The sequence below is a fragment of the Mizuhopecten yessoensis genome, unplaced genomic scaffold (assembly GCF_002113885.1).
Source record: "Mizuhopecten yessoensis strain PY_sf001 unplaced genomic scaffold, ASM211388v2 scaffold9331, whole genome shotgun sequence".
NCBI lineage: Eukaryota > Metazoa > Mollusca > Bivalvia > Pectinida > Pectinidae > Mizuhopecten > Mizuhopecten yessoensis.
The window spans coordinates 501,063-573,151 of NW_018407994.1; the positions used below are offsets into that span (position 1 = coordinate 501,063).

The 72,089-nt window shown below is 36.3% G+C and overlaps 4 protein-coding genes across 4 annotated transcripts in view; 3 read left to right on the top strand and 1 right to left on the bottom strand.

The window, feature by feature from the left end:
* The first annotated feature begins 3,642 nt into the window (after positions 1-3,642).
* Positions 3,643-10,450, top strand: LOC110457841 (centromere protein M-like). Its single transcript, XM_021509283.1, has 6 exons — positions 3,643-3,820; positions 5,882-5,961; positions 6,442-6,540; positions 8,546-8,625; positions 9,173-9,264; positions 9,897-10,450. The coding sequence occupies exons 1-6, from the start codon at positions 3,743-3,745 to the stop codon at positions 10,020-10,022; spliced, it is 555 nt and encodes a 184-aa protein (XP_021364958.1). The 5' UTR covers positions 3,643-3,742; the 3' UTR covers positions 10,023-10,450.
* A 1,699-nt stretch (positions 10,451-12,149) lies between these two features.
* Positions 12,150-16,071, bottom strand: LOC110457840 (transmembrane protein 17B-like). Its single transcript, XM_021509281.1, has 4 exons — positions 15,934-16,071; positions 14,133-14,236; positions 13,307-13,420; positions 12,150-12,627 (listed from the first exon to the last, which is right to left on the bottom strand). Exons 1-4 carry the CDS (start codon positions 16,034-16,036, stop codon positions 12,331-12,333), a joined length of 618 nt encoding a protein of 205 aa, XP_021364956.1. The 5' UTR covers positions 16,037-16,071; the 3' UTR covers positions 12,150-12,330.
* A 216-nt stretch (positions 16,072-16,287) lies between these two features.
* Positions 16,288-43,562, top strand: LOC110457835 (cingulin-like). The gene is made up of 25 exons (XM_021509275.1): positions 16,288-16,340; positions 18,335-18,439; positions 19,317-19,465; positions 20,566-20,680; positions 21,627-22,802; positions 23,331-23,474; positions 23,637-23,729; positions 24,748-24,882; positions 27,726-27,819; positions 28,688-28,772; positions 29,737-29,932; positions 30,238-30,579; positions 31,421-31,513; positions 32,435-32,536; positions 32,888-32,981; positions 33,502-33,649; positions 34,064-34,126; positions 34,531-34,726; positions 35,350-35,390; positions 36,000-36,177; positions 37,082-37,686; positions 39,529-39,697; positions 41,249-41,428; positions 41,744-41,818; positions 42,595-43,562. Exons 2-25 carry the CDS (start codon positions 18,392-18,394, stop codon positions 42,817-42,819), a joined length of 4,746 nt encoding a protein of 1,581 aa, XP_021364950.1. The 5' UTR covers positions 16,288-16,340; positions 18,335-18,391; the 3' UTR covers positions 42,820-43,562.
* Positions 43,563-51,188: 7,626 nt separating this feature from the next.
* The window catches only part of LOC110457838 (vacuole membrane protein 1-like), a 21,771-nt gene continuing 870 nt past the window's right edge, over positions 51,189-72,089 (top strand). The window contains exons 1-12 of the mRNA XM_021509279.1: positions 51,189-51,272; positions 55,230-55,492; positions 56,338-56,428; positions 57,285-57,395; positions 58,232-58,311; positions 58,903-58,993; positions 59,668-59,805; positions 62,762-62,842; positions 63,423-63,539; positions 63,869-63,930; positions 64,764-64,866; positions 65,451-72,089. The exon at positions 65,451-72,089 is cut by the window's right edge and continues 870 nt beyond it. Of these exons, the coding sequence (XP_021364954.1) occupies positions 55,263-55,492; positions 56,338-56,428; positions 57,285-57,395; positions 58,232-58,311; positions 58,903-58,993; positions 59,668-59,805; positions 62,762-62,842; positions 63,423-63,539; positions 63,869-63,930; positions 64,764-64,866; positions 65,451-65,591 (1,245 nt within the window). The 5' untranslated portion in view covers positions 51,189-51,272; positions 55,230-55,262 and the 3' untranslated portion in view covers positions 65,592-72,089. The remainder of the gene's footprint in view (positions 51,273-55,229; positions 55,493-56,337; positions 56,429-57,284; positions 57,396-58,231; positions 58,312-58,902; positions 58,994-59,667; positions 59,806-62,761; positions 62,843-63,422; positions 63,540-63,868; positions 63,931-64,763; positions 64,867-65,450) is intronic.

A 72,089-nucleotide genomic window follows, 5' to 3' on the forward strand; every position in this document is an offset into this window, starting at 1 on the left:
AAAAGCAGGGGGCTAATCTAGTCTTGATGTTTAGCAATTGCAACTTCCTCCTGCTAAACCAGTATTGGGTAGTGATATGACATCAGTCTTGGGAAGCGATAGGACATCAGTCTAGGGTAGTGACATGACATCGGTCTTGGGTAATGATTTGACATCAGTCTGTGGTAATTGTATGACATCAGTCTCGGGTAGTGATATGACATCAGTCTTGGGTAGTGATATGACATCAGCCTTGGGTAGTGATATGACATCAGTCTTGGGTAGTGATATGACATGTGTCTTGGGTAGTGATATGACATCAGTCTCGGGTAGTGACATGACACCAGTCTCGGGTAGTGATATGACATCAGTCTTGGGTAGTGACATGACATAAGCCTTGGGTAGTGATATGACATCAGTCTTGGGTAGTGATATGACACCAGTCTTGGGTAGCGAAATGACATCAGTCTTGGGAAGCGATATGACATCAGTCTTGTAGTGATATGACATCAGTCTCGGGTAGTGATATGACCTCAGTCTTGGGTAGTGACATGACATCAGTCTTGGGTAGTGACATGACATCAGTCTTAGGTAGTGACATGACATCAGCCTTGGGTAGTGACATGACATCAGTCTTGGGTAGTGACATGACATCAGTCTTGTGTAGTGATATGACATCAGTCCTGGGTAATTATATGACATCAGTCTTGGGTAGTGATATGACACCAGTCTCGGGTAGTGACATGCCACCAGTATTGGGTAGTGATATGACATCAGTCTTGGGTAGTGATATGGCATCAGTCTTGGGTAGTGATATGACATCAGTCTTGTGTAGTGATATGACATCAGTCTTGGGTAGTGATATGATATTAGTCTTGGGTAGTGACATGACATCAGTCTTGGGTAGTGATATGATATTAGTCTTGGGTTGTGACATGACATCAGTCTTAGGTAGTGATATGACATCAGTCTTGGGTAGTGATATGAAATTAGTCTTGGGTAGTGATATGACATCAGTCTTGTGTAGTGATATGACATCAGTCTTGGGTAATTATATGACATCAGTCTTGGGTAGTGATATTACATCAGTCTTGGGTAGTGATATGAAATTAGTCTTGGGTAGTGATATGACATCAGCCTTGGGTAGTGACATGACATCAGTCTTGGGTAGTGACATGACATCAGTCTTAGGTAGTGATATAACATCAGCCTTGGGTAGTGACATGACATTAGTCTTGTGTAGTGATATGACAACAGTCTTGGGTAGTGATATGACATCAGTCTTGGGTAGTGATATGACATCAGCCTTGGGTAGTGACATGACATCAGTCTTGTGTAGTGATATGACATCAGTCTTGGGTAGTGATGTGACATCAGCCTTGGGTAGTGACATGACATCAGTCTTGGGTAGTGATATGCCGTGTTGTGTAACCGTGTGTCTAGCACTGTTGCTGGTGACCATCCCACGTACACCTCTACCCCCTTTCTCATTATATCCTGTTGGATGCACACTCGGCCTACCTTCTCACTTCTTCCATCGGCAGATTTCGTTGTACTCCTACCACACCCAGCAATGTCAATGTCCTGCACACTGATTGAAATGGATTTACTGAAAATTCACTGTGAATATTAAACTTCTACTTGCAGACATATAATACTCTCCACGCCCTCAAGCTGATATCTTGACAAAATGACCAGTCGGTCTGGAAACGTTAATACGTACAATGTTAGTGTAGCAAGTGAAACTTTGATATTATACCCTCCATGTGTGTTGTTGTCATCCATCAATGGTGCTTTCTCTCTTCATTTATCTAGAAATCATTCCTCCAGATGCTGGCACTTCCTCATCTCTTCCGTATGCCACCTCTAACCTGTCCCCATGGTACCGTATGGTCTACCACCAGAACCTGCTTGGAGTTTTAGGATCTCAGCACCATGGATGGGCGGTTTGGTGTAGAATTCATCTCTGCTGAGAGTTTCATCATTTACTTTGGTGATTGTCTGCTTTCATTTCTAAGTTTTCTGCTATTGCCAGTATCCCGCCTCTCATCAATCTGCCATTTTCTTTTGTCCTTACCATCATCAATTAAGATGAAAAACTTTGGTCCTTTTTATGTCTACCATTTTCTTCCTCCTTGCATTGCCAATATTCCCTGCTACCTCCTTGAGGCGACAGGTAAACTTGGATTTCCCAGCATGATTTTCCATTTTATCTGACTATCATGCCTCGAAGACCATCATTATCGCTGACAAAAAAGAGACTCACATTGGGGAAATATATAATTTTCGATATTTATGTATACGAGCTTGCCGGTCGATGAAAGGTGAAAAAGGCAAGACTTGTTATGGCGGTACATTAGATTCTTGAGCCAATATCACAACTAAGAGAAAGAACGTCATTTGCAACACAAGCATATGCAGGGAAGTACTTGGACGACGCATGTTGACGGAGAACATCGATCAGACAAGGTAAGCGAAAACACAATGGTAAACAAAATATGACAAAGACATCAGGAATACAAAGGTTGTCGATACCCATGAGAGAAGATAAACATGGTCGAACACCTGGCAGCAGCAAGCAATCCGAGTTTCAGCTCCTCTTTAGACTGTGCTACCTATCAAAAAACATTAACAATTCAAACCTCCACATAAGTGAGGCCAAGCAGAGAGCTGCAATTGCAATCTACGTATCAGGCCTTATCCCAATGCACTTCTGCCCTCATCCAAGGACGTTTTATGGGAGACAAGCTAAGGTCCTAACTAAGTTTTGGTCCAAATATATAGATGTGACGAATTTTTAGGCCCCTGTGCATGTGGGTGAACCTGGGACGAAGACATTTTTTCCATATATTGTCAAACAAATCTCCCAACCTGATATTTTTATCTGGTCTTATCCGGGGAGGAAATGACTAGGAAATCAATGAAGAAACAGTCTCCCTACAGCGACATCTCTGTTAGGCTATTTAGCCGGTAAAAAGCTCTTTAGAGCTAATATTATATTTTACAAATTATCCGACTCTAAATAAATATTATTTGATTTGATTTGACTGGTTGGGGACGATCTATAAAAGGGGGGAAAATGCATGCAAAGAATATCTCAGAGCACAGAGGCATGGATCGCTTTACTTGTAATATAAAAAAAAATAGGGGTCTCCTATACTAATATATCCCTTTGTATATATTAGTATAGAAGACCCCTATTTTTTTTATATTACAAGTAAAGCGATCCATGCCCCTGTGTCTCAGAGTGCTAGAGTGGTAGACTGTGTGTGTTGAGGATTCTTAAACCGTCTCATAGAATTAAAATAAAACATAAAGAGAATGGAGTGAATGAGATTGCTAAAGTTCTTATGTCATAATGGTTTGAATGTGTTTTAAAACAAGGAAATGTGATAACGCATGAGTTTTAAAATTACTATACCGATTACAACACCATAAATATGTACTTTAATATATATTTGAACATGGAAAATATCCCATTACACAATATACTGTAGAAGTATACACTTGTTAATTACTCAGCGTTTCGTTCCAATCGGGAATCGAGGGCACTTTCCGTAAACGAGAAAATACCGTCGGAACTGCCCGCTCGTTTACGGAAAGTGCGACAGTTCGCGATTTCATTTCGTTCCAAATTGCTCCCAAGCGCACAGGGTTGCATTTAGTACTCCGATCCAACTTCCGGTGGTACTTCCTCCCGCCAAGTTCGAAGATGGAAAAGCGTATCGTTTGAGTTGTAACCATAATAACTAGATAATTCAAGATGACGGAAGTTGAAAATGAATCTCTGGTCCTTAAACCTTTCGACAAATTACCGTTACTTCATACAGCAACGATTTTGGTAAGCATATCTGTCGAAACTTGTACATTTTCGGTAAACACACTGACACCTGAATCTGGCTACCTGCAATGCCATGATGAGAGACGTTGCATTCCCACTGTTGGTGAATTACAGTAGCAAAGGATAATGAGAGCACCAATGAAGTTGGGTTTGTTGTATGTACCTTATAGCCGACCTGTGTTTAGAGGCTTGGAAACAGTTCAAGATATTAGACCAAATAAAAATATATACATGTGTTTCCCGTTTCGGCTCAAAAAAATATATGTATAATAGATATATATAGGAAGGTATGTAAAACATCTTTTTTTTAATTTTTTTTTTTCTGGTGAAGATAATCTCCTGAATACCAGCGTGAATGTTAAAAATATGTTATTGTTGCAATAAAGTATGAATGGCACCAAATATATAATTTTTTATTCATGTAAAATAAAAAAAATAAAAATAATAATGTTTATGGAATAACCAACGTAAGTTACAGTAGTACTACCACCAGTGTTACATTTCTAAATTATCCCTACTGCCGTACACTAGCTTTTAGCCATCCAAACTCCACTGATGGTCACCAGAGTTACATTCTCTTTCGTTTTACTGATTTTTTCTGTTCTCGATTTCCACTGCCACCAGTTCAAATTAATTGACCAACAAAATAATTTTAAGTACATTTATATTTGCAACACAAGTTTTTAATCGTCATAAAATATACAAGTCTTCACCATTGTGAACTCAATCTCTCCACTCCAAACTTATTTCCAACTATAAACTAAAAAACTACACCGATCCACAAACTACAGCTAAAACTACTATTATTACTAACTTTCTAATTCTCACTTTAACTCTTGACTTTATAAATCTCCTCTATATCTCTAGACTTCTCAACTCCGTTTCCCTAACTCAACCTCCTTCCTGAAGAGTCCTTAACTCAACTCCCCAACTCAACTCTCTTCTCCCCCTTTGACTCCCAATTGCAAGCTAAACCAGCTTACTATCTTTGCAAAACCCTGCTACATTGAAAATTTTGATACATTAAAATTGTTGATGCTGCTGAAATTCTGCTAAAAATCGACCCCTATACGACTAGGTTAAACTGACCATAAATCCTGCTTAATTTGACTCCAGCGGTCAGCAATTCGCTGGAGGCACAAACACTGACATCACAGACTGGAGACTACAGAGGGTCACACTAATATACATATCCAAACCTACATCATAAGCACAATTATCTACAGCTACTTAGCTACTATCTTCAAATCAAACTGACATTGATCACAAGCCAAGGCTAATAAAATTGCTAGCAAATTATATGTACACTTTGAACAATTAAACGGCTAATAAATGCATAACAGTGATTGTGAAAAAAACAATATTATGTATTAGGGTCAGCATAAAAAAATAGGGTCGGTCGGGAAATGGGAAACACAGCTATATTTTTATTTGGCCTATGATGATTAGATAGTGTCACATATCAAGTTTGGTAATCATTCAAGGTACACAAATTAAATATGTTAGGTTATGACCATTGTTGAAAAAGTTTATTGGAAATATTACTTTTTGTCTGAAAAGTGACATTTAGTAAAAAAAAAATGTGAACATACACAGTCTTTAATATTGTAAATAATAAAATAATAACCACAGTCATGATGTACTTGTAGCAGAGCTGGACTGGCTTTTTTGCCGGCGACCAGGTTGCTCAATTGGCAGAATGTCCGTCTGGAGTTCAGAGGGTCCCAGGTTTATTCCTAGTTTGGCCATGCATTTTTTTCTTTCCTGTTACACGGATGCCTGTGACTAACCCTTAAGTTAATATCAAGTATCGGGTGTACTCTTGTCAAGGGAATCTCAGAACCTCGATTGTCCTCAGGACTCGAGACTTAGTAATAGGAGGGAGGATATAGCAGAACTGGACTGGTCATTTGCCGGTGACCAGGCAGGTAACTCAATTGGTAGAGTGACTGTTAAGAGTTCAGAGGGTCCTGGGTTTGAATCCCAGTCTAGCCACTGGATGGAATGTGATCACTTTTGATGTCTAGACAGTTTTTAAATCTTTCTTTTTAACCATTTTAGCTGATTGGGAGTGAGGGTGTGGGCAAACATGACCTGGCAAAGAGTATTGTTGGAATAGATACTGACGTGTCCTACCAAGTGTAAGTATTTATCTTGTGTCCAGAGATTTTTGTTAATGAAACTGAACAAGACTGGTTGATTGCCAGTAACCATACAGTATACTAGATAGCTCGGTTGCTTAAATTGTCCATCTAAGATTCAGATGTCCTGTTTTCAAACCCACTGCTATGTTTTGTACATATACCTTGAATATACCTATGGAATATTGGGGTAAATGTATATAGAGTTTTAGGCCAAAAATTTGTTTGTTTTAGGTTACTCTACCTACTCTCATTTTCTGTGCCCGCCCTAAACTTTATTGGGGAATTTTCAAGAAAGCACTGTTACTCGAGGTCATTAGTAACTTGATTTATGCATCCAATATGTAAAAGAATAATAAACTCATCTTCAAGTATGGTTAAATAAATCTAGCCTTTTAATGGCTGCAATCATTGCATCTACATGTACATATTTATTGTTGTAGTGGTGTCAAATTATTGTTGCAATGATGTTAATTTCAGACGTACAACTGTGCGCCTACCTCTTCCATCCATTAAGGAGACATCCAGACCACGCATCGACTTTGTCTGTTTCATTGTTGATCTAACTAACAAGGAAAGGTGAGTAACCTGGTAAAACTCTTAACTTTAAGTAAAGAATTTTACAAGTGATAATATCTTGTTGACAGTTTTCGGTAAAATATTATAAATAATATTTCGAGAATCTTATATACCGCTTTATCACATTCTAGTTCGTAGGTCGTCTCAAATCGTTCACAAATTATTATCCGTGGTTATAGGGCCTTTGCAACCAGCCAATATCTTTCTCAACTCCCTGGGAAGCATACAGCCGGTGCTGCCATTTAGGCGCCCACAGCTAGCATTCAACAATTCCAGCACTGCCCAACCACATAATCATTTACAGCTGAGTAGACTGGAACAAGCTGAGTGAAGGATCTTGTTCAAAGATTCAACACAGTGCAGTGACGCGACTCAAACCCACAAATCTTCTGTCACGAGCCCGGCGTCCTTCAACTAGACTAATTTGTCTCCTAACACATGTATAATGAAAAAGATTGCAAGTTATGCCTGAGTTAAGTTTTGGGTGTCTTTGGATATGATATCAAAAGTCCAATGTATGATTATAGATAGGGTCAAAAAACATGTATGTTTTAGGTACCCCAACTGACCCTAGTTTTTACCTTCCACACTAACAATGTTATTTTCACTGGAACACTTACATGTCCCATTCAAAGACATTGGCCTAACACTAGCTAACATATATTATGATATGGACTGGTAATGACTGGACAGATGTGGTCAATGTTCAAAACTGAATTATGGATATTCAGTTTTGCTTCTGGGAAACTGTTTGAGGTCATTAAATGAATTTCGACAGAGATATATGAAGTGTACCTCTATAAATTGTCTTTTTATACCTCTAGTGAAAATGCTGTAATCTGATTGGTTGAAACAAATTGTTCATTTCACACTGTCACACTCTCTTTAACATTGAGTCAATGGAAGGGTGCTTCCCAACGCCCTAGCTAGCAACAGGTGACAGTGGAAAATAGTGACCGCATAAAGTAGATACCCCTACGTTTACCAGGTATTTATATGATACCCTACCCCTGCAAATTCAGGGCATAATTACCAAAAGGATAAGCAGGAACCCTTTTTGTTATGGAGTCAAGATCAAGGTCACAGTGACCCATTTTGTGAAAATCATTTCCAGATTCCTATTCAGAGCAAAATCTTTCTTCACACAACCTTAACATTCAACATGCTGACTGCTAATATAATGCGGTGAAAGGAAACCATTTTAATTTTGGGGTCGAAAGGTCAAGGTCAATGTGACCTGTTGCATGAAAATCATTTATCGAATCTGAATATCCTTTGATCAGCAAACTTAAAATCTAATGTGCTGATTACTCATTGGGTGATAAGGATTCCTATCACTTTTGCGGTCAAAGGTCAAGGTCACACTGATCCATTGTTTAAAAAAAATATGGATAGAACAAGATAGACTGTCTTTTCACCTGTAACTAGTCTATGGACAGCCAGGATCTTGCAAGAAGATCCCTAGTGTTTTTTGGTTCAAAAGTTCACTATAAGAAGTTTTTGAAAATGTATTCTCTTCTCTCTAAATGGTGTACTGTTGTTTAAGACTCGTGTTGTACAAGATGACTACCTATGGGTGAGAGGATTTCTATTGACATTTGATTTGATAAGGAACCCAAGGGATGTATGGAATACAAAGTCACATTAAGTGTTTTTGGTCTTAAAAGATACCTAGTAAAACAAATTGTGTTCATATTGTTATGATATTTATTGTACTTGCATTTCAAAGTGTGATGTGGGAATACTAAAGCCTAGCAGGAGGCTAACATTTCTTGTCACTTACACCTATAAATGAAGTCAGTGGTTTACCCTAGCTGTGGTGCTTAGTAGTCTATAACTGACCTAAATGCAAATACATGCAAGGTCACAAAATATGTTTCGAAACATAATATTGTCATCAAGGCACATAAGCATGTGAATCTGTGAAGTTCTATGTGATAATGATGTTTTAACATTTTGACCTGTGATGTATTTATACACATGTAAAGGTAGTTCTTTTTTTCAGTTTCAACAATATTGAAGAATCATTGAAATACATTGATGGACGCTACTTTCTGGGGAGAGCATGCTTTGTTGCTCTTAAAGGTATGTTTTAGCCATTTTTCACTTCTTTTATCATTGGCATAAGTATTAAGTTTTAATGGTACTTTAACACTTATTTTTGTGTTTATATGTTTAATTCATATTGCAGGCTTCATTTTCGACATAAAAGTGCTTTTTTATTAACAATATTGTCAGTGTTGACTTTGTTGAGGGTTTAACGCGAGACTCAAATCAGTCTGAACATGCATTACATCTATTTCACATTTTCAAACTGATGATTGCTAATACATGTAGTAAAGATAAATTACGAGGACTGTGAGTGTGATCTCTTGTAAATTTAATGATATTCTGAATATATCCTCTTCAAAGTGAAACATTAATTTAAACAGGGAGAATAAGGCACAGTGACCAGTCCTCCACTGTTAAGGTATCGGTGACCAATCTACAACTTATTTTCGAGGGTCCTTTCAACTGTATTGCCTAAAACAATGGGTCCCACAATGTTAAATTGAAGTATTTCCAGAAATTATACGAGTCTCTATAAGTTAAACAATGCAGAATGTTGAAAGTTTAATTGTTTATTTTCCAGTGAAAAACAATGCTTCACGATGCGTTCATCTCGAGGTTCTTACCAGCCTCGCAGATCACTGTGGGGTCCCCATTCTGTACGGAGGATTGGAGGTTTGTAATCTCAGATTTCTCACCACATAATCAGTTGTGATACTCTGAACTAGCATGATGTTTAACTTAATCATATACTCCTTATTCGTGTACTTTTGTTTATGGAGTTATACATTCCCTATTGTGATCTTTTCTGTTAGGAAGTTCCATAATATTTTTTGGAACTTGTTTATGCGAATAGGTAAGAAATCGTACCTGTGGTGAAAAGGTAACAGGTCCATCTCAATTCATTGTTATATTGTAAATAGTTCTCAAATTAGCATAATAGTGATCTTGAACTTTAAGTGAGCAACGTGAACTTTGTGAAGATATTTAAGTACTTGGTTGTGATAATAAATGAGGCTATGCAAGCATGTTGGCCGTAGCTTTAATGTTGTGCCAGTAAACTGAATATGCAGCATACTCTTAGAATATTTCCCCCATGATCATTGTGATACACTTAGCTACATTATGTTTATAGTTATTCTCTGAATTGTTCATAATTACCAGTAAATTTGTATACCAGTAAGTACAGTTGTCTCTTTTCCAGTCTTGGATAGCTTCACACAACAGTATTACATCCATATCAAAATATCCTTCATAATTATTTTTTTCCCTTTTATTTTCCATTTGAAAATTTTCTTTTTTCTCAGACGGATGCAGAGAGCATGACATTAGCCCGTCAAATTCTGACCATGACGGAGATTGCTGCAGGATTTAAGAAAAATGTCTCGCCAGCTCTTATAGACGCTACAAAGATTGCTTTCAATCTTTTATAAAATATTTCAAAAAGAGGATTTTAAAAGGACACTTCAATCTAACCGTACGTGAAATGTACGCTTAATAGTTGATGCAGGTTCATAAGTGTTAAATTGATGTGATTGTGTGTTTCTGGAGTCTGTACTGCAAACAATACGAAGTAGTGTGTTGACATAAGTCAGCTACAATTGTGTGCAAGTGATGAAGAATTGACATCTTAAAATGAGTTACAAATATGTGAAAAGGATTCAAAAGATACATATATACCGTATACAAATGTATATGCAAACATTAAAAAGACAATAGAAAGAACAAGACAATTCATGTTTATCCCTAAAATGATAATATGTTTCCTGTATGTAAATATTGTAAAGTGCAATACCAGAGTAGTTTATTAATGATATTCATTAATTGTACATACAAACTGTATTAAATTTAATGAAATTGATTTATGTTGTTACTTGTTTTGTATTCTTGTGTAACAAAGAACAGAGAATGAATAGCAATATCATGTCAGTAAAAAAAATCTTATTTCAAGAATTCAACAAGACATTTATATTGGTCTCCAAATCTGAAAGGTCCTTCTGCACTTTAGTGGACAAAATAATGCCAATTTGGCAAAATATTTCACAATGAATACCTTCTATATCTGTAGAAGTGATGTTAACAAAATGCAGATTACAAATGGTTGTTGGTCGACATATTTTTAAACTTAATATATGGAATACTTATAATTATATAAAATAAAACATGATAAAAAATCAATAATGCTTTTTTGTATATAAATATTTATTAATGTAAGTTCAAGTGTATCACATTTATTCACTTAATCAAACTCCCATCATTCTCAGGCAGTAAACGACAGTGACAGGCCATTATAAAGTAAATATTGATAAATCATTTTATGTGTAGACACTTTAGCACTACTTCTTTTGAAATTCACATGAAATGATTTTAAACAATTTTAAAAGGACAGAAAATTTTAATTCTTAACTAAGAAAAGAGCAAACACCATTATTCTAGGCCTAGTACTGTGTATTACTGAAACATTTGTGGAGCTTTTATATTTACGAAACTATTTTGTTGAGGACATAAACATCACCATTGATGGGGTTGTTGTACAGCTAAGAAGATTCAAACTTGACACTTGGTTGGTATTTTGGACTAGTATTTAAAACTGTTCATCTATTGGCTATACTCACACCTGCAGTTTAACTTCAGCTATGAACACCATTAGAATATAGATACGCTGAAAGTTTAATATCATACAGCATTGCTCCATCCTGTAGAAGATGAGAGCCCTTAAGCCAACGAGCTACATGCCACATACCATGACTCAAGGCCATATATGGCTCTGTACGTAGAAGATGTTTAAAGATAAAGCTGATGACTGATGTTGCTTTGATTTATGCCATAAAGCCATTTTAGGCTGTACGTACAGATATGTTTTACCATTTTTTGTTAATTTGGTCAATCAAAACATCAAAATGAAAGTAAATCTCCCTCCTTTAAGATAGTATGCCTTTTAAATATTAAATCAAAAACAAGAGGCCCAATGGGCCTGCATCGCTCACCTGGTATAAAACTCACACTTGTAACCTTAAAGTGATCTAAAATAAAGCTACAGGCAAAATATCAGTATTTATGATTAAAATTTGTTCAAAAGACCCTGTTAATGTTTTTTCAAAACATTTCACCCCTGTGATTGAAAGTCGAACAAAGTCATTATGTTGAACACATTGTATAGCCTTTCATCTCAGGATGAAACTTGCAAAGTATAAACATCCTGGGACCCATGGTTATTCATAAGAGGCTGTTTAAAGATTTTAAACAAATTTGACCCCTGTGACCTTGAATATAATTGAAGGTCATTCATTTGAACAAACTTGGTAGCCCTTCATCCCAGTTTGCTTCTGGCCAAATATCATCATCCTAGGCCTTTCGGTTATTAAGAAGAAGTCGTTTAAAGTAAAATATTGACGCCGGACGCCGGACGGACAGACGGACGCCGCACCACGGCATAAGCTCACTTGGCACTTCGTGCCAGGTGAGCTAACAATCTATAAAAGCTATATATAATGCAGATTTATATTCTCTTCTCAAATACAAGTGATGGACGGAATCATATACAAGTTATGACAAGCTCTATTTGAATGGAATGTTTGCATCCACTTCGAATACGGTATGCTAGATCTACATACTCCAATTACTTATGTTCAAAACTTTACATTTGTAAAGTGGAATGCATATGTCATAAAAAACTTTGAAGTAACTAATGGCAAAGATATGTTCAATCATATTCATACACCATGATTATAACAGCTGTGACTATGTGAGGAGGTTCTGATGGTAGGAGTCGTAGCCATCGTGCCAGTGAACCTCCTCTCCTGGAAGCTGCTCCAGGTCTGTAAACTGTCGCAGATGGAACTTTGTCACTTGGTAGTTAACCATTGTCCTGATGGCAAAGTAGCCACACACTACCTCAAACAGAACAAACAGGGCCTCTATGATGTGAACTGCCCGCTCAAGTGGTAACAGAACAGCATCGTCATTAAATGTCAACAGTAAGATCAGTGGAAACTGTATCAGTAATGTAAGTAACCAGGAACCAGCCAACTCAGGAACCTGAAGTATACAAACAAACAAAATGTCAGGAATTTACAAAAGATAAGTATAGATACATAAGCTGAAAGCAAACGGCACATTGCATACACTTCCTGCTATCAATTAGCCACTGCATGCCAAATTAATAAGGGGCAATAACTCAAACACATACAGTAAAATAATAATTGGTTATCATTCTTGAGCCGACATTTGCATCCTAATTAAGCCATGAAGGGATTACACTCTGAAGACTATGGTTGGATAATGTTGGTTATCAAACTTTTTTTTCTTCTGAAAATTGTCTTCAAGTTGGTAAGCATAGCAGAAACCAACCTCGATACTCTTTGGGGTTATGCTCACTTTTGCTCTCTGCACACCTGGAATATGTCGTAGCAAAATTGAAGGCATGTAGATAGCTGGGAGTTGGTCACACCAGTGCTGAGCCTTCAATTTTGCTATGACATATTCCAGGGGTGCAGAGAGCGAAAGTGAGTGCAACCCTTGGAGTATCAAGGATGGGCAGAAATAAATAAATAACCTTTCCATCTGTATATGGAAAGTATGTGGACATGTTATGGAATACAAGAAAACATTAATTGAAATGTGCATCAAACCTGGTGCACATGCTTTTCAAAGAGACACTCATCATTTTTTTTATATACATGGAAATTTAGTTATTACAGACTTCAAGAGTACATACCCTTTCTGTTAGGTTCCCAGTGTAACCTATATACAGGCGGATTATCTCTATGAGTGTATACACGAAGTAGATCGCAATCAGCACAATCACATACAAGATGGAGAGTCGGGTATACTGAAAAACAAGACCATAGTATAATAGACACTCTACACATATGTTACCCTGCATTGACTCTAGACTTTCTCTGTCAATGAAGCAATAATCATGTACAGTTATTGGGATTTTTTTTCATTATAATCTCTTCAGAAATGATTTATTTATAAGCTATTGTCCTGCCAGTAAAAACATTTCAAAATCACAGTGGAGTCTTTGGATCCCGGAGTGGTACCTGGATCCGTATTTAATATCATAACAACCCTTGTTTTTTTCTTTTATTATGCAGTACTTTATATATATATTCAGGGACTTATCTCACATTTTTTTGTGAAAGTACATGTTTATATATTAAGTATATTCCTTTTACTCAATATTGGGACAATTTGTAACTTATTTGTTACATTTTGAGGTATTCTAGAAATTTTCTGAAGGAGGCCAAAAGTTTTTCTTGAAAGCTATCATAAAGAAGACTTAAATTCCTTCATTGTAAAAAATCTTTTCGATGTTATGTAGAATACAAGACTTATGAGAGAAATTTTTGAAGATGGTTTGGTGGAAAACAGCACATGTACAATTTTCCATTCAGAAAGAGGGTCGAATATCAACCCAAGATGTCAAAGATAAGTCTCTGATATTCAAATCTTGTAGTTTCATGAAATGTTACATTCAAACAGCTAGCAGCTATTTACACAAAAGAATATAAATATGACTTTATGATATCAACACATACCTTAATTTCAAAGCACACAAGTATTGATGTTAACCAAAACGGCATGAAGAACATGTTGAAATAGAGTGCCATCTGTAGTGGAAGGTTGGACACATATTCATTCCCTGTAAAACAAACGACACATTGTTTAGAAATACAAATAATGGGGTTTTAATCAATAAGTCAATTAAGTGCTTCCATAGGATTTTAAAACCTGCAACATTGATAATCTCAGCATAACATCTTTGTTACAAGAAGCAAAATCAGCTTTTGCATGATTTAAAACAAAAACAACCATCAAGCCATTTGGATTGATGTATGTTTTGCCTGTGCCCCGCTTTGACCATCAATGCACATATCAGAGAAGCAAACTTAAACGCAAAACTTAATGTTGATGGAGATTCTGACAAAGTCAATGAACCATGAAAGGCAGGCCACATCCAGCACTTGATGCATGGGTTGAGATGTACTACCTAAGATGCATCTATGGTCCAAGTTTGGTTGATCTAGCACTTATGCTTTCAGTGAAACTAAGTTAAACACGAAAACTTGATGTTGCCGCCAACGGAAAAGCAACACCTTAGTCTCGCTTCCACTACTTAGTTGCAGCGAGACAAGAAACAACCATTAAATACTTATTTATGTGAAAAGTCTGAAACACATTATTCTGATTGGATAGAAAACAGAACTTAATCACCAATGCGAGAGCAGGTCAAAAATAAAAATGTGACAGTAAAAACATCCTGACATAGCTCACGAATAAACCAATTTGGTGTGTTTCAGAATTAAATTTTCATTTCTATCGCTTGGTTAGTATCTCTCTGCCCATACATATGACATTCTTTCCTCCTTCCAGAAGCTAACGTTTGTCTCACTTAATGCTGTCAGATAGCCAAGCTGTTGTTGATGAGGATTAACCCAACCCTATGCTTGCTCAGATCAGTATCCTGCCATTTACTTACAGTCACCCAACACTCCTAACTTATGCCTCTAATCTATATCATTATCATCTGTCAGACATCTTTGCTCTCTCCCATGACAGAATAAATCTTTAAGTTGTTGAAGATGGTCATCATCTATTTGAACTTAGAACTTGAAATGACAAAATCATCTGATTTAAATATCAATCATTAATGAAACTCATTGCTTGTGAAGTTTTAAAAATTGTAAACAAGCTATTATTTGACGGTCAACATATCCTGAATAACAAGACGTGTTATATACCACCCACAATAAAATGGGTTTGGGTCTGGGTATATACTGGAATAGGGTTGTCAATAGACACAATTTTGTCTACACAACTTCTACAGTTTTCATGAAGCTTCCTTCATGTATATTGTAATCAACACACTCTGAATTTGTACACCTGTGATGGATATTTTGATCCAGACATTTTTATGGGAGTTGTTAACAAAAGTTAGCCAACACAATCTTGTCAACCACAACAACTCCTTGACTGATACAGTCAACAGACTTTGAAGTTGTCCATCAGAGATGAACTGAGTTCTGTGCTGTGTCCATCCGATGTTTGTTTTTGCTTTCCAAATATGCTAAACTCCCTGTTGGTGCTGAATGTATAGCAGGTAATCTCATACTATTTGAAAAAGAAACAGTTGTGTTTTTCGTTTGTTTCAATTTGATTATTCTTGTATTTTGTTGCATGGATCCTTTCAGTTCGAACAACAAATATAATTTTCAGACTCTTCTCAGCTCAGCTTTGTTGGGACATGCTTTTTGAATGTAAATAGATACCAAATGTTCTTACAAGAATAGAAGAAGGCAACAAACACTTAATATGTGATAAATTGTGGAAAAAAGAAACCTGTTTTGAGTATCTGATGTTGATTCGGATCCTGGGCATTCTTAGAAACCGGGAAAAGGACGTCTGTAAAATTTGTGACAGTTCTTCGCAAGGTAGCCTCCATTTTGATATGCGGCGCGCTAAGTCACGTGATGTAAACATCAAGAATATCAAAAAACATCTGTATTATTTTATCTTTGCTTGGATAAGTATCTTATTTTAACTAAAACTTGGTTGTAGAATACATAGAAACGGGTTGTAAACGGTTAGTAAATAAATTCAGAAAAAAAATCAGAGGAAAATTCTAAAGACGTTCCGATGCATTTAGAAGATATTCCGAATACATAAATCGGCCAATCAAAACTATTGTTACATTTCGAACACACCTACCATACAAATAGAGCGAAGTTTGAACACAACATTTGAGGGTAATTTTGTTCACTGTAAATAATTATATGTGTGACGTTATCGTTGATGAAATAATTTCCTTAATTAGAAAATGAATATGTAAAACTCAGGTATCATATGGACTTCTTTCTTTTGTGTTGATCTAAGCTTTCCTTTCCATTAGGAAATTGTTGTTTAGGTTCAATTTTGTGGTGATGGATCATGGATAACAGTGGTAAAACCAGCAGAACGATAGACACCATGAAAAACTCTAAGGTCCATAGAAATAATTAACTTATAGAGCAAAGACCAAGTTGTCTATGACATTATTCCATGAGATGTAGTTGGTTCATTGATAATAAATTAGGTAACGGATTGTTTCGTGCTAAAGGTTTAGGGGTGTTTCGTAAATTATTCCGTAAAATTACTTTTTTCCCTTTATTTTAGCTAAAGTACATTAATATCATGCTATAAAGTACTATATATAAGTAAACCTTTCTTGGTTAAAGTCTGGTCTTTGAAAAAATCAGTAGGTCTATAAGATATCGGGTTTCAACGATGCCACATCAGCAATTCAGCAATAGACATGATCTGTGGTGTGTTATTTCAGTGGTTTATGCTATTTTGACTTACTTTCATTTGCAATTTTTATCAGCTAACATCAACTGATTTGGATAATGACCTCCATTTGCAATTTTTATCGGCTAACATCAACTGATTTGACCAGGTCGGGGAAAACCACTAACTTCGTATAATACGCAAACTCGCCTTTTATACGCCAATAGGGGTATGGATTTGTTACTAAAAATAGCCAAAATCACTTGAATCTTTACTTTTTCAAATTGTTTGTCCAAGTCGCATTTATTCAGTCATGAAACATAATACAAATGCAAAAATAAAGTTTATTTGCATGTGGGAAAGTACCAAAAATAGATGCAATACTTCCGGTAAAATTACATCAAGTAGCCAACGCTTTCAGTAAACATCTTTTAGCAAATTATTATTTACCTTGTCGTAAATTAATGCGATTTTTAATAATATCTTGCAAAAGTTACTGTTAAAGCGATTTGTGTTATTTATAATTACAAATCCATACTGTAACTGGCGTATAATAGACAAGTTTGCGTATTATACGCAAGTTGTGGTTTTCCCCAACCTGATGACCTCATTGTCAATGTAAAATAAGCAGTCTGAAGTCATTCCCAAAATTGACCAATTCCCAGTCACTGGTCTAGTAGTTTGCCTCCTCTGTCAATATTGTATACACATATGTATCATTGTATGTTATTGACAAAAATATGTTATAAGTGAAGTGGAACTGGACTGGGTCGATGGTCGGCGACCAGGTAGTTCCATTTGTTAGAGCGTCTGTTCAGAGGGTCCTGTGTTGGAACCCCAGTCTGGCTGTTGCGTTCCTTTCTCTCCTGTTAGATAAGTATATTGAAAGACCAGGTTAGTACAGGATTGGGCTCCCAATCAGCCCCTACGCCCCCCACCAAATGTTTTCCCCTAAAGAATGGTCATTTTCAATACTTTTTTTTTGTATTGTTATACAACAAGTTGATATTTTTAGTCAGCTTTGGGCCAAGCTCAGAGAAGTAAACAATTAAACCACAAAGCAGTAGTCTTCCAGTTTAATTCCCGACCAAAAGCAATGCAATTAACATACATGTTACTGCATGTGAACATTTTTTTTTATTCATAGATCAGGTTTAATAAGGAAATGAATTTTTAGTAAATGTAAATATCATACTAGTTGCAGTACACATACACAAGGGATGTGTGCTATATATTGACCTATAATATATGTGTGACCAGGCAATTGTAACAAGCCCAGGCCATGTGGTAATACTGTAATCTAATAAGGTGGATACTTTAATTGACTTAAACTCAATGTTTAAGTTAATGAATATTAAAAACAACTATAGTTGAATGAAAGTCCTCACATTTAAATGTGATTCATAAAAAAAGAATTGTGTTATATATTTTCTTGAATTAATTTTAATTTCTGTGATTCACTTTTGATTTATTTCAGATATTTGAAATTGATAACATGTTCAAACTTTGCTAGTAGTAGCAGCGATCATTCAGAATGGAGGTTGAAAACAAGGAAAACCTGCAAGTGCCTGTTTTTGAAAAGGTTAGTGTTGACTGAAGCCAAGGGTTACTTTTTATCATGTCCAGGACACTTTCTTACTATTTTGTGTACATGTGGAAAGCTTTGGAAATTTGGTATTTCCAAATTTCAACTTAGTTTCAACTAACAAAATTTAACACTTTTCTGGAATACAAACACCAAAATGTGAAACATTTTTAAAGGTGATTCTGGGAACTATGATTAACATGTAATGAATAATCAGGTAAGACATTTTTTGTCAACTTTGTGTCAAATTTCACTTTTTCCTACTTTACATTTATAATCATAAATATGTAGAGTAGCTTCTTATTTTCAGACTTTTCATATATATGCAGTGCTTTTGCAACTGCATTTGAACATTTTGCAATACTGTGATTTTATTGAGGGCAAAAACATAGTTGAGAAGCTTTCCTTTTCACTGAAACTTCCCATTTACAGATCAAACAGGGGTTGGGATTCCCTACCAAGTACTGTACGGAATGTACATGTGTATGACAGAAAATGTATTCCTCAGTTTTCTATTCTCTGATCGAACGTCAAAGACTTTGGAAACTTACCAATCTTACATGAATGGGCCAGAGTTTTCTTACACACCCACAGGGAAGAGTATCGGTAACAATTCACATTTACACTAAATACTATATATACACCTGTTATGTCTAAACCAGACTGTCCGATCCAGAGTTCTCCTTCAAAGTGGCCAGATCATTTGGTGGAGACAATGACAATGTTTATAAGTCTCCACTATCCAGAACTATTTTCAAACTGTTTTAATTATGTTTTTCTAAGGGTTCAAACAGTTTGGATTGGTTTTGGTTGGATGCATACAAATAATAAATAATTGAAGTAAAGACTTGAACCATTTTGAATATGTTTCAAGGTGGCAGTTGACACTTTAGGCGCCTCTCCAGCTGTTTGTAGAACTCCACTACAGAATGTCAACAACCTGGCCGTCAACAGAAGTACCAAGAAAGCCTACTACAGTCAGGTCACACCTACACTGAAGACTCCAGGTCGCAAGGCAGCAAAGTATGGCCTTACCAACAATTATTGTATAATATAGAATTCATTACTTTTCTTTAAGAGGGTCAAACGTTTCACAGCAAGTAAACTAGCGGATATTGCAGCCCCTGACTACAGAAATTTATACTTTACCAAGATGTAACATTCGGAAACGAAAGCTACGTCTTGTGAGCAGAAATATTTATTCTTTTTAGTGCCAAATTTGAATCAAATAAACGTATTTACATTGTTTTATACAAGATATGGGAACATTTGAAAGTATAAATATACCACTCAGTCACTGACACGGTTGAAATTACCTGGGATTTTTTTTTTAAAGTCCCTGTGACAAAGAACACCAAACACCAACGCAGAATGGGATGGATACAACAGAAGATATCTCATTATTTTTTAATTTAAAAAAAACAACTGTTAACTTTCGCACTGCATGAAAATCTATTAAAACAACATCTTTTGAATAGCTTTTTCAATAGTGTTGTAAATGTATATCATTTCGAGATATTTCAAAGAATATTGTGATATAACAGATTTTGCATGACACCATGGCCCTGCTCATATATCTACATGCCAATTCGCTACATGAATTACAGCTATGAGTCTAGGATTTCACTTTATCCTTTTTTCTGTCCTACAAGATATGTCCTTTTATCTATAAGGCTTTGTCATAAATAATTGAACCAGTCATGCATTGTAAAATTAGCATCCATCAGCAATCTGTAGCATGTATATATTAAAAGGTTGCAGGATAAATAGAATTAATGATTTGCGCCTTACTATTAAAGAAAAGTAAACCAACTCTTGCTATCTTTATTTTTCATCACCTGTTCATTCCAATGATGGAGAATTCAAATAGGAGGGCGATACAATAATATATAGCTAGAGATGCTTGCCTGTTTTATAAAGTTTGATGGGAGAACCTGGCATGGAATACTTTCCAATTTAACCCTCTCACCACTGTAGACCATAATGGACTCATCCTGATGAATGTATGATAGAGTCTACTCAAGTTACTTAGGGGTGAAAGGGTTAAGAGGTAGGCTATTATTGTTAAGCTTTGATTATTTCAGAAACATTGTTGTCATCTGACTTTGCTGTTTATTTCACAGAGTTCGTCAATCCCTGCTTGTGTACCAGGACAAAGCGTATCCCGACGCAGAGGAAGTGCTCCTCAACTCTCTAGTGTGTAAGAAGGTTGATGAGGTCATCGCTAAGGCCAAACAGGTAAGTAATACACGTCTCAAAATCTACCAAATGTTGCTGTGTTTCTGATATTGAACTGACCTGTGTTTAGTGTGGGTGTTTAGTATTTTCCTTCTTAAAGTAGGAGAATTTGAAGGTTTTAATCAATTGTTTTTTTTTAGTATGACTATTATCCAATAACTCGCTCTCCTAGATTTTAGAGAAAAAAAGATTTTTTATTATTATTTCGGATTTATTTCTTAAAATTTTCTGAAAACTTCCTTAAAACCCAATAAAAATGAGTAATGCCATCAGAGGATATATAGGGAAGAAGGACACTTCTTATGCCTCAACATGGATATTTACAGGCCTTTATTATGGCCAAATATGGGCCAGTTCACCTATCCAATTTTGGCATTATTTTCCCCTATTTCAGTTAAAAATTTACCCACTTGTAACTAAAATACTACCACATGAATATCTTTCTTGGTTCCACTTTTTTTTTTTAAATTTTCCATCAGTTCCACAACTGAGTGATATATTTCATTTTCCCTGTGTTGTTGTTTATTGTCACTGCTGATATTTTAAAGTCTATAAGCGAGAAACAAAATTAAAGATGTAATCCATGCCCCCCTCTTGTACTCTCCCCCTGGATGAGGCCTGCAGCCCTCGCTGGACGGGTCATGCACCTACAGTGCATATTTTACCCTATTTCAAAAAAGGGTACTAACTTTCTATTCCTGCATTAGTACCTGCTCAATTTTTTGTCCATTTGTCTGTATTCCATTCTTCATCTACTACTACATTGCAGTTAGATGAACATTTTTCATGAACTTTTAATATCAAGGATTCTCTCTGAAAACATGATTTATGATAGGAATGATGTAATTATTAAAAGAAGAAAATAAATATCTTTGAGAAACAAATGTTTAGTGCAATGAACATTTTACCAACAGGTAAACAAAACAATTCTTACTTCTTGTTACAGCAATATGAAGACCAGATAGCAGAAAAGGAAAAGACTATTGCTAATCTCCAGGACATGGTCAAGGCAGTGGATGATACAGTGAGCTGTGGAACACAAGAAAACAAAAGCTGCGGTACTCAGGCTAACCCTATTGACAGCATCAGCCGTGGCATCCAGTTTGACCCAGTAGAAAACATCAGTTGTGGTATTCAGGCTGATCCTGTAGAAAACATCAGTTGTGGTATTCAGGCTGATCCTGTTGAAAGCAACAGTTGTGGTATTCAAGCAGATCCTGTTGAAAGCAACAGTTGTGGTATTCAAGCAGATCCTGTTGAAAGCAACAGTTGTGGTATTCAAGCAGATCCTGTTGAAAGCAACAGTTGTGGTATTCAAGCAGATCCTGTTGAAAGCAACAGTTGTGGTATTCAAGCAGATCCTGTTGAAAGCAACAGTTGTGGTATTCAAGCAGATCCTGTTGAAAGCAACAGTTGTGGTATTCAAGCAGATCCTGTTGAAAGCAACAGTTGTGGTATTCAAGCAGATCCTGTTGAAAGCAACAGTTGTGGTATTCAAGCAGATCCTGTTGAAAGCAACAGTTGTGGTATTCAAGCAGATCCTGTTGAAAGCAACAGTTGTGGTATTCAAGCAGATCCTGTTGAAAGCAACAGTTGTGGTATTCAAGCAGATCCTGTTGAAAGCAACAGTTGTGGTATTCAAGCAGATCCTGTTGAAAGCAACAGTTGTGGTATTCAAGCAGATCCTGTTGAAAGCAACAGTTGTGGTATTCAAGCAGATCCTGTTGAAAGCAACAGTTGTGGTATTCAAGCAGATCCTGTTGAAAGCAACAGTTGTGGTATTCAAGCAGATCCTGTTGAAAGCAACAGTTGTGGTATTCAAGCAGATCCTGTTGAAAGCAACAGTTGTGGTATTCAAGCAGATCCTGTTGAAAGCAACAGTTGTGGTATTCAGGCAGATCCTGTTGAAAGCAACAGTTGTGGTATTCAGGCAGATCCTATTGAAAGCAACAGTTGTGGGACTCAGTTTGACCCTATAGAAAATGTTAGTACTGGGACCCAGGTGGACGGTAACCCATGTCCCCGCTGTGAACAGGTGGACAGTGATATTTTGGAGGAGCAAGTGTCACTCTATATTGACAGAATTGTAAACAAGTGTGCAGCTGATTTGAAATCAGAACAGGTAAATGTGTAAACAATATAATATATCATATATCTAAACAGAAAGGTAATTAGACAGATAAATATAATACCTCCTAGATCATTCCCTAAATTTTTGTGCAAACTGTTTCTTTATACAGATTTCTACAGTCAAATGGTAACTTATGAGTCTGATATTTCTCAACTGATTTCATATTTACAGTATATTGATTCAAACAAAATTTATGTTACGCAGCCTTACTTGTATCAAAATTTAAATTTAGATGGTACTGCTTGTTTGTATACGAGATATTTCATTCTACAAACGTTTTTCATCCGTAGCTGTGTGTATATCACGTATTGCTAAAACAGACATAACACTAGGTGTTTAGAGACTTAGTAACTTTAAATTAAAAAATTTGAATGCAAAAAAAAGTAGTGATGTGAAATCATTTACTTTTAATAAGTTTGAAAAAAATCAACATAAATTATCTATAATAAGAAGACTCATACGTATCCATTGATTGCTTTGCTAATTTAATGAAATTGGGATTTGCTACTTTTACATCAGATTGTTGGGTTTATAAATCAAACAAGCGAGGCAGATCGGGACCACCAGTTATGGAGTGCCAACTCCCTGATACAGGAGCTACAGCTAGAATTGGGCGAGCATGCAGGGCTGAGTGAGAGTGTTGCAATGGCTGAGAGACTTCAGGTATGTCACTATTCAATAAGTCCCCATCTGGTTTTAGTCTCCCATTGATTATATGTGAATTTATAGACTTTTGATACACTGTATAAATATAAGCCAATTTTAATTTAAATACAGGTAAGTTTTAATTTCTAAGTTAATGGTGGCTGTTTGTGTGATCCCCAGGTGAAGATACAAGAGTGTGTGTCTGATAACTACAGCAAGGTGAAGGCAGCTGCCGACAGATTGACCTGTCTACAGGCCCAAACAGAACAACAGGTAAGTAACGTCTCGGCAAACACAGGACCTGTATTCGTATGCTGGTGTTTGTGCCCAAACCTGTATTCTTCGTCATAAAAATGGGGAAGGGGGGCATTGTAGTGTTGCTAATGTCTGTCAACGTCCTTTTCTATTGTACTAGGATTCATTGTCACATTTTGCCGAATTTAATGGTCTATGGTGGCCAAGTGGTCAAGGTATTAAGGCGTTTCCGGTTTTCCTCCTCCACCAAACCCTGTCTCTTCTTTAAAAGACTGTAGCTGTAAATAGGATGTAAAACACAAACAAACAAAATTTCTATTTTTTATCAAAGTTTATACAGAGGTCAAGTATGAGAATACCTTGTGTCCCAGGTTTAATGCAAAAGGTCAATGTTGCTGCTTATAGGTCAAACCCATTACTATTCTGTTAACAGATTCATTGTCATCAATTTAATGACTTGAGGGACAAAGGGGTGATGTCTTTAAGTTTATTACTATGAAAATCAGAGGACATGACTTGTCAAATACATGTCTTGCACTGCAAAAGGTCAAAGTTCAAACCATTCTAATACTGTTTGGCTCCAAAATTCTGAACAGCTCAATATTTTGTGGATGAAATTTTTCATGATTTGATGATATGTCACATCCAACTATTGTTTCTACTCCTATCATTGGTAAACGTGGGAGTTTGAATGTCAATTCATTGTCATGCTGGATGACATTGAGGCTAACAAAAAGCTGTGAAATGCTCAATATTAGTTATGAAACTCCCTAGTATAATGGGGGGAAAAGGCCAGATCATTGTTATGCTTGTCTGGACAATACTGAGCATGTTATAAGACCTGATTTAAGTCTGAAACAATATTAAATTAATATTAAGTTGTCCAAAACACCAGAAGTGGAATTCCTTTTTAACAGACACAGATGTTCAAATGCTCTAGACTTTTAGGCAACTTTTTACACAATAACCTTACAGTCCTATATTTTCTAAACTAAAAACTTATGATCTTATGAAGATTAACTTTGTTCTGTTAAAGGCTTATGAAATGAAAACAAAGATGGGGGCTAATGACTTGCAGATGAAGCGCTGTCGCCAGGAGAAGACAGAGGTGCTGGAGAAGTTCGACTGTATGGAGAGGATGTTAGAAAAGTCGAGGGAGAGCCTAGCACAGGTACCGCAAATATACTGATATGTTGGGTTATAATGTCCCGATAAGATGTTAGAGAGGTCAAGGGAAAGCCTAGCACAGGTACCGCAAATATACTGATAAGTTGGGTTATAATGACCTGATTAGATGTTAGACAGGCCAAGGGAGAGCCTTGCGCAGGTACCGCAAAAATACTGAGATGTTGGGTTATAATCTCCCGATCAGATGTTAGAGAGGTCAAGGGAGAGCCTAGCACAGGGACCGCAAAAATACTGATATGTTGGGTTATAATGTTCCGATCAGATGTTAGAGAGGTCAAGGGATAGCCTAGCACAGGTACCACAAATATACTGATATGTTGGGTTATAATGTCCCGATCAGATGTTAGAGAGGTCAAGGTATAGCCTAGCACAGGTACCACAAAAATACTGATATGTTGGGTTACAGTGTCCCGATTAGATGTTAGAGAGATCAAGGGAGAGCCTAGGGGTTATAATGTCCCGATTAGATGTTAGACAGGTCAAGGGAGAGCCATGCGCAGGTACCGCAAAAATACTGATATGTTGGGTTATGATGTCGTGATCAGATGTAAGCGAGGTCAAGGGAAAGCCTAGCACAGGTACTGCAAATATACTGATATGTTGGGTTATAATGTCCCGATCAGATGTTAGAGAGGTCAAGGGAGAGTCTAGCACAGGTACTGCAAAAATACTGATATGTTGGGTTATAATTTCCCGATAAGATGTTAGAGAGGTCAAGGGATAGCCTAGCACAGGTACCACAAAAATACTGATATGTTGGGTTACAGTGTCCCGATTAGATGTTAGAGAGATCAAGGGAGAGCCTAGGGGTTATAATGTCCCGATTAGATGTTAGACAGGTCAAGGGAGAGCCTTGCGCAGGTCCCGCAAAAATACTGATATGTTTGATTATAATGTCCTGATCAGATGTTAGAGACGTCAAGGGAGAGCCTAGCGCAGGTACCGCAAAAATACTGATATGCTGGATTATAATGTCCCGATTAGATGTTAGGATGTTAGAGAGGTCGAGGGAGAGCCTAGCACAGGTACCACAAAAATACTGATATGTTGGGTTACAGTGTCCCGATTAGATGTTAGAGAGATCAAGGGAGAGCCTAGGGGTTATAATGTCCCGATTAGATGTTAGAGATATCAAGGGAGAGCCTAGCACAGGTACCGCAAAAACACTGATATGTTGGGTTATAATGTCCTGATTAGATGTTAGACAGGTCAAGGGAGAGCCATGCGCAGGTACCGCAAAAATACTGATATGTTGGATTATAATGTCCCGATTAGATGTTAAAGAGGTCAAGGGAGAGCCTAGCACAGGTACTGCAAAAATACTGATATGTTGGGTTATAATGTTCCGATCAGATGTTAGAGAGGTCAAGGGAGAGTCTAGCACAGGTACTGCAAAAATACTGATATGTTGGGTTATAATGGCCCGATTAGATGTTAGAGACGTCAAGGGAAAGCCTAGCACAGGTACCGCAAAAATACTGATATGTTGAGTTATAATGTCCTGATCAGATGTTAGAGTTGTCAAGGGAGAGCCTAGCACAGGTACCACAAAAATACTGATATGTTGGGTTATAATGGCCCGATTAGATGTTAGAGACGTCAAGGGAAAGCCTAGCACAGGTACCGCAAGTATACTGATAAGTTGGGTTATAATGACCTGATTAGATGTTAGACAGGTCAAGGGAGAGCCATGCGCAGGTACCGCAAAAATACTGATATGTTGGGTTGTAATGTCCTGATCAGATGTTAGAGAGGTCAAGGAAGAGCCTAGCGCAGGTACCGCAAAAATACTGATATGTTGGGTTATAATGGCCCGATTAGATGTTAGAGAGGTCAAGGGAAAGCCTAGCGCAGGTACCGCAAAAATACTGATATGTTGGGTTATAATGTCCCGATTAGATGTTAGACAGGTCAAGGGAGAGCCTTGCGCAGGTACCGCAAAAATACTGATATGTTTGATTATAATGTCCTGATCAGATGTTAGAGAGGTCAAGGGAGAGCCTAGCGCAGGTACCGCAAAAATACTGATATGTTGGATTATAATGTCCCGATTAGATGTTAGAGAGATCAAGGGAGAGCCTAGCGCAGGTACCGCAAAAATACTGATATGTTGGGTTATAATGTCCCAATTAGATGTTAGAAAGGTCAAGGGAGAGCCTAGCGCAGGTACCGCATTAACTCAGGTACACATTTACTTACCTGTTTATGGAGCGAGACTAGTCTGTACCAAGGAACTTGTTACTGCCTAAGTTTGTAAAACATGTCAGAGAAAAAGAGTAATGATAGTTTTTTTGTTTTTCGACAATATAACATTGAATTTTCAGAGTGATCTGCTTCTTGTCAAGACCAGATAAATACTACAGTACATGTAGATGACAAAAGAAAAATACACTGAAACACCAGATACAGAGAGGATATTTAATGGATTGATGTTAATTACCCCGCATGTCTACATGTATGGCAGAATACTGATATTTTTCAACAGTGCAAAGCATGAAGGAAAATGTTGGTGTATTTTGCCATACCAGTGTATTGACCAATGCAAAGATGTACAAAACAATACCACTTATTCTACTGTCCCTTCATCTGCAGCTTGAACAAAAAGCTACAGCTTTGAATTGGTAAATGTTGAAAAAATACTGTTCTGATGGGTCAATATAGAACCGGTACTGGATTTTATATCATCATATATGAAGATGTAACAAGTTTTTATCACATTGATAATTTCACTGGTAAAAATGTATCAACAGATTTTGTTTCTTCATTGGTATATAATGAGGAAAAAGAAGAAATTAAAAACTTAAAATATGTTTTTAACTTTTTCAGATGGAGGCTTTGTACAAGACTACATCGGCAGAACTTACCATCACGAAAAGTCAGATTCAAGTAAACAGTAGCGATATTGTCTCAATCACGAGAGGTAAGAACACTATATTCACTTATCTCTATTTAGACTGTTTTATTATCATGATCATTGACTATTAGCATTTTCATTCTGAACAAATTGTTTTTGGCTTGAAGCCTTGATTTGTTTGTTTAAGTGTTTGGTGCTAGCTACCCATGAACATAAATCAGTATTGCCATGTTCAACAACAAAATACTATACTATCAGGTTGCTATATTTTCCAAGGGAAAGATTTGAAAATTCATCAGCCCTGGTACGAACTAGCCCCAGATGTTTGGCTAGCAGAATCATAGTATTGACTGGTTCGAAAAAGAAAATGAGAAATTGTGCTAAAAGTTATTGGGAAAATGTGATAACCAACAGTAATGAGACTTTTAAGTAGCATTTCTGTAAATCAAGAATATAGTGAGTATGACATAAATATAGGATCTTAACAAATTTAAGATACTTTTTATCACATAACTCAGAAAACTTACATTTTGACAGGTTTTAAAGCCAAAATGTAGAGGCTTAATCAAACGGAGACAGTCGTTTTGTTCCGCCATTCACAATTTAGCATGTCACATCATTGTCCATATTATGACGTCGCAAATGATTTCTGACTGGCACAGCCAAAGAAAAACGCTCCAGGGTATATTACACTAGTGACATATGTAAAAATATTACACGGGCGAATTCACTGGATAACAGGCTGATTATGTGATAAAACTATATATCTGTCTACTGTTTATCATTTGGACCCAATTTTCTGTTGATACATTGTGTTACAATATCTTTCACTTACCATTAGCCTGACAGTTTGGGAGCTGTCATCTATATCTGCATGCTCTTAATGTACACAATGACAGAATAGATGTGTAATCCTCATGTCAATCTTTTACAGCCTACGAGGACAGCCAGGCTAAATTGAGAGAAGCACAGACTCGCTACACAGTTGACAATGACAAATTGACAGTGGAGAATAAACAGTGAGTTAATGATGAAGGAGTCAACATTCTGCAGCTGGTAGACTCCTACTGCAGCCTTTGAACTCAGATATATGATCAGCAGTGATTTTTATGGTGCCCATTTATAGCTTAGATCTGACCTTCAATGCTAAACCTTTGGGTGAATTTCCATGCATTTCATACATAATTAATAATCCTTTTTCGCCCACCTCATTCAAGGGATTTTGGTAAAATTTGACAAACAATATGAATGCAGTAATAAGTTCATGATGCTAGTAGGTTATATTTTGTGTACCATTGGTATACTTAAAGATTAAAGCAATATTCAACAGCTTCACAACAACTTTGTTAACCCTTTCACCTCTAAAAAACATAATGGACTCATCCAGATTAATGCGTGGTAGAGTCTACTAAAGTTGCACAGGGGTGAAAGGGTTATGCATGTATATTTCCATGAGACAATTGTCATTTATCGAATCTGTTTTGGTTAATGATTTGGCAGAAGATATCTTATACTGATAATCAAAATGACACATATCATATTGAAATCATGTCACCTTCCATATTATCAGTTATCAAGGTAACAAAATGTACTTCCTGAACTGAAGGTCACTTAGTTTATCTATGTCCAATAGAGTTATCTTACTTGGTGAGTGGTGACCCACCTTGCAATGGGACAAATGTAACTTCCATGCAGAGAGATGGGGGGGGGGGGGGGGGGGAATCTCTGCCCAATCATAGATTCATATGACCTGGTAGTGTGGAATAGCCCACAAATATAGTTGTTAGAATATTGTAACCCTGTTGATTTAAACAAACCACATACAGAATAAATACATTTATTTATGGAAAAAGATATTTGTTTACAACATTGAAAGTTTATAGAATTGATGTTGGGTTCATGTCCAACAAAGACCTTTTCAGTACTGCATTAATTAGTTATTTTAGAATTATTTAATCTATAGTGTGACTTGCTGTCTTACAGACTGACAGAACAACTGGGACAGATGGAGGTGACACTGGGTGAGCTGCACACAGACATGGCTGGGGTACAGACAGAGCTGTCTGTCGCACAAAAAGAGGTAGCCAGTCAAGGGGAGACAATCACTAATCTCACCTGTGAGCTCCAGCAAGCCAAGGAGACTATTGCTGTACAGCAGGAGCAGAATCAAGGCCACCGGGTACTTTTTTTGTTGATTTTCATTTTACAAGGTTTTCCATGTGACATAAACTTTCGTAACAGTGTAATTTGCAGGACCCGGAGTGCATGTGTCCAGGTAATTTGAGGGAGTTATGTACATGTAAAAAAAATCACTTAAAGTATTAGTATCTATTGATCATGTAAGTTTATGCAGTAATATGTATAGGTTACCGTAAACATTGCATGTATATGTTTACAAATATTGATGCACTATTAATTTGTAATATGTAAATATGTAAAATTTATTTGATACAGTCAAGTGCATATATGGATTTATCATTTTAGAACAAAAACGAAGTTCTCCTAGGAAGTATAGAGGAGAAGAATGGCGATATTGCTAACCTACGACAGGAGTTGCGTAACATGAAATCAAAGCTTCAGACTACGGAGAAACAGTCGGAATCAGATCTGGAGCTAATGAAACAGCGATGTGACAGCCTGCTGACAGAACAAGCCCTAACAAGGCAGGCCCATATCAACCAGGTTCGTGACCTGGAGCAGGAGCTGGAGCGCCGCGACTGTAGTGGACAGCTGCGCACTGCACAGGGCGTCATACAGGAACTCCAGACCGAACTCTCCGAGTACACAGAGCTTGCAGACAGTCTGAAACTAGCCGAAATTCTACAGGTAAATACTTATTTGATATATAACATATATATGTGGTTTGCCATATTTCCAACAGTTTATATGAATTTACACAACTTTTATCTCTAATGCTCATGAAGTTCCTGACAATCTTATCAAATTTCAAATGTTGATTTCCTATTGGACAACAGTTGTGCAATTTCATTTTGAGTTTGATTGAAAAAAGAACATGGCCACCAGGAAGCCATCTTTGATTGTGATTGTTCAAGTTTATCATCGTTACTACTCAAAAAGTGCTTGAAGGATCTTGAAGGATCTTTCTCAAATTTTATGAGTTGGGCCCCGTCCATAGATTTGCATGTTGCATTTTGAGACTGATGGGAAAATCAAGATTGTAATCTGGGGCAATATTTGATTTGGACAGTTCAAGTTTGTTATTGCTATTTCTCTGGAAGTAAATGATGCCCTAACTTTTAAAGGATACTCTCAAACCAAGCTGTATGAAGTTTTAAACAGAAGGTACTACAAGACGCATTTACTGTTGACAAGACTATTTATGCAACAGCTAAGAAAAGAGAAATCAATCTTAGATAAATAAAACTAATGAAGATCTTATGATTGTGGGTGCCAAGATCCCTCTTGTAATGCCCCTGTCATTATTGNTCCATCCCATTGTGTCCCTATTCTTTTCCTATTTTGATTGAATGCAAAACTCAAGCATGTGTGTACCTTAACTATTACTATTTATAGACATTTATCAAACAATGACACAATTTACATGAAAATGTCTTTAATACAAACATTTTATAGTTTTTCAAAATGAAATTGTAGTGTTCATCAACCTATGTATAAAACTGAGCTCTTTTTGGAAACTTCCATACAGGCTAAGGTACAGGAGGTGGTTAATGAGAATTTCCTGAAGGTAAAGACAGCTGCTGACAAACTACTGACCCTGAAGAGGAACATAGACAAAGAGGTAACAGACCGTTTGTCTCTTTACTGTATCAAGCCTCACATAAAAGACTAAGAATTAGTCTTTGATGTCTTTAGTTAAGATGCACAGTGTTCATAATTATCATCTCAAAGATAATGGCTATTCTATTAAAGCATATATACTACCCAGGGAAATCAGGTTTTCCTGAAGGTATAACACCTGTTTTTTAGGGTAGGAAATTGTGGGAGAAAAATCATCAATCACTCCTGTGTGATGCAGTCAAAAATCTTGGCCCCCATGCAGGGGTAAAGTTCAGCACAGTGCAAAGACATGTGCGAATCTTCAAAAATCTTTCCCTCTGTCTACATCTCACAAGTGAAAGATTCTATTGCTGTAATTAGCTTACTTTGACTTTCACCTAAAGGTAAAAGGTAAAAAAAAATGTGTTGCTTTTGTACTGTTCTTTCTGGTTCCTTCTTTTCTAATAAAAGATTGTCCAGACCATAAATCTGAACCTATTAAAGATATTCTTAATACTGAAATTTGACATATACATGCCTCACCCAGAGGTGGTGGGCAGTGTACCATGAATAGGTCACTGTGACATTAAATCTCAAGAGCAAAGGTCAAATAAATGCTTAATTTCCCGTAAAAAAATATTTGCTCCCTACATAATTATTTTATGACTGTCAAAATGAACAAGACCTATTATGATATGGCATTTTTTCATCTGTGCATGAAAAGATTTGTCCTGAGATCTCCTGCCTTTCTCGTTTGTTTAACAATTTCCTTGAAACTTTGTGGACTTAATTGTATTGTGTTATTTATATGTATTTTGCAAATCAGAATATGGATTCAACAATTTTTGAAAGATTTGTTTTCCTTTGTATATTTTGCATTAAAATAACTGTAAACTTCAATCTTCATTTATCAAAATTGATTTTCTCTCTTTGATACTGACAGAAGTCTGAGGTGACCGACCAGAAGAAGGTGAATGAGGAAGAAAAAGTTGACTTTGAGGGCATGAAGTCTGCACTAGAATCATCCCAGCAAAGCATGGCACTTGTAAGCATAAGGGATAAACCTACCAACACATGAACGATCAATGAGGTCTGTAGATAACTGCTGAATCATATCAGTTTAGAGTCGAGACACTGGTCATTTGCATTCTTACCTTGACAAAGAAAACAGATGTTTTCGAAAGCTCACAAAATAATTTTTCAATTCCTATTTGTGTTCAAAAAAAACTTAGCCTTTATCATTCATACCATACTGATGAATCTTATTCCGCAAATCAATTGTACTTAACCATTGTATAGTTTTTGGATTGTTGAGGGATTGCATCTTTTAAATGGCACATTAATATTCTAAAACAAATCAGTAAGATGTTGTGTGACTGGTGTTTTGTTTTTACAGTTTGAGACACTGTACAACAGTACATCTGTTGACCTCCTCAACGCCGCTAGCCAGGTCCAGATTCTCAATGGCCAACTTGATACCACCAAGAGCGGTAAGCACTGGTTTCTATATTTCATCATTATTAGAGTAGTGTGTTAAACACCTTGAACTGACAGTTAAAGTTTGGTGAAGAAACAGTTATATGTGCTGCAGAATCGTGAAGGTACAGTTTGTGTTGCTTGTGAATGTACAATTATTTGTGCTGATGAAGTATAGTGAATTTTTGCCCTGATGGTGAATGTATGATTATTTGTGCTGACGAAGTATAGTGAATTTTTGCCCTGATGGTGAATGTATGATTATTTGTGCTGACAAAGTATAGTGAAGTTTTGTGCTGATGGTGAATGTATGATTATTTGTGCTGACAAAGTATAGTGAAGTTTTGTGCTGATGGTGAATGTATGATTATTTGTGCTGACGAAGTATAATGAAGTTTTGTGCTGATGGTGAATGTATGATTATTTGTGCTGACAATGTATGGTGAAGTTACAGTTTGTGCTGTTTGTGAATGTATAATTTGTAATGTCTTTCTTGGCTTTAATTATATAATCCCTTTCTCTGGACCCATACAGCTTACGAGGCCTGTCAGCTATGTAGGGAAGAACTGGTAAACAAACAGAAGGAAAGTGAAGAAAATGAGAGAGCGACATCTCTCGAAATTCAAGGATTACAAGTCTCTCTCAAGGCCAAGGAGGAGGAGCTAGAGAGTGTTAAAAAACGGTAGGTAATTCACATGAACCGAGGAGAGGGAAAGTCTGTTTCTTGGTAAAGTTGTCACCGGTACCTTGTTTTAGTGACTTTCATGTAGCTGAGAAGGACTGATTTAAGTTCAGTTATCCTCATACACATATAAAACTATATTGCAGAGTTTATTTTCCTAGGTAAAATTTTCACTGGTACCATGTTTTAGTGACATTCATGTAACTGCAGTAGTGAAGGACTAAGTTTAAGTTCACTTGTCCTCATACCCATATAAAGCTATATTGCAGAGTTTATTTCCATAGGTGAAGTGATCACTAGAACCGTGATTTAGCAATTTTCCTGAAGGACTTATCTAAGTTCAGTAATCCTCACGCACTTACAGAACTGTATTACGGAGTGTATGGACCCTCAGTTCTGTCTTTGTTCTTGCAGTTTATCACATGCTGTAGCACAACAAAAGGAGAGAGAACAACTAATGCAGCGTGAGAATGATCAGTAAGTCATTTGGTGGGGCTAAATTTAAACACTGACAACACTGGACATTTCTGCTTATTTTAAATGTATCATTCAATGTCAACTGATTTAAAAAACACCAGGTACACTGAATACATGAAAATGGTTAATTATTAATTTTGCTTCCTTGCATATCATTCAATGTCAACTGATTAAAAAAACAACAACAGGTACACTGAATACATGAAAACATAGTTAGATAATGGTTAATTATTAAATTTGCCTCCTTGCATATCTTTTTTGGGGTGACTGACTTGTTCATAAACTGCCATATGGTCCTTGGCCCTATCTAATGATTTTTATTCATCCCAGAAAGTTTTGACACAAACTTCAGGCTAAGAGATTTGCATAATCTTGTCTGATATTATACTGCCTTGTGTTTCTAGCTTAAGCTTAGCTGTGGAAAACCTACAGCGGACACTCGACTCGCGGGATGTTGATGTGGATCAAGTGGAGAAGGAGTTGTACGAGATCCGCGAGTACATGACCGAGAAGCTGGAATCCATGGACAGACTCAAAGTAGAGGCAGAGACAACAAACATGGAGTTCCAAAAGTGTCGGAAAGAAAATATGCAACTCAGGGTAATTAGGGGTTTTAAGTTAGAATAATATAGCTAGACAGTAGTGGTAGATATATATAGCTTGTTGATCAGGCTTATATAGTTTACAGATATGAATAAACTTAAGGTAGATAAAATTCACAGCTCTGGATAAGGTAAGAGTCATACCTCTGAGTAATTTTAAAGAAAGGTAAAATTACTGTTCAAGGTAGATGTAAGACAAAAACTTCAGGTATATATTTTACTTAAAGATTTGAAGCTCCAGTAAATATATATCACTTGAAGCTCAGATCTCAAGGTAGAGGTACTCCACTTGAATCCCAAACAGAAAAAAAACACTGTTCTGGGTAGATACATGCAAATCAAGTTTGATGTTAAGCTCAAAGCTCAAATTGAGGGTGCACACAAGACCTGGGCCCACTTGTATAAAACATCTCAACTCTTGAAATTTCCTCAAGTCAAAGATTTCTAATAGACAATACATTGCTTGAGATTTTCCTTAACTTTGAGATGTTTTATACAAGTGGGCCCTGAAACTCAATTCTCTGGTTAGATTCTCAAGCTGTAACTCAGCTAGTACCTGCATACCAAGTATATAGTAACACAACTATATAATGAATGAATTATTTCTAATTATCATTCCAGGATAATTGTGCCGTGATGCAGTGTTCAATCCAAGAGCTAAAGTAAGTATATCGTTTCAGTGATTTATTTACCCCATTTTTAGTGCCGACTTTAGGTACTTTCCCCAAGTGAAGTTTTCCCAATTCTGACCCAATAGTTTCCCAATCACTTGCATAAAAAAAGTATGCCTTCTTGTAAACTTGTACAAGATTGTTAAATTTTTTGACAAACAGAAGATTATCTTGGGGCATTGAATTCAAGTTTTGTTTACACATGAGGTTGTTTGAGCGCGATCAAACAATATTTCCCTAATATCATACATTGGTAACATGTCATATAATTCCCAATTCATTGTGTTCGCGCAGTAAAATTCCCAATAAAAAAAGGCACCAGCCCTTTAGAGAGAAAAAAAGTAAAAAAAATCACTGCATCTGCCTTTTTTTGTCGTCTGGTTAGTAGAGTCTTTGTGACTTACCATCATTGTATATTAGTAATTATTACTGTTTGTAGTTCATGTGACTGTGGTGTATGATGCATAACATGGAGATGTTTGTTACCACAAGTACAGTGATAGAGGGATTCTGAACCATTAGCCTAGGTGTCTGAGACTGAAGTTTAGCAAGTCCTTGTGGGTTCTTTATATAGTTAGTCTGATGTATGTTTGATGTCAGGGAGACGATACAAAGCAGTGCATACGAGTTGTCGGAGACGAAGAGCCATGCCTCGCGGATGTTACACCAACAGGGTGAGGAGCTGAGAGAATGTAGCCAATCTGCCTCAGCCCTCACCACTAAGATGGACACTCTGCTACAGGAACTCAGCCGGAAGATCGGCATCTCTACCCAACAGGTTTGTAAAGGGATCAAAATGTTATGTTTTGTAATGGAAAGGCTGTAGAATGTACATATATGGAGTTCAATGTTTTCATGGAGGGTACAATATTCATAAAGGAGTAGAAAAGTCCTCATAAATACACTCAAAATTATATTTAATATGTTTTTACCAAAATTTAATTTATTACTCGGGAGGTATTGAGAAATGTGTCTAAGTTACATTATATGTCTGATAGGCATAATCAGTCAAAGGTCTAGGTCACTGTTGCTAAAAATAGAAATTTTACTGCCACACTCCTTGTTATCAAGATATGTTTGCCTTGATGAAAGTTGTATGTCAAAGGTCTAGGTCACTGTTACTAAAAATAGATTTTTTACTGCCACACTCCTTGTTATCAAGATATGTTTGCCTTGATGAAAGTTGTATGTCAAAGGTCAAGGTCACTGCTACTTAAAACCAAATTTCACTGTCACACTATTTAGTTGTAATCTATTACACTATCTAATACATGTTCTTGCGGTCATGTAATATAGGTGAAGTGATGGAATGTCTCTGCAGATACAGGGATCCAGTGGTCGATGGTTCTACCTCCATGATAGACTTTATTTATGTTTTATATGTTTTGGACCTACAGTGTATTTTCTTTCATAATTTTGTGATACATCTATCAAGTGTATGTGTCATCAATTCAATAAAATCTACATTGTGTAATGTATATATTTCATAAATGCAACATTATCATTGGGTTTGCCTTGAAAAAGCTATGCAGTGAAAATCTGTTATTTATGAAAGAATATATGGAGTCGCTAGAGTATTCAGGCAAATTTCCATCAATTTTAGATGCACATGTGTCACACAGCACAGCGAGGGGATTTGTAACACTAGTTATGCCTTGTTGTTATTTTGGTCGGTATTGTAGGATGTCCCGTCAAATGAAGACCTTTGTGATGAGAATCCAACAGTAGAGGAAGTGAGTGAGAACGTCAGAAAACAACGGCCATGTAAAGCCAGGAAGTCGTTCTTGTCGGAGATATTCCTAGCAGCCTCCGAACAGCACACTGCACTGGCGTCACCTCTCAGGGAGGAGAGCAGTATGGGTAATGGGTCCGACGAGGTCGGTGAGGACAGTCCTCAGTCTGACCAAAACATATCGGGGATATACCCACTACAGAGCAGCACTGAAGCTAGTCCTGCCACCATCAGCAGGAGCAAGTTAGGCTTCTCAAGTTCAAGTGCATTCGCACCAGTCAGGACTGGAAAGAGTTTAATAGTCCCTCAGTCAGGTCCCTTAGAAACTAATGGCGATGAATCTGTGTCGCCTTCAGACAATGTCAGTGGTTCAGAGCAAGTGAGTAATGATGATGGGGATAAACAAGAGGAAGTCTCTCAGGAAGAACGGCAGGAGAAGGAAACACTTGCACAACAGATCAACACCATCAATGAGTATTTTATTGAGATCATCCGTCTTGGGAACATAGTGGAAAAGGCATCACGGTTGTCTATTGATGAAGTCAATGCGGACAAGTAAGTGACTAACATCTAGCCTACACTGCTGCAGGCATTGTCGTTAAAACTAGATGGGGGAAAAACTCATTACATTTTTTCATTAAATTAAAATTAAAATTTCATTAAATTTTGCATTTAAATATCATTAAATTGTGCATTATTATGCATATGAAATCCCTCTTAAAACGTAATGGCAATGTTTTATGTAGATTATAAAAGTACTGAAAAAATCATTTATTCATTATGTCTCCCCTTAGAATGAAAGGAGACATGCTGTATAAGTACTGGTTCTTCTGGTTCTGGTTCTTCTTATATGATCGTTAAAGATACCTTGATGAAACAATGTGCAGTATACCTGCATCACCCATAGACAATGTGCAGTGCACTGTCATTAGGTCAATGTGACCTTTACCCAAAGGTTAAAGGTCAAATATGTGCTAATTTTTCATAAATCGTTAAAGATATCTTGATGAAACTTTCAGTATAACTGCATCACCTACAGTTGATGTGCAGTGCACTGTTATTAGGTCATTTTGACCTTGTTCCCAAGGTCAAAGGTCAAATATGTGCTATTTTTTTAGGAACATCCTGTCCAGGATGGAACTTTTAAAACGTTAAAGATATCTTAATGAAATATACCTGTATCACCTACATACATGTATGTGCAATGCAGTTTCATTAGATCACTGTGGCCTTTACCTCAAGGTCAAAGGTAAACAAGTCTGATTGTTTCAGACATTTAAAGGTGTCTGCCAAGGTGATGCCAACGTTCCCTCACTGTCTCTAATTTTGCTTAAACTTAGTATGTAAGTGTATGGTGGCTTTGTTATCTATCCAAGCATTATTAGCGACTATGGGGTCAGTTTTAAGGACTTCAGGAATGGTCCCCATTACAATAAGAACTTGTTCATATATATGGACTTTATAAATTTGCAGTAGGCAGTTCCTCTAATAATAAGGTCAAATAAGTGTTAAGTTAAAGATGTCTTGATAAAACTTATAGTATATCTGCATCACCCACAGACGATGTACGGTGCACTGCCGTTAGGTCACTGTGACCTTGACCTCGAGGTCAAATAAGTGCAAAGTTTTCAGGAATATCTTGTCTGGGCCATAAATTTTAAACCACTCAAGGGTAGACATACATTTTTGTTCACAAAAACAAATCTCTAGTTATTACCAGGACTAGTGCAAATTTGATGACCTTTTTTTATCAATGGTCATTAAATTAGAATTAAACATGCATTAATTTATTAAAAATTATGTGCAAAACTTAGCAACTAAAGCATTGATTTTGTTTCATTAAACAACACTATTACACTAATTACAGATGTCTCCAATGCTCGATTTTTACCAAAAATCTGTAATTTTTGTACTTCTGTAAAATGTGTAGGTGTAATTTTTAGGTATACATTTTGGAAAAATTGAAATTTTGATGGAGAAAAAAAAGGAGCACCAAAATTGTGTTTTTGATCCTAAGTCAATTTTTTATCAAATTTTACCTTTTAAATGTAGAAACATAACCTGTAATAAAAACTTATAAATGAAATAATAATCATTAAAAAAACTTATGTGTTTCATTATCTAGGGAATAGATCTGTCTTTCTTGTTGATGTTGGGCTTGTGGCTCAATATCACAAAATGTTACAGGTATTTGAAAAAAAATACAGATCACAGATGGTGCATATAATAAGGCCCAGATGCATGAAAAAAAAACAGTTAATGCAATCATCATAAAACAGTCTTTTAATATTTGTGAAAGAGAATTCAAAACAAATCATTAGTTACACAATGAAATCTGACAACCCTAAAAACACTAATTTCTGTATATAATTAAAATTTGTTTATTGTATATTTAAGTGAGGAATTGAGACAACACATTCAGAAGCTTCAGTTTGTGGAACAGGAAGTTGTGAGGAAAGAAAAAGAAATTGTACAACAGAGGGAGGCGATCGTAACACTGGAACAGCGCCTAGAAAATATGGCTGAGAACCTAGAACGGTTTTCTGATCAGGAATCACTCATACTGGTAAGCTTGTGATCCCGCAATACTGTCGTCAAATTACAGGAAGTAACACCAATTAGGAACATCAGTCATTGTCTGAGCCCTACATATTTATATATATATAGAAAATCTGAATCTTGAGTATTTTATGCAATATTAAGGATCCCGGTACCACTACTACAAACTAACCTGGGGCCTGTTCGTTTATGTCTGTGTTTAAATGTAACATAAAGATTTTCAGGTATAAATCCTGATGGACCTGCAAATGTTTATGCATGCCTTGCAAGGTTTTGTCATGGCTCATCTGAAAGCAGCATCAGATCACTAGGTCCGACTTTTTTTCATAAACAAAAAACTGTTTGTATCGCGATAAACAAAAGTGGTCTTAGTGTTTGAAATATGTTTTTTCTGGAATAACTATAGCTTTGATAAATCATAACTTAAAAAGAAAGCATACCTTGCGGGTCTATTAATGGGAAATAATAAAGATGAAATAAACAAGCTATAAACAACAAAAGTGTTCTGACTGTTAAAAGAAATCAGTGGGGCTAGCCCTGGACTTCAGATTGATATACTGTCGCTCTAACCACTGAGCTACCTTGTCTTGGCCCAACTGTGCTACGTACAGCGATATCAAAACGAAAGTTAAGGGGAGATTAGTAGTCAGATTACTGTTTATAGGAAAAACTATAACGCAGCGGGACTGGGATCCTTAACCCTTTCACCACTGTAGACCATAATGGACTCATCCAGATCAATGCATTGTAGAGTCTACTAAAGTGAAAGGGGTGAAAGGGTGAAAATAGAAATATCAAGATTACACTTAAAGACACTTCATCCCATAGAGAAAGGTTTAATTGTTTTAAAACCTGATGAACAATGGAATTGTGTTGATATGAAAGCTGATAATTGACACAGGTTTTAGGAGAAATCGGATAGAATGCCGCAATGATCAAAGAAGATGACATGATTATCAGAAATAAATTGACTAACAGTATAGCGTCCTCTAGTCCCAAGCTGACATTGGTGCTTCACTTGATAAACACGATAGTCTTTAGAAAAAATGAACATGTACTGCTTTTACTGGGTACATGTTGTAAGCTACAACATACAATTCAGATCTAGTGGATGTTATATGTACACAGAGTCTTATATAAAGGAAACCTTTTTGTGTCACCACCTGATTTTCTGATCCAAAATTTGTGTCGCCAAATTTTTCATCCATAACCCTTTATACATTCGGAGACAAAAGTTCACTGAGATTATTTCAAACACGGACATCAGTTAAAAAAAATGATATTGGTAAGCACGTTAATATTATGTGCATAACTCAGAAACCCACTTCTCATTAAGTGATGTTTTATTTTTAAAAAAAAGAAAAGAAATAGTTTAAGATCACTATATCTGATTGTAGTATCTGTGTATATATCTACTAGTCAAAGGTATTATGCCTATAATTTTGAATTTGACTTTATATTTGAACTAAATTACATTTTAACATTTTTGAGAGATATTTAATCCATTGTTAGAAAACTACTTCAAGCCTTCAGTACTAGAGATCTCTTACTGTTACAGACCCAGAAGTCGGAGCTGTCAGAACTGCGGTCCCGGTTGCGGACACTGGAAGGTGAGAAGAAGGTATTCAGTAACCAGGTGAAGGAGGCAGTGGGCAGGATAAAGATGTTAGAGAGCTCTCAGGGAGTGGACAGCTCAGCATCGTCAAGTGTTGCTGAGGTCTTCAGTCTTAAAATGAAGGTGAGACCACTATACCTCCTGTCAGAATTTATTGTTTCATTCTCTGAATCATAAAAACATAATCTGATGTGTCATATTGTAAAATTTCTGGATAATGATATTGCTTTGACAGATAGAGTTGAAGGACGGATATTCTTGTGATTTAATCTTACTTCAGTACTTACAGTAAATATGGCAATATATGGAATTCCTTATACCAGTAATTAATTGCCCTGAATTATAAAATAAAAAAACACTTAGCTCATGTTTTGAATCCTTTTTGTTTGGCAACTATTGAATGTATATGATAAACCTGTGGTTGTATTGTTCTTCTAGATTCAGAAACTCAGAGACCAGTTATTAAAGAAGGACGAATACTATGAAGAACTTGGCAACAAAGCCTCACGAAGGGTCAGTATCTTTGTAGTGTATAAGTTAGGTAGTGTATAAGTTAGTTAGTGTATAAGTTTACAGGCTTGAGTTTCCTTGGGCCGATCCACCTCAAACTTCATGCAGTGCTTCCTTACCAAAGGTGCTTGCTTGGGATTGCTTTTCAGGTCCGAAGGTCAAAGGTCAAGGTCACTGTTACTATAAATAGAAAATCTGTTTTCGTACGATAACTTGAGTTTCCTTGGGCCGATCAAACTCAAACTTCATGCAGTGCTTCCTTACCAAAAGTGCTTGCTTGGGATTGCTTAAAACATAATCTATGATTATTGCTTACTTTTAACATTATTTCTTGAAATGAAAAGTGTATCTTTTTCTTCGTAACCTCCCAGCTTCCTGTGCAGGCGACACATCCACTTCCGTGGAATTCTTGTGTTAATTTTTACAGAAAGATTAGTCGCGCTATTTAATGGATTGAATAGAAAATTTGTTGTCAAGGCTAGGGTAGCAGGTACATTGTATTGACAACTGTTCAATACTGCCAAAGGTATACTTATTAATTAATCATAATGTAATCATTTGCTGCTATAAGACCTCCTTTTCTTGAAGACACAACTATTTTACCAGGTAAGTGCTTGACAAATATGCATTCCATTTCATATAATGGTACAAATTTGAGTAGAATAAATTTGTGTTTGGGAACCTGAATTACTCATACAATATGTTGGTATTAAACATGATTTTATGACTATGATCTGTGCGGTCCAAATTTTTTTCATACTTGATTTGATATGTTACAGTTAAAGGTGTTGGAAGAGAACTGGAGACGGGCGGAAGCCGAAGTGTACAGATTTGATGAGTTGATGGAGATTGTAGGACAGACACTGACAAAACGTGAGGATCTTGTCTCGCAGCATCAGGAGTTAAAACATCTCCAGAAGTTGATACGGGGTCAGAAAAGTCTGCCGTCTGAGAAGGACTCGGCCTCCGCCCCTCTCAAGTCAATTAAGACTGCCAGGTGGTGATCAGCAGTACATCCACACAGACTTTACATAGATCCAATTTTTGTGTTATCAAATGTTCTTCTAATCTTTAATACCTTGGTTCACAGTCCTATTTCCTATATCCTATATTAGACAGACAAAAGTCTTCTCCCAGTGTATGTAGTTTAAATCTAGTATCAAGATGATTTAGGGGATTTAAAAGTAATCCTATTTACACTGTGATACAAGGAAATCTGAAAATGGTCTTATGCTGTAATAAAGGACCATTGATAGGATCAGTATGTGACGTGTACATCAATAAAAAATCAACATTATGATATTATATATGGCAGCATTTTATAGGTAGAATTCTAACTTTTTCTGTGACACGCTATGTTTATTATGCATATGTCATGTAACTTGAAGTCAGATTGCATTTTAATGTTTTACATTTCTTGTTCTATGTCAAATTCAGTTTTTACAAATATGTTAAATTTTAAACTTTTTTAAAGTTTAAAACTTTTTTTTAACAAAATAAGATGTTAATGAAAAAGTTCTATGGTCTTAAAACTGGTCCAGAATTCACTGTAGGGAGGGATAGCACAGGAGACACTTTTCAGAGGCCCTACCACCCATCAAACATTAAAACTTATTCAATATATAATATAGAATGGTCGACATAACATACGTCCCTTCAACCCTGTGATTCGATCAGTTATGATATAAACTTTTATCATTTCAATTAGATGGATTATTTTTGTGAATGCCTGAACTGTCATGATTTATAAAAAAAAGTCAATGTTGACGGTAATTTGATAAAAAAAAAAAAAACTTACAGCGGTATAATAAAACTTGTATAAAATGGAGATTGTAAACTTATCCCAATTATCAAGTGACATTTACACAAATCATCCACACCATGAATGAGCTACTTTAATAATTCTTAAATGAGAAACAGTTTCACTGATCATCATGTGATCTTTTATTAAATGTTCTTGGTGGAACCTTACAATCAAGAGTGTCAAAACATACATGATTTGGAAATGCATCAAAAGACATTAATTTTGCAGATTGTTATATTTGAATTTCCATTAAGCAGTGGATATTTTCTGTATAGGTTACAAATGTATAAGCTATTGTGGGGGTTGACATTGGTTACCTTTGATTAATGTTTCTGATTCTGTAAGACATGTAGTCTGTATTCTGACCTAGAGGAGTGTCACAGATCCTTTTGTTCTATCATTAGTAGTAGATGGACTGATGTGTTTTGTTGTGTATAATTTATGCGTATATTATATGTTACCTCTTTAATTTTATTATTACAACATGTATTTTTAAATTTGAAATAAATGTTTGATTTTTTTTTTTATCATTTTGTTATATTTGTTTAACAGCTGTTCTGAGGTCAATATATTAAATATTGTTAATGTTTAGAAAGGCAGACTGATTCAGTATTAAACCCGAAGCAAAACTGAAACCATCAATAAATACATGTAATATTCTATTTCATTTGTTAGAATTTGATATTAATACTAGAATTTTTTGGGAATAAAATATTAAAAAAAATACAGTAAAAGGAACAGAAGTCTTTCTGGAAGAACCATATTTATTTTGCAAAATGAACAGTGCCTGGAAATTAGCCCACCCATCCTTTTCAGGGGCCTCAAATACGTTTTCTTATAGGATATGTATTTCTGTAATAAACCTGTATCCCTAACTTTTATCCTACGTTTCATAGTGGGAATGTTGCAGGTTTATTGAGTACGATAACATTCAATTTTCTAATTACATATAACCCTTTCTGTTTAAAATGCTTCAGTTGAGTATTATAAATATGCTAATTTATTTATGATTCTGATATTACTGTAAAAAGAAAAAATGTCTATTAGGCTATGTTCCCTCCTTAATATAAGTGTTCGTCTTTTTTTCTTTTCTTTTTTTTTTACTAAAAGCATGTATCTGTCATTGACTCAATCACATGGTCAACAGTGTTTCACTTTTTGCTATGTTTCAAAGTTGTAAGACATATAAATGATTATCACCCCTCCACAGCATTTCATAAAGAGTCATGTCTTTGTATTTAAAAAAACAGTTTTATATGGATTCATTTACCTGGTAAGCTAGGTATATTTAGAGCTTTTTATGGGAATTTTCTTCTGGCTTGCTGTCTTTCAATTTCGCCTCTTCTGTTAAATCATAGAATGTGAATATATTTTTTAGGGAGTTGGAGCATTTTGAAATAATACTTTTATGTAGATTACAAAATATAACCGGGAATGCAGTGCCCCCCCCCCCCACTTATAATGAAAAGGACAAGGACCCAGGATATTTAATCCCTCTTGTTGTGGAGATGGTTTTATGAATAAGGAAAATTATAATTGATAGGAATATATTCCCCCTTACAGAAAAAGGGTAGTTCCTCCCAATTAAAACTCAGAATAAACCCCTAGTTACACAGGTTAATTGTTTTATTAAAAAAGATATGAAAACTATGGAGAGTTTAAAGATAATGGGGGTATTTCCAATTAAAGTTCTACTTACTTCTTTGAGACTTTTTCTTTGATCAGTATGTCTTGTTCTATGCTGTATATTTCTGTTGTACATGAGTACAGATGTACAGTGTCAAATTTGGTGAATTACTTCCTTACTCATAAATCGTTTTGCACCCCAAAAATGTATTGGTTGGCTTTCAAGTCCCATTAATGAAAACAAAATGTAAATGCTTTTCTAGTGCTATTGAAAGTTAAACAAAGATTGTACTTCATGCATTATTAATGTATAGGCCAAAATCTTAACTCAATTAAAAATTTGAATTAAAGAAATTGAACAGAAACCAGTAAAAAAAAAAAAAGAGTGTTAACAATTGGACAACAGAAACTGAGGAGAGGCCAGAACAACAGGCCTGCTGACACAATATTAGACAACAGGAACTGACAGGCCTGCTGACACAATATTAGACAACAGGAACTGAGGAGAGGCCAGAACAACAGGCCTGCTGACACAATATTAGACAACAGGAACTGAGGAGAGGCCAGAACAACAGGCCTGCTGACACAATATTAGACAACAGGAACTGAGGAGAGGCCAGAACAACAGGCCTGCTGACACAATATTAGACAACAGGAACTGAGGAGAGGCCAGAACAACAGGCCTGCTGACACAATATTAGACAACAGGAACTGAGGAGAGGCCAGAACAACAGGCCTGCTGACACAATATTAGACAACAGGAACTGAGGAGAGGCCAGAACAACAGGCCTGCTGACACAATATTAGACAACAGGAACTGAGGAGAGGCCAGAACAACAGGCCTGCTGACACAATATTAGACAACAGGAACTGAGGAGAGGCCAGAACAACAGGCCTGCTGACACAATATTAGACAACAGGAACTGAGGAGAGGCCAGAACAACAGGCCTGCTGACACAATATTAGACAACAGGAACTGAGGAGAGGCCAGAACAACAGGCCTGCTGACACAATATTAGACAACAGGAACTGAGGAGAGGCCAGAACAACAGGCCTGCTGACACAATATTAGACAACAGGAACTGAGGAGAGGCCAGAACAACAGGCCTGCTGACACAATATTAGACAACAGGAACTGAGGAGAGGCCAGAACAACAGGCCTGCTGACACAATATTAGACAACAGGAACTGAGGAGAGGCCAGAACAACAGGCCTGCTGACACAATATTAGACAACAGGAACTGAGGAGAGGCCAGAACAACAGGCCTGCTGACACAATATTAGACAACAGGAACTGAGGAGAGGCCAGAACAACAGGCCTGCTGACACAATATTAGACAACAGGAACTGAGGAGAGGCCAGAACAACAGGCCTGCTGACACAATATTAGACAACAGGAACTGAGGAGAGGCCAGAACAACAGGCCTGCTGACACAATATTAGACAACAGGAACTGAGGAGAGGCCAGAACAACAGGCCTGCTGACACAATATTAGACAACAGGAACTGAGGAGAGGCCAGAACAACAGGCCTGCTGACACAATATTAGACAACAGGAACTGAGGAGAGGCCAGAACAACAGGCCTGCTGACACAATATTAGACAACAGGAACTGAGGAGAGGCCAGAACAACAGGCCTGCTGACACAATATTAGACAACAGGAACTGAGGAGAGGCCAGAACAACAGGCCTGCTGACACAATATTAGACAACAGGAACTGAGGAGAGGCCAGAACAACAGGCCTGCTGACACAATATTAGACAACAGGAACTGAGGAGAGGCCAGAACAACAGGCCTGCTGACACAATATTAGACAACAGGAACTGAGGAGAGGCCAGAACAACAGGCCTGCTGACACAATATTAGACAACAGGAACTGAGGAGAGGCCAGAACAACAGGCCTGCTGACACAATATTAGACAACAGGAACTGAGGAGAGGCCAGAACAACAGGCCTGCTGACACAATATTAGACAACAGGAACTGAGGAGAGGCCAGAACAACAGGCCTGCTGACACAATATTAGACAACAGGAACTGAGGAGAGGCCAGAACAACAGGCCTGCTGACACAATATTAGACAACAGGAACTGAGGAGAGGCCAGAACAACAGGCCTGCTGACACAATATTAGACAACAGGAACTGAGGAGAGGCCAGAACAACAGGCCTGCTGACACAATATTAGACAACAGGAACTGAGGAGAGGCCAGAACAACAGGCCTGCTGACACAATATTAGACAACAGGAACTGAGGAGAGGCCAGAACAACAGGCCTGCTGACACAATATTAGACAACAGGAACTGAGGAGAGGCCAGAACAACAGGCCTGCTGACACAATATTAGACAACAGGAACTGAGGAGAGGCCAGAACAACAGGCCTGCTGACACAATATTAGACAACAGGAACTGAGGAGAGGCCAGAACAACAGGCCTGCTGACACAATATTAGACAACAGGAACTGAGGAGAGGCCAGAACAACAGGCCTGCTGACACAATATTAGACAACAGGAACTGAGGAGAGGCCAGAACAACAGGCCTGCTGACACAATATTAGACAACAGGAACTGAGGAGAGGCCAGAACAACAGGCCTGCTGACACAATATTAGACAACAGGAACTGAGGAGAGGCCAGAACAACAGGCCTGCTGACACAATATTAGACAACAGGAACTGAGGAGAGGCCAGAACAACAGGCCTGCTGACACAATATTAGACAACAGGAACTGAGGAGAGGCCAGAACAACAGGCCTGCTGACACAATATTAGACAACAGGAACTGAGGAGAGGCCAGAACAACAGGCCTGCTGACACAATATTAGACAACAGGAACTGAGGAGAGGCCAGAACAACAGGCCTGCTGACACAATATTAGACAACAGGAACTGAGGAGAGGCCAGAACAACAGGCCTGCTGACACAATATTAGACAACAGGAACTGAGGAGAGGCCAGAACAACAGGCCTGCTGACACAATATTAGACAACAGGAACTGAGGAGAGGCCAGAACAACAGGCCTGCTGACACAATATTAGACAACAGGAACTGAGGAGAGGCCAGAACAACAGGCCTGCTGACACAATATTAGACAACAGGAACTGAGGAGAGGCCAGAACAACAGGCCTGCTGACACAATATTAGACAACAGGAACTGAGGAGAGGCCAGAACAACAGGCCTGCTGACACAATATTAGACAACAGGAACTGAGGAGAGGCCAGAACAACAGGCCTGCTGACACAATATTAGACAACAGGAACTGAGGAGAGGCCAGAACAACAGGCCTGCTGACACAATATTAGACAACAGGAACTGAGGAGAGGCCAGAACAACAGGCCTGCTGACACAATATTAGACAACAGGAACTGAGGAGAGGCCAGAACAACAGGCCTGCTGACACAATATTAGACAACAGGAACTGAGGAGAGGCCAGAACAACAGGCCTGCTGACACAATATTAGACAACAGGAACTGAGGAGAGGCCAGAACAACAGGCCTGCTGACACAATATTAGACAACAGGAACTGAGGAGAGGCCAGAACAACAGGCCTGCTGACACAATATTAGACAACAGGAACTGAGGAGAGGCCAGAACAACAGGCCTGCTGACACAATATTAGACAACAGGAACTGAGGAGAGGCCAGAACAACAGGCCTGCTGACACAATATTAGACAACAGGAACTGAGGAGAGGCCAGAACAACAGGCCTGCTGACACAATATTAGACAACAGGAACTGAGGAGAGGCCAGAACAACAGGCCTGCTGACACAATATTAGACAACAGGAACTGAGGAGAGGCCAGAACAACAGGCCTGCTGACACAATATTAGACAACAGGAACTGAGGAGAGGCCAGAACAACAGGCCTGCTGACACAATATTAGACAACAGGAACTGAGGAGAGGCCAGAACAACAGGCCTGCTGACACAATATTAGACAACAGGAACTGAGGAGAGGCCAGAACAACAGGCCTGCTGACACAATATTAGACAACAGGAACTGAGGAGAGGCCAGAACAACAGGCCTGCTGACACAATATTAGACAACAGGAACTGAGGAGAGGCCAGAACAACAGGCCTGCTGACACAATATTAGACAACAGGAACTGAGGAGAGGCCAGAACAACAGGCCTGCTGACACAATATTAGACAACAGGAACTGAGGAGAGGCCAGAACAACAGGCCTGCTGACACAATATTAGACAACAGGAACTGAGGAGAGGCCAGAACAACAGGCCTGCTGACACAATATTAGACAACAGGAACTGAGGAGAGGCCAGAACAACAGGCCTGCTGACACAATATTAGACAACAGGAACTGAGGAGAGGCCAGAACAACAGGCCTGCTGACACAATATTAGACAACAGGAACTGAGGAGAGGCCAGAACAACAGGCCTGCTGACACAATATTAGACAACAGGAACTGAGGAGAGGCCAGAACAACAGGCCTGCTGACACAATATTAGACAACAGGAACTGAGGAGAGGCCAGAACAACAGGCCTGCTGACACAATATTAGACAACAGGAACTGAGGAGAGGCCAGAACAACAGGCCTGCTGACACAATATTAGACAACAGGAACTGAGGAGAGGCCAGAACAACAGGCCTGCTGACACAATATTAGACAACAGGAACTGAGGAGAGGCCAGAACAACAGGCCTGCTGACACAATATTAGACAACAGGAACTGAGGAGAGGCCAGAACAACAGGCCTGCTGACACAATATTAGACAACAGGAACTGAGGAGAGGCCAGAACAACAGGCCTGCTGACACAATATTAGACAACAGGAACTGAGGAGAGGCCAGAACAACAGGCCTGCTGACACAATATTAGACAACAGGAACTGAGGAGAGGCCAGAACAACAGGCCTGCTGACACAATATTAGACAACAGGACCTGAGGAGAGGCCAGAACAACCGGCCAGAGTGCTGACACAATATTAGACAACAGAAACTGAGGAGAGGCCAGAACAACAGGCCTGCTGACACAATATTAGACAACAGCTAGGAGCTGAGAAGTCATCAGAACAAGAGGAATGATGCAATAAAAAAGGAAACAGACTTCGGACAATTTGGAACAAGACACAATTGATCTTCCTCTAAAAATTACCTAATAAAGGGGAAACCAGATGATGAGGAAGGGTAAGTATATATAGATATTATTTTCCTCACTTGTGGCTGGCACCTGTCATAATGTCTAATGCCAAATTCAGGAAGTATTGCAGCTACAATGTAGTTCAGGGATATGCTTGTTAAAGAGTACAAAGACATTTAAGAATCCACATGTCTCCATCTCGATATTTGTTTTATATTTGCATGTATAATAATAATAATTTAAATTGAAAGAGCAGTAGGGAAGAAAACCTTTGGAAACTCATCTCATCTTATTTAAAAAAAAAAAAAAGGTAAAGAAAAGTATGATTTGATTAATTCCGAAGCAAGTGGTAGGTATTCAGGGTACAATAACGGGTTTTCCAACATGATTCTTATTGTTACCAGTTAATGTTATAAATCAACCTCATCGTTACGAGTGTCGACAACAGAGCAAAGTTATGGGGTGTCTTTACAATGTAATAAAGGAAATTGTGTACTTGATTGAAATTGTAGTGTTCTATGTCTAAAAACAAATATAACAACCATATTATGTAGTTTTGAATTGTACTTTATCAAATTCATATATACCTTTTTTATCCTCACTATTAAAAAGATAAAAAAAAAAAACAAGAATGAGAAACAGCCGAACTTTAATATCCGGATTTTTTGTTTCCTTTAGTAGATTGTATACATGTTTATGACAGCCTTCCGTAATTTCAGCATTTTTCTGCCGATATGAGTACGAAATCGCGGATGCTTCTTAAGTGCGCGGAAACTGGTAACCCGAGGATATAAATTGATGGTATGATACCGTTGCTAACATTGGTTATCTCCCTTGTTTTGCCGGAAGTACATAAAATCATCTGATAAATATTGTAGACAGACACGTTGTACAGTATATTCCTAAGAAGATTGTGAGCTTTTTGACTCCAGTATGTATAAGTATTCTGAAAAGGAAGTACAGAAATTTACGTTAGAACAACTGAGACAGAAATTAAGGGTAAAGGGACTGAAAACGAAAGGACGTAAAAAGGAGTTGGTAAGGTTAGGATGCCGGTTGAAAAAGTAGCCACAGACCGATTTCCAGCACGGCACGTTGCCAATTCATATTGTCCTAAACTTTTAGTTCTCCTGTTAACTGGTGACACTGGAAGCTTTATAAGTCTTCGATACAAGCAATTTTCGGCTATATTTCTACGTTACGTTTCCACTGTGCCATGATGTCAATGGGTCAAATTATCCCATATTTATTGTAATAGCCCACAGTAGTCTGACGTTTTATATACAGATTTTTATAATTATATTGATAAACCGTAAGACTCCTTTGAATTATCCGATAATATGGAGACAGGAATATTTCCAGTGTCTCCATATCTTTGTGTTAGATTTTGTGCGTATTTTAGCTCCGTAATTTTTGACTAAAACTTATATCAATGTGGAGTTTTGTGTGTGAACATTTTTGTATAATATATATAACTGTCTTTTCTTGTCAGACATTCTTCTAAATTTCTGACAGTTTCACTTTCAGTGTTTCATAAAAAAACGTCAAAATAAACAAAAATAATGATAAAAATATTTATTCAGGTAAAATAGTCATATGGATTACAATACATAAATATCACAGAGTAGAGTACAGTACAACATTAAATTTTGCGACAGTACTTTTACCTTAAAATAACAACATTGAGCACTAGTTAATATGTGAGATCAATAGATTAGAATTTTTACCGAAATTGCAGCCTTTTACCTAGGATAACCCAAAAAGCTGAAAGCTTATTTCCATTGGGGTCCTTTAAAAGAAACTAAAATACAATTTTAAAATTGAGTATTGGTGTTATACATTATTTGATACATTTGTGGACATCATTCATAAAATAAACTGCTATTCCTTTAAAACATGATTGTCAGTTTAAGTCATTCACCCCTGAAATTTTATTATGGACTATTCCAACCTTTGAATTGGAAGAGTTCAAATGTGTCTTCAGGGGTGAATAGGTTAAAAGTACACATATGAGACATACAGTAAAATATTCAATAATCTAAAACATAGAATCATTAAAAGTACAAAAAAAACAGCAAAACAATTAAAGATTAAGATCGGAAATAAGATTACTTGATTATCTAGATTGTGTCACGAAATTAACTATTTGAATTTTGTAAAATAAAGTTATGCAGTAAGGTATTGATGGAATCCCACAACTGTCACTTTGATGAATGCCACATGGTAACAGTACATGTGCTGAAGATTTGATTGATCTCTGAATTGCCTTTCAGTAGATCTACAGTTCCTTTTGATAATATCATACACATTTTGTTCTCATTTGATAAGATATTCATTCTGCTCTTGGCACCATCCTCGATACTCGGTCTCCAGGCTAGTGTTACACTCACTTGCTCTCTGCACCCCTGTAATATGTCATAACAAAATTGAAGGCACACGGCTAGCTATATTGAATTCATCTTGGGTAAAAAAAAACCTGAACGATCTCTAGACTGATACCTGTCCTTTGAAGTTTACAGAGGAGCAATACCTGACTTCAAAGCCAGTCAATCTAGTGGTCTCTTATTCTCGTCCACAAGGTGGGGCACACTGAGCCTTTATTTACTTTAATTTTGCTACGACATATTCCAGGGGTGCAGAGAGAGAAAGTGAGCATAACCCCTGGAGTATCATGGATGTCTTAGCACTTTTCTTCATTTAAAGTCTAATTGTCAATATGAGATCAAATACAGCTAATTTTGTGATTTAATTATTACCGTCACTGATGTAGCCTCCAGGTAAAAAGATACCTACTTTATAACTTTGCCTGCTTTCCTGATATGTCATTTACATAAAGACAATTAAGTATTCTATAAATATAGTGGATAGATGGATTTGTTTCAACCGGTTAAATGTTAGGCTGTAAAAACTACTAATTTCTTTGGGACTGTTATGTTAATATTATTTTAACCTGAGAACAAGGAACAGGTCTAGGTCAACATCATGAGCTTAAGTGCAATAATGAATTTGAGATTCTGTATCCTGATCATAAATTGAATCGTGGTAAAGTTAAAACTGTAAAATAGGTTTTTAGGACAAAAGGTTTATGATTTAATCACTAACGGATAACCTTATTCTCCTGCCATTTTATAGGTGTTGAGGGGTGGGGAGGGGAGAAGATGGAATACGGTGTTGCCCATGTGTGTCTCCGTCAATTCTGTTGAAATTCATTTTCATGACTCTACCAATTTTATTTCTTAACAGATTTCCATCAAAGTTCATACAGAGGTCAAGTATGAATTTCAGGGTCCCAAGGCCAATACCAAGGTCACTGTTACTATCTTTAGATTAACCTCAAGACCAAGGGGGCATTCATGTCTAGCAGACATTTTCTAGTTTTTGATGGATTTAAAGTAATATTTCAGAGAAAAAGATCTCTTTAAAACAAATGATTCTGAAGTTAGTTAAACATGGCTTTTATTAATAGGTTATGGAGTTCATATTCTGAATTGAATATGGATATGATCTTTCCACAACCATTAATTCATGCTATAAATGTTCTAACATACTCTGTTCTTCTTAGACCTGTTGTCTGATAATCAAAGAATACTAAATAGCGATGCTTACAAGGCCTGTTAACCATCTGCAACACTACCAGTAAGCCACAAACATAACAACATATTTTGCCGAAATACCATTCTTGATAAAACCTACAAAGAAACATTGTTTAGATAGGTGTTTGATAAAATGTGCATGTCCTATGGGCTTAGTGTAAACATATGTTGACAGGAATCACAGGGATAGTTACATGACATTGACATCTGTTACACTGCTGAAGCGTAAAATGTCGGTCAATAATGGGATAAAAAGAACAAAATGTATATATTAGTCTATACTGTAAAAGGAATTGCTAGTTCTCATATGTTAAGTTTATTTGTCCTTTGGTTATATATATATTTTTTTAAATCTTATCATTTTTGTCCTGGACATTGTAAAGATTATTTTTGTAAGATTGCATGTCGATTGCATGAATTCTCGAAGATTACTTTTTAGACCATATTGTGGATACATTTGTACACATACTGTACCTGCACACAAAAATATCCTAGTAATGTGATTATTTATATACACAATACATGTACATGTAGAACGTTAAATCTAGAAGCTGAGAAGCAGATTGTGTATAACTAAAAACCAAGCGTGCACATGTAATGTTCCATGCTGTGCGTGGAGCCTATCAAGCTGCCTGGATTGTAGGGCCATGTGGTTAATGCATGCTTTCTCATTCCATACTTGTTTACTACCATAAGTCTGTTTACTTTTTGTGTTGCTTTATGTATTACCTTTCTTTGCTGTGATCTTTCTTTGATTTGCTGTTATTATGTGCATACTTTTGAAAACCATCGTTATACATTGAGTGTTAGATAATGTTAGGGTATTACATCTGCTTTAATTCTAGCTTATGTTGTGTGTGATAATTAAAAATCTTTTAGTAGACTTGCTCTAAAATCTATTTTTTGGGGTGATTTTTATTTTTATTTCTTCATCAGTTAATGTTGAATTGTTATGACTAATTTGCAGTCGTGTGTATACCAGGGTACAACTTCCTTTCCTTTTCACATTTTATGTATTTTTATAGAATATTTGCTTGAAATTTAGACGTTTTAATTTTTACGCTGTAAATGCTTACATGTTTGGATTCTTTTTGTTGATAAATAAATACAGATTTAGCTTGCAATATATTTAATATGATCTTTTTATTGCTAAGTGTGATTTTAATTTTGTGAACTTCACTTAAGTTGAATTTTTCATATTGGTCATGTTCATATAGCCTTGCCTTGTTAATGATTTTGAATATATACTTCTTATGAAATTCAAAAAATCCTGAGAAGTCCTCTTACTTGTTCAGGTAAGCCGCTTACTACAAGCTAGCAGAGCTGAGATGGATGGCGGTCTGAAGACGCCCTCTGATAAGACAAGACAACGCCCAAAGGGGTCGGGAAGCACTAATGGTCAGGTCAGCGACACACCTCAGCCAAAGATAAACATGCAGGAAGTTTTTCAGCGAGAGCGAACTGAGAGGGATGGCATTGTGATCTGGAAAAGTCCTCTTACAGCACTCCAATTCTTCAGTTTAGAATGTATGATACTTTTGTCTACAGTGATGAAAAGGTAAATGTTACTTTGGGCATCTCATTATCACAATCCTCCTCAAGTACTAGCCAAACGTCACATGGGCTTATGCAGTTTGTTATCAACTTTTCCGTAAAAAAACAAATTGCTAGCTCAGAAAGACTGAAAAGATTTTGACTGTTTAGCATGGAACACCCCAGGGTCCAAGGAATTCAATATTACTTAATTGAAGTCTTATCCTTTTGGAGGTTCTGAGGAGGTTAGTTTAGATGGAATGATTCCAGTTACTGATAGGAGAAAAGGGTGGGTGGGGGGTGTAACTCTTATAAGACTACAGCTTAGTGGTATATAATCAACTGCGTTGAATATATTTTGGCCAAGGTAATTAAATGTTATAAGCCCCCACCCTCCCCTCCCCTCCCCCGTCAGTACCCTTTGCTAAAACATTTTCAAACAAACTTCTTGTCACATTCAGATATCAAAAAGATATAGGTGGTCATGACATAAGTCCCATTTTTCTCTAGTTAAATGTATCTAAAGTGTTTAACATTCTCAAAAATGAAGACATTCTATTACAAGCGGAGGTTTTGTTACCTGTACATGGGTTAAGGTACATGTAGTAAGATTCAGGATTCCTGCTTGATTAAAAGTGAAAGCTTTTAAGAAAATTGCTGAAATTGTAAAAATGGTATCATAATTATACAGGAAGGAATAAATGATTCCATGTATTATCTGTCTATATTGTATTAAAAACTTTGATTTTCGCAATGTCAAGATTCCCATGAAAAATGCGAAACACTTCCCTTAAATCACAGAAAAGATGAGTTCTCCTCATAAAGTGCTCCATATACATGTTGCTATACATTTTACAATTATTTTTTCAGACTTTGGAGGAGGAAAGCAACTGTGCTACTTGTTCTTTTGGGAATCCTTGCTATCTATGCTTTTTACTTAATTGAGGGTCCACACCAAAAGGTAGGTTGTTATATGGCTACCATGATTTACCATAGTAAATACATGTATACCAACCAAAGGTAGTATAAGATCCTGTGTGTGTCTACAAGATTAAAGAAATTGTTGAAGGAGTTAGGGAGTTGTGGAATTGGATGTTGGCCATTGTTTCTTAGAATGTAAACTTTTTAATACACCACAAATTATGCTATTTCAAAACATAAGCTCGTTGAATATGTATCCAGTTAATTTAATTATTTTTTATTTGGTAATGAAAATCTGTCTAGATACCAATACAGAAGTATTCAGAAATGTGCAACTTTTCATCAAATCCAGTAAAATATGATAATTGTAAAATATAGTTTGTATGCCTTGTTAAATGCGATCATGTAAATATCAATATGAACTGTATTAGAGGAAAAGGCATTGATAAGTTGATATAACTTGTGCCTAATCCTCGGCTCAAATTTGAGGCAATAAATATGTTTAAATCAGTGGAATTGGACAGTCATGATTGCCAGAAACTATGGTTTTCTCAGTTAATGTGGACCAACCGGTTGACCTGTTGTTAAATGTAACATATTAGGGGATGTATCCTGGCAGACCTGCATATGTTTAATGCTGGCCCTGAAAGTCATTGTCAAGGCTTGCTAGAAAGCTACAGAAGATCACAAGGTTTTGTCCCTGTTTCATAAACAAACAACTCTGGTCCAACTGGTCAGACCATTTGGAACACAAGATATGAAAGCAATCCAGGTAGTTCAGTCGGCTAGATTGCCAGTTTAGATTATGAAGGCCCGGTTTTGGATCTTGGCCTGTCCTTCGCTTTTTTCCTTTTCTGTTTAATACATAATGATTTCTCTTGTTTTTTCCTTTTCAGTATGTACAGATAATGGAAACCCACTTTTTGTGGTGGTCGTATTGGGCCGGCCTGGGGATCCTGTCTTCTGTAGGCCTAGGAACTGGCCTGCATACATTCCTCTTGTACTTGGTAAGTAAAGGCAAATAGGGTTGGCTTGAAAATCCCTGGTCTAGTGTACATATATGCTTGGAAAGTCCTCTTGGGGAGAAGAGGATGTTGTTACCTGGTATGTGAAAACATCTCCAATAAATGTAAATGTTCCCTATATCATACAGTTTAAACAGTGTCAGTATGACAGGATGCAAATTACCAGCTCATAGATGGAAATAATATGTAAGCATTTTTATATGCCCGTCAAATTTTGACGGGAGTATTATGGTATGGTGTCGTTTGTCTGTCCATCCGGCGTAAACTTTTGTTTGTCCGTCAATCTCCTCCTACATTTTTTCGACCAATCTCTTTGAAACTTGGTATACATTATAATCATGATATGAAGTTGTGTCTCCCTTAAAAGAATTTTGATTCAACATTTTTTCCAAAAGTTTTTGCCCTTTGTTCATTTCAGTATTTGATTTTTGTCCGGCAATCTCCTCCTACATTTTTTTAACGGATCTCTTTAAAACTTGGTATACATTATAATCACGATATGAAGTTGTGTCCCCCTTAAAAGAATTTTGATTCAACAATAGTTACAAAAGTTATTGCCCTTTGTTCATTTCAGTATTTGAATTTTGTCCAGAGATCTCCTAAAATATATTGCCTTTTGTTCATTTTAGTATTTGATTTTTTGTCTGAAGATTTTCTCCTACAATTTTTATAGCATATCAGCTAACCACTCTTAGAATGATGCAGATCTTATTTCAATGTAAGAAAGTATATAACACTATATGGCATTTGACGGGCGTATATTGTTCCGCCTCGCGGTACTCTCGTTGTCTCTATTATTATTTTTTATTATTTTCCAGGGTCCTCATATAGCCACTGTTACGTTAGCTGCTTATGAATGTTCTTCCATCGACTTTCCAGAGCCACCATATCCTTCCAAGTAAGTGATACAAAGTTACACTGGATTCCCGTGTTTGAAATAAGCATATACTATTTATCACAAACAAGATTACTAATGACCAAACATCTCCTCCTTCTCATCATATAATTAATTGATTACTCCTGTACATGTATACAATTTTATATAAGATGTGTGAGATACTTTGCTTGGTGCCTTCGGCATGGCATTTCAGTGAGATAGCACTATAAAGTCGGCATCAGATCCGCGCTATAACAAGCACACCAACAAACCCTGTCTCCTGCACACACACACACACGCAAGCACGCATACACTACACACATGGAGGCATGTCCTTAAATGACCCTAGCTGTTAATAGGACGTTCAGCAAAATTAAACCAAACCAAACTTTGCAAAGAAACATCAAGTTTACAGTGACCACGAAATTACCATGGCACATAATATTTACCCATCATAAATAGTGTTTACAGTAAATAACATGTAAAGGGCATCACCACAGAGAGGTAGAATTTTCTCTCTTTAAGAGGTAAAATTGTAGAAATAGACATTGGGGCTATGATAGAGTAATCGCAAACCTGTTGTCCTGACCTTTGTTCCACAATTTTTTACAGGATCATCTGTCCTACAGATGTAGTGGCTGGAGACGGTCACATCTCACTATGGACAATCATGGGCAAGGTCCGCATTGAGGCCATCATGTGGGTAAGTCAAGTACACATACACATTTTTACAATTTCAGTTTGTTGTGCATGGTGTCTTTAAGTATTTCCATGTATATTTTTATACCCGCATGATGATTCTTTGAGGGTATACAGGGATCTGCCTGTATCTACATGTCCAAGAGGTTGTCATAATTCCACAGAGTTCATTTTTGTCTCGCCGCCACAAAGTAGCAGAAGCGAGACTAAGGTGTTGCTTTTCCAGCGATGGTGGCAACATTAACATTAAGTTTTTGCATTTAAGTTAGTTTCACTGAAAGTATAAGTGCTAGACCAACCAAACTTGGACCATAGATACATCTTAAGTAGTACATCTCAACCCATGCATCACATGCTGGATGTGGCCTACCTTTCATGGTCCATTGACTTTGTCAGCATCTCGATCAACATTAGTGTTTTGTGTTTAAGCTAGCTTCTCTGAAACTATAAGTGCTAGACTAACCAAACTTGACATGTGCATTGATGGTCAAAGCGGGGCACAGGCGAGACATATCAATGACTTGTCTTGTATACAAAGCTCGCATTTCAACCTTCTGGAGTCAAACTCCTATATAATAAATGAATAAAAGACATTTTAATAATCAGAGACAGGCTTGACTAATTAACAATCATGGTAGATTTCCTTTTGACTATTAGAATTTTTGTGTTGTGTCATAGGGGGCAGGAACAGCCATTGGAGAACTCCCTCCCTATTTTATGGCCAGGGCTGCCAGACTCTCTGGATCACATGATGATGACGAGTTTGAGGAAATTGAAGAACTGTTACAGGAAAAGAAAGTCCATCCTGATGACATGGTAACTATTTCCGAAATATCATAACTTTTAACTTTTCTTTTAAAAGAGCAGACGGTTAAATACATCCATGTTTGCAGACGTTACAATGACAATATTTGCTTGTAGGCTATTAGACTATTAGAGGGGGTGAAAATATTACCATTTATACATTAGTGAAGGGGGCATTAAGTGTTTACCCTCTTAATCTGTCATTTGTACAACATCTTGCAATTTGGATAGCATTTAGCTCCATTTCTTTGATACTACAAGTTCCACATTCATCAAATATGCAGATTCATCTTCAGGAGTTCTACACTATAATGTGATAAGTAGGTCACCGTGACCTATATTTTCCTTTTCACTGACATTTGATAGGCTTTGCATTTAGCTCCATTTGTTAACAAACATTTTCTAGTGTTGATACAGAACTGTCCCAGTAATCCAACCTTTTCTAGGAACGAATGTGGCTGAATTATTTTATCAAAGCTCCTTTATACAGCTAAATTAACATTAGAATATATTTATCTCGTTAAATAAAAATTATTTTAAAATTTAAAAAAAGCATTTGTATTAAACTTATATTAAAAAAATAGTTTATGCATGAAAACTTTGTTAACACTTATTATGCAATATATGAAATCAACTTTTCAAGACACAACTGTTCAACATGAAAGCAAAATATGAAGAAAAAAATCATAAACAAAGCACTTGTATCATCAACACAATAACTACATTAATACATTTAGATGGAATGTTCTGTTACTGGTCACGTGGTATGTATTACCTGATTTTGTTTTGTGGACCACCATTTGTTTCCTGGTTCATACTGTTTGAAAGAAATTTCAGATTTGTTAAATTCAACTGGTTTAATTCTTTTAACACTTTCTACATACACCAACTCTTAACAGTTCAGCACTTGGAAAAGAAAGACTTAAAAAGGGTATTTCAAGGGTATTCATTTATATGTAGAATACCAGGCAGCCCACAGGTAGTTTTTGACATATGATACTAACCCAAGTTTATATATTTTCATAGTAAAGAAATTGAAAATTTCGCTGCAGCTTTGATTCAATATCTACTAGATGAGAGTGTCGTCCTAGTAACATTGTATACCTCTGGGTAATTTTGCTCCTTTGTTTGGCATGAATAATGTGTATCAAGTACGGAAACCTTGGATTTCAGGGACACAGTCGTAATTGTGAGGTCACAATGAAAATTCATTGACGTCATTTTTAGGTATGGTCAATACATGAGCTGACTGGACTATTAGTATTAAATACTACTAAAGAGTATGTGATAATGTTACTCGGTGGAACCCGCTTATTATATTCGATATTATGATAAATCGCTTATTATAATATTTTTTCCATGTACTGAATTTTTCTCTATGTAAACTAAGTAAAAAAAAAAATTTTATTATGATCAGGTCAGATCTGGGACCTGCCTTACTATGATATTTCTTTCTGCCATGAATCAATTCTTATAAGCTTATATATTGAGAAAAAAGTCCCAGACATAATAAGTACAGGTAATATATTATAGAATAACCCTGACTTTATAGGATTCTTTCAACAAAATCCCTCATCCCGGTTGTTCAAATTCTAATTATCTAGTTATGTAGTATTTTTTCAAAAATCCTCATATTCAACACTGAAATTGAATGTATAGGGTTAGATAATATCATTGTTTGAAGACAAGAAACGTCTAATTTTTCAAAAGATGTTAAATACTTCTCAGTACTATTGATGTGAATATTCAAAGTGAGGACTAACTTACTTATCAGGGTTTGAACAATTAGTCCAGCTACTAGGAAATGTTCTGGTTTAGTTAATTTGTTTTCAACATTTACTACATTTATTTATTTATTTATTTTCAATTGAAGTATTTTGATAGAATAGTTAGGGGTGTACATTTTCATTTTAAGACTAATGTCCCACGGGCATATTATGAAAATCTTGACCATCCCAACCTGTTGGAATAATTTTATAGTACATCGCATGTACCTGGTAAAAATCGAAAATTTCTCCACAAAAAATGCATTGGAAAAAAACGAAAAATTCCTCAGTGAAATTACCTGGCTTCCTTGCACATATTTTCTTTATAACGTCTTATTGAACATTTTTTTTATATATTAGCAAAATGTTCATGGTTAAGGTCTGTTGGGCTATCAAAAATTCAGGAGGTCTATAAGAAATCTATTTTGTAGACCTATTGTCAATGGTGTCTAATCCTCAGTTCTAAAACTGACAGGTACTTTATTTTTGCAAGCTATATCTGTATGTTTTATTTGCTAATAGTTGAATTTGTGATTGAAAGTGCACTATTTCGGTATTGATAGTATTTATCAATGAAATTTACATTTGCACAGATCAAAATTCATGAATGTGTTTCCTTGTAAACTGCAGATATCAAAATTCATGAATGTATTTCCTCGTAAATAAATGCGAAATGAATCTCTCACAGAAGTTACTGGTTTAAAGTAGACCAGCCTCGTTACTCCACCCTTGTTGCTAGCACTTTGGGTGTTGTTGTTTTTTTGGGCCGGATAAATGAGGCCAAACTAGCAAGCAGACAATAGGACAAGTGCAAGTTGGAGGACAGAACTAGAACAGTTGTTCAAAACCTGATTGGCTAAAATCTGAACTTAACTGGTATATTAATTCTATAAAAAGATCAAAATTTAAAGCTTAAGTTGCATGAACAGGATTCAAAACTGTCATCTGAAAAAAAAAAATAAAAAAAAATTGTAAACTTTCATATATACATTTACAATGTTTCTCAAATATCTCAATATTTGAGTTACTAAGTAACAACTTCAATAGTCCAGAGTTGGGGGGGATGCTTTTATACTAACAGGTTTAAATTTCATTCCCTTCAAAAGATTAAAATCATCCATTGAAATATATTTTACCAAGTTTCAGAGATTATTATTTCAGTGTTTTAAATGCCAATAAGTTAATAATATTTTCTTTTTCAGTCTTTCATGGAAAGAGCAAAATTAGGTGTACACAACTTGGTGCAGAAAGTTGGGTTCTTTGGAATTCTTGCATGTGCATCAGTGAGTATATATTCGATCTCTTGTTAAGTTAAAAGGTACCAACAATGAAACTATAAATTACCATTGTGACTATTTTGAAATATTTGTTTAAGTTTTTTCAAAGGAAAGATTCCATAAAAAAATCACAAGTTGCTATGCATTTTATTGAATTGTAGTTCTTCAAAATTTGAATGCTTAAATGAAAAAATGAAAACTTTAGGTGTCGAACCTGCAACCATTACAATACTCCAAGTCAAAAAAACTTCAGAGTGGAACTCTTCTTCACAGTTATAACTGATGTAGTGGTACCCTTGCATTTCCATTGTTAAGCCTACCAACTCACAAGTTTGTTTTATATCACACAACAAACTTAGGGGGTATACTATTTTAAGTGCCACACCTACCAAACTTGGACCATAGGTGTATCCTAGCTCTTTATTGCAATATGTGCATCAAATACTGAAATTGGCCTCCATTTTCTGGTCCAATCACTGGTAAAACATTGTCATCAATATGAAGTTTTTGCATTTAGCTGTGTGTTAGGTGTTGTGTCTGATTGACAAATATGACTTTGTGACACACATGTGTATTTCTTTTTCAGATTCCAAATCCCTTGTTTGACTTGGCAGGAATAACTTGCGGCCATTTTCTAGTGCCTTTCTGGACATTTTTTGGAGCAACGTTAATAGGAAAAGCTGTTATTAAGATGCATATACAGGTTTGTTTAACAGTTTAATTTGTCCTTACAATAGCTAAATGTCATATATCGGTAAAGATGGTACTATTTAAGACTACTGTGTTAATCACATACAAAGAGCTAGCACTCGTCATGAATCAAGGAATATCCTCAATAAATTGTTTATAAATCATCGAAAATATATATTTTATCTTTGTTCCACAGCAGAATGTCATATTTCATACAATACTGATATATTGAAGTTACGAACTAGGTACCTTGGTAACTGATTTAATTGACCATAAGTCCATAACTAATGTTGTATATGTTTTCCCTTTCTCTAACATTCCATTTCTGTTTGTGTTTTTCAGAAGTTATTTGTTATCTTCATGTTTAGTGAACATCACGTAGAAGAAGTTGTCAATCTAATAGGGTAAGTACAAACAACCTCAAACCTGATTCAATAATTGTGATAATCAAAAAGTGTCAATCTTAAAGGGTAAGTACAAACCGCTCCAGACCAGAAGCAGTTTGTTTACCAAGACTTGTCAGTCCTAAAGGATAGGTGCAAATAATTCCGAAAAATATGTAATTAAGATAATTTCCTTATTAATCCTGTGTTTGTCTAGTCTATTTTTGAAAGTGTTTGTTGTTGTCACTGATCATGATAGCACACCTGGGAGAATATTCCATATATTAATTATACACAAAGAAATAAATGCTTGTTCATGTCTTTGCTTAATACTGTGAATAATGGTACCGTAGTCTAGTGGAAGGGCGCCAGGCCAAAGGATTGCAGGTTCAAGTCACAGCATGGTACTGTGTGGTATCTTTGAACAAGATACTTTTCTGCACTTGTTCCAGTCTACTCAGCTGTAAATTAGTACGTGGTTGGGCAGTGCTAGAATTGTTGAATGCTAGCTGTGAGCGTCGAAATGGCAGCACCCTGGTCCTGTATGCTCCCCAGAGAGTTGAGAAATATGCTGGCTGGTTGCAAAGGCCCTATAACCACGGATAATATGATTTGTGAACCGCTTTGAGACGACCTATGAACTAGGTTGTGATAAAGCGGTATATAAGAACCTTGAATTATAATTATTACTATTATAATAAAGTTGTTTGCTATGACCCCCAAGTTCTTGTCCTTTCAGTATTCTAATGTGATATTTTACTCCTACTCCTACTGGCCTGTTCATAATGATTATATTCAAGCTCCCAGCAACTTGGTGTTGTCTGTTAAGTAATTTGAATACATTTTTGTTTCAGGTATGTCCCAAAGTTTGGTAAATCATTACAGTCACCGTTTAAGGATTATTTATCATTACAACGGAAGAAACTTCACCATACACAGGGGACGGAAAGTGCAAATGTAATTATATGTAGTCACTGATTGTGTTGTAACTATTGATTTGTATGGCTCTAATTGTATGGATGTGACAATAATTTGATTAAATACGATTATGTGAAAAAGGCTATGTGATTTAAAATGGTTGATTATTCTCATTCACCCCTGAAGACACATTTGAACTCTTCCAATTCAAAGGTTGGAATAGTTCATTATGAAATTTCAGGGGTGAATGAGTTAATAATGCATTTCAAAATGTTGTCATATCATTAACTGGTCACCAAATGAAATTGATTCACTAATTTGCAAACACATATTTATCACAGCCCTCTTGTAGAAATCTTGATTTGTTTATTTGTACGACTAAACTAAGGAGTGGACTGAAGTGTGAGGGTAGAAATAACCCTGTCATCCTTGCAGTCCATAATCTCAGAAATGCTTAGTTATAAAATAGATTGTGATACCCTTACTTACCTCCAACTGTTTTGGATGGGAATGGAGAATTCTGTGGGCTTCGGTAGCTTGGTTTTTGCTCATCCTCAGTTAATGTGTTGAATTTCCTTTTTTAACTCGTTAAACCTTACATCATCACTTTGTTTTATTTACAGGAATCAAATCTACTAGGCTGGGTATTTGAGAAGCTGATTATTGTGATGGTGATATATTTCGTCATATCTATTGTCAACTCAACGGCACAGAGTTACCACAAGAGGATGTGTAAAGAAAAACGCAAGCCGCGACCGACCTGATCAAAGACCTGTTGCAACAAATCACCCAGTACTAGGACCAGCAGTGGTACCAGGCAGCCTGAATAGGGATAACATGGATTCTGTAAATTATGTAATAATAATGAAATCTGGTCATAAACAAGTGTTCCCGAGTGTTGAAAGTATGGAAGAATTTCAAGGAAACTCAGATTGATGTCCGTGTCCTGTTCGCAATGAAAGGATTTTATTAAGATTAAGTCTAGACAAATTTGGAAAGAAATTTTCACCTGGATTTGCCAAAAAGTTAAGTTTTCAAAACAAAAATCATATATTTAGTTGGAATTACAGTAACATCCTTTATATAATTAGGCAAAACCTTTTCGATGTATTTTGAAAGATGTAATTTTGGAAATAAGTCTAAAAGTAATGACAACATGCCAGTTTCTGAGAGTTTAGATATTGGCTGGTGATTGAACATGGCCCTCTTTGCTCAGGTGTTGTGGGAGTGTGAGAGGAAGGAAGTAACTACCACTGTTTTGTAAAATGGCTGTTGATGTACAGGTTGTAAAAGGATATATTGTTTACTCAGAAGACTTTTATATAGTGTAAGTATTTATTCTGAAATTGTAGAAAATACCTTGTGAAGGTAAGAAATTCACAAGAATTTTATTTGAAGGACTTGATATATTTAATAATTCACTAAACATGAGATGGTGTATTCTGCAAATTATTGAAATTTGACCTGACCTATGGTGTAGTGGACACATGTAACGGAGTTCACTTTTCCAAGTGCCTCCGCAAGGGGTCAAACCCAGGACTACATAGTACATCTGTACTAGTACTCTGCTCCACTAATTGAGCTGAAAGGAAAATTCCCTTTAACCAAATCGGTATTAAACAACAGCTAGATAATTCATTAGTGATTACTCCCCTCCATGGAAAGATCTTGTCTTCAAACTTAAGGAGAACAGCCATACTCGTTAGAGTAAGGTTAGGGAAATTATTATAATATATAAACTTATCTATTTACAAAAACTATGAAACAGGTTATTTCAACTTACACTAATCACTCTTATTGGACCGGATAATAGCGCACTAGGCGTATTAATGTTGGAGGAAACCAGAGAAAACGCACGTGGTTGGGCAGGTAAACGCCTTACCTTTTACATCGGATCGAGGAATCAATACCCAGTCTCCTTAGTGAAATGTGAATGTGTTGTCAACTGTGCCACCCTACCACCCATAAATTATTATAAACAGTACCTAGATCCCAAGGTGCCACTGTAAGAGAGGTCCCTTTTTTCTTAGTGTATGTGCCACTCAGGGGGGTCAAACATGGGATTACATATAATGATTCTGGTGTTCTACCAATTGAGGTAAAGTGCAATTCCTCTAGCTGAGTCAGTATCGAGCGACTAGTTTGTCACTGTGACACTATAATCGGTGTTACAAGGGTATCATTGAGTTAGTATGTTATACTATACACAGGAGTGTTATCAATGTGAACTTTGTGATAGTGCTGTCATTGTCTCGCTGAATCTGGTATACAGCCAACATTTCATATTTATATAAAACTGTGTTGTAGAGGAAGCTCTTGTTTGATTACCACAAAGTGGGGATGATTTGTGTTTGTGTGGAGGTGTATAAATTGTTCTCTGTGTTCAGTATCAACGATCAAACCTTTTTTGATCTCAGTGGTACGTCATTCATAATTCTTATTTTGCATCACATATGTAAATATCATACCGATAATTCAATCCTGAAATTATTATCTTGTCTTCAAGATTATTTCATATGATACTCATCTCCTTACAGGGAATGTTGTGTTATCCCTATCTCTCTAACAATTTACCTGAACTGAACAACTTTGTGTGTGGAGCCTCATCCAGTTGTCCTGTATAAACACACTTGAGCATGTCAACACCTATTTTCCTGTTTTGTTCAAGCATTCATGATGGAAATGATAATTTGTTTTAGGATGATGACGTACAAATCTTAAATATTTAATATCAAATACTTTCTTTAATAGCAATTTTTGGTCTACAAAATTTATTTCAATATGTTTTCACATGTTTGTGGTTTTCTTGCGTTCTGATTTAAGTTGCAGGAAAAATGTCGATATAATCACTGCAGGAATATTAGTTTATCTACTGCAACCTCAAAAACTGAAAATATGCACAATACAGGGCCGTTTTCGTTTAAACGATCAAACCGGTCGGACCACAGATATTTGTTTATTAAATAAGGTCAGACCTAGTAATCTGATGCTGATCTGATGCGAGCCTTGACAAATCCTTGCAAGGCCTGCAAAAACATTTTCAGGTCCGCCAGGAATTATACCCGAAATTGTTAAATTTATAATCGGTCAAACCGGTTGTTCCGCATAAACGAACAGGCCCCAAGTTTCATTTTGGTAAAGCTTAGATTGTCTCCCCTTGTCCAGATGCTTTCAATTAACTTACCGATTGGCTTGTGTATGTTAATCAATAACTTGTTAACATGATTCCTCTAATAAGCGTCATCATTATCAGCATGTTATACAAGTAAGAATTTACAATTAGTCATGTAGATTTTAATGTTCCTATTTGTTCGGGCCATGTCAGTCTCTATGTTAATCTTGGACAGCTGTTTTCTCAGTACATGGTTAAGCATTAGTGCAAATTAAGGTGTCCATGACAAACATTTAATGTGGAGTCATCACTTTACCTGGAGATTAAGGTCTCTTTAGCACATTCATCTTTTAAAAGTAATGTCGAGCTTAAAATGAGAATGACCAAGCAGTCTGTTTATGTTTTATAAGAAGAATAGCAGCAAAATGAAATTTATAATGGTGTTAATTATTCATCCATTTTGTTAAATCAAAAATGTCTTCAAAAGAATACAGTTTTAAAGATGCCTTTTAGCTTAAATAAAATTATGTATTTATATTGCTTTTAATTGATTTTTAAAACTGTCAAGTTTATAGTTAACAAATTACACATTTAGGGACCCTTGATTATGTTTTTTTGACATTCCATTTTGTCATTCCTTATGTAGCTGCATGCCATACATAGATATTGCTGAAAGGTTTCCTGTTTTCTATCTGTACCTGTCATATTTGTTATTGTGTGCATTGTGTATAATCATGGCATCAAAGTACATGTATTTATAAAACTCACTGAAGAGTTTTCCTGAATTCAGCTTGAAGTACGAACCTGAAACGAAGGAACGTGATTGAGTTGAGATCCTTTATGAAGGAATATAACCAACTATGTTTCCTGTTGTATGATTGTATACACTGTTTCTAGAAACAAAGATTGATGTTTTATACATTAGACCCATACAACTTTATTAAATTACACAGATTGATCACTTCAATATAATTACCAGGGTATTCACTACCTGGTTATACAAATGTAATACCTTTATTTCTGTATCATGATATTTGACTGTTGCATAGCCAAGCTTTCAATTTTCCAACTTTTTTGCGACCCCCAATAACTTTCAGCTAATTCTTAATCTCCTCTTGATTGATTTTAACCAGTAATTTTTCAAATATTTGTCTTAACCTGACCAAGTGTTGTTTAACTCATTCACCCCTGAAGATACATCTGAACTCTTCCAATTCAAAAGTTGGAATAGTTCATTATGAAATTTCAGGTGTGAATGAGTTAATCGAAAATTGGCTACCATGATCTCAGATTGTTAAAAGCGTGCGCAACTTCGAATGAGCAAGACAGGCCCAATATGTTTCTTGTTAATTAAAAAAAAAAAAACAGTTGAGTGTACAAGATTGGAAGAACTTCATACAATAACAGTACTGTCTTCCTTAATAATAATATACAACATTTATATAGCGCCCTATATAATTTGTAAAGTTACGCTAAAGCGCTTTACAACACATGGATAATAGATTTAGTTATAGTTGTTAAACAAAAAAGGATTACAATCACCATAATACATTCAGCAAGAAGATGCTAATCCCAATGATCCCAAAAATGAATAAATAAAGGGTGGTATGTACACGGCTTCGGGAGCCAAGAGCCTAAAATGCAGACGTGAAGAGGCGAGTTTTTATGTCCTTCTTGAACTTCTCCAGTCCTCCTTTAGTGAAGCTATTATAAAAAAATATATTTTATTACAGTTGCTTACAAAATACCGTATTTATTTGTTAAATTCGTGACACAATACACCTTTCTCAGTGCTAGTACAATGGTGTTCACCTGGTGTATGATATAGCTACCTAGTTCATAGTGCAATAATGTTTATTTAGACCTGTGAGATTTACTATAGTTATTACTATCTGTATACAAAATTAATCAGCTAGTCTACCTCTTCAAGTTTAAATTACATATCGACATGACCTCACAGCCAGATTAAATATCTGTCCCGCACTGTGTTCAATACAGCTTTGTACCATAGTACGGTTAAAGTCGAGGTTCATAAATACTAATTTTTGAGGTAATTACTAAACTGCTTCATACATGCACTAATTTCTGCTGATAGATTGTTTTGCAAAATTAAAATATGGCTTCTTGCACATATCTTGATGCCAAAGCCAGGTGTCCCGCATCAGGGTACACATTGACTTCAGTTATTTACACTATTTAGGATTTGCTACCCAAGCAAAATACATTATTAATTGAATAAAAGTAAAAACTCATTTTAATATATATTTTTTTCCAACAACTAATTAGCTGCAATAGGTTAATATTATCACATCTATATTTAACCCTTTCACCCCTATGTTACTTGAGTAGACTCTACCATGCATTGATCTGGATGAGTCCATTATGGTCTATAGTGGTGAAAGGGTTAAGTCCTTAATGGATTTGTATAGGTAGGTACTGTGTACAGTGTAATTAAAAAGTATTTATAATTGATTGCATGCTATCGGTTTTGTACATTTTATTATGATGATGTTTGTGTGTGTGTATGTTTTCCTTTTTTACTACATTTTTTGATACGTCTGAACAGTTGGTGGTATTTCTTTCTTTTTCTCTCTTTTTCGCTCTTCCTCTCATGGTAACATCTGTATATAAAATGCCTTTATGTTGCATATTGAACAAACCACTATTTTTCATAATCCAAGTTTGTATAGATTCGACAATGTTTATAGAAGTATCGTACTACTTACATAGATACCAACTAAAAGGAAGCCAGCATAAATCTCGGAAGATATCCTTGTTAAAAAGTTAAAAAAACCCCAAAAAACAAGAGTAAAATGCTGAATCATTCTTAATGTGCATTATAAGTTTAGATAGTTATCTTAAATGCAGAACTGCAATCCAGAGTCACTTAATTACCCCAGGTATTGTTCACATTTTACAAGCCACTTCAAAACTTTCAGTTATCAGTTTAGCACTCGGGAGTGAATGGGTATTAAGTATGTATTAATTGTAGTTGTTGTTTGCCTGGAGCCTACTTCAGACTGTTGTAGCACTACAGAGTATGTAATAAGTTAGTCAGTGGAAATATCTATGCAGGGATGACTGTGATAATATTCTCTCTTCCCTTTTTCATATCTCATTTACACAAATTTCTTAAGAAAATAGAAAATTCACAATACCATTACTGCAAAATGTACTTCAGTTTTCCAGTCTTGTTTTCCAAGAAAATTGTTATAGAGTATTTGAAATATTTTTCTGAAATTCTAATTATCTGTTAAAATGTGTAAACAAAATGTATCTAAACCATCATGTAACTATTGTTTTAATAAAAGCATTGATGATTTGATACTAATTTGAAAAAATTGAGGGACCGTCGTGGCCAAGTGGTAAAGGCGTCTGACATTCTGCTACCTCCACCACTGGGTCCTGGGTTCGAGACCGTCGTGGGGCAGTCGATGGATACTTGCTGTAGGTCAATGGTTTTTCCCCAGGAAATCTGGCTTTCCTCCGCCACCAAATCTTTAAATGACCATAGCTGTTAAAAGGACATAAAACACTAACAAACCAAATTGAGAAAATTGAAGAATAAACTTGTTCTTTTCTTGGAGAATCCGAAGCCGTCATTGATGTATACTGTACAGTGTATGAGAGTGTTTAGTGTAATATCAGCATTAATCACCATGGTACCTTTGGATATTATATATAGTATACCTTCTATAACCACACTGGTACTAATACCTAACAGGATGGGAGACATGTAATCGCTTTTTTCAAGTTTTACTTTTTTAGACGTAAAGCATTGTAGCAAGTACTTTGTTTAAATGTCATTGTTGACCACTAGGAAAATGATTTGTGATCAAACTGATGGATAAGTATGTCTGAAACTTAATTACCAATTAAGATTTCTTAGTATTGAAATATCGCTGTTAATCGAATAAATAAATTCAAGTAATGTTTGTTCCCCTACGAGACGCTTATAAAAAGCAAATGTAATAGTATCATAACCGAACAGTAACTATATGATTTCAATTAGAGTGTTCATATCTGAATATTATATTTAAAAAAAATCTTTCCAGTTTACAGAGGTTCAAATATAAGATATTTTATATAAATATATGTGTATTTTATTCAATGTGGTATATACCCTTTGAATACAAGGTATCTGGAACTT

What these genes read in the sequence shown, in the direction of transcription:
- LOC110457835 (XM_021509275.1), top strand. Translation starts at nt 18,392, where the DNA reads ATGGAGGTTGAAAACAAGGAAAACCTGCAAGTGCCTGTTTTTGAAAAG. An exon ending in AGGCCCAAACAGAACAACAG is followed by an intron (nt 23,730 to 24,747) that starts GTAAGTAACGTC and finishes GTTCTGTTAAAG; the next exon opens with GCTTATGAAATGAAAACAAA. An exon ending in TATTGTCTCAATCACGAGAG is followed by an intron (nt 27,820 to 28,687) that starts GTAAGAACACTA and finishes AATCTTTTACAG; the next exon opens with CCTACGAGGACAGCCAGGCT.
- LOC110457841 (XM_021509283.1), top strand. Translation starts at nt 3,743, where the DNA reads ATGACGGAAGTTGAAAATGAATCTCTGGTCCTTAAACCTTTCGACAAA. An exon ending in ATGCTTTGTTGCTCTTAAAG is followed by an intron (nt 8,626 to 9,172) that starts GTATGTTTTAGC and finishes TTTATTTTCCAG; the next exon opens with TGAAAAACAATGCTTCACGA. An exon ending in TTCTGTACGGAGGATTGGAG is followed by an intron (nt 9,265 to 9,896) that starts GTTTGTAATCTC and finishes CTTTTTTCTCAG; the next exon opens with ACGGATGCAGAGAGCATGAC.
- LOC110457840 (XM_021509281.1), bottom strand. Translation starts at nt 16,036, where the DNA reads ATGGAGGCTACCTTGCGAAGAACTGTCACAAATTTTACAGACGTCCTT. An exon ending in ACATCAGATACTCAAAACAG is followed by an intron (nt 14,237 to 15,933) that starts GTTTCTTTTTTC and finishes TTTGTTTTACAG; the next exon opens with GGAATGAATATGTGTCCAAC. An exon ending in TTGTGTGCTTTGAAATTAAG is followed by an intron (nt 13,421 to 14,132) that starts GTATGTGTTGAT and finishes CTTGTTTTTCAG; the next exon opens with TATACCCGACTCTCCATCTT.